The sequence below is a fragment of the Neltuma alba genome, unplaced genomic scaffold, assembly GCF_004799145.2.
Source record: "Neltuma alba isolate B1F8T4 unplaced genomic scaffold, ASM479914v2 tig00010374_pilon, whole genome shotgun sequence".
In the NCBI taxonomy this organism is placed as follows: domain Eukaryota; kingdom Viridiplantae; phylum Streptophyta; class Magnoliopsida; order Fabales; family Fabaceae; genus Neltuma; species Neltuma alba.
This window is the reverse complement of record NW_021635279.1, coordinates 1-61677: the sequence shown is the minus strand read 5'-3', so window position 1 is coordinate 61677 and position 61677 is coordinate 1. Positions and strand designations below refer to the sequence as shown.

The 61677-nt window shown below is 34.6% G+C and overlaps 5 protein-coding genes, 1 non-coding gene and 3 pseudogenes across 9 annotated transcripts; 5 read left to right on the top strand and 4 right to left on the bottom strand.

Annotated features, from left to right (window-relative positions):
* Nucleotides 1-2456: 2456 nt before the first annotated feature.
* On the top strand, nt 2457-6838 carry LOC114756146 (phospholipase D delta-like). The gene is made up of 6 exons (XM_028945064.1): nt 2457-3368; nt 3815-3931; nt 4064-4258; nt 5866-6138; nt 6227-6295; nt 6833-6838. Exons 1-6 carry the CDS (start codon nt 2457-2459, stop codon nt 6836-6838), a joined length of 1572 nt encoding a protein of 523 aa, XP_028800897.1.
* Nucleotides 6839-11348: 4510 nt separating this feature from the next.
* Nucleotides 11349-12588, bottom strand: LOC114756168 (uncharacterized). The gene is made up of 2 exons (XM_028945081.1): nt 11895-12588; nt 11349-11583 (listed from the first exon to the last, which is right to left on the bottom strand). Exons 1-2 carry the CDS (start codon nt 12304-12306, stop codon nt 11549-11551), a joined length of 447 nt encoding a protein of 148 aa, XP_028800914.1. The 5' UTR covers nt 12307-12588; the 3' UTR covers nt 11349-11548.
* A 3848-nt stretch (nt 12589-16436) lies between these two features.
* LOC114756145 (phospholipase D delta-like) lies at nt 16437-20078 on the top strand. The gene is made up of 6 exons (XM_028945063.1): nt 16437-16446; nt 17204-17352; nt 17765-17819; nt 18432-18556; nt 19286-19482; nt 19808-20078. Exons 1-6 carry the CDS (start codon nt 16437-16439, stop codon nt 20076-20078), a joined length of 807 nt encoding a protein of 268 aa, XP_028800896.1.
* A 4890-nt stretch (nt 20079-24968) lies between these two features.
* TRNAR-UCG (transfer RNA arginine (anticodon UCG)) lies at nt 24969-25042 on the top strand. The gene has a single exon. It is a non-coding gene; the product is annotated as a tRNA-Arg (tRNA).
* Nucleotides 25043-25700: 658 nt separating this feature from the next.
* On the top strand, nt 25701-28988 carry LOC114756144 (cleavage and polyadenylation specificity factor subunit 3-I-like). The gene is given in 4 exon segments (XM_028945062.1): nt 25701-25765; nt 26573-26756; nt 27188-28259; nt 28262-28988. Coding segments are annotated over 4 exon segments (1887 nt in total). The 3' UTR covers nt 28828-28988.
* Nucleotides 28989-30091: 1103 nt separating this feature from the next.
* On the bottom strand, nt 30092-32796 carry LOC114756158 (dnaJ homolog subfamily C member 2-like; annotated as a pseudogene).
* A 3720-nt stretch (nt 32797-36516) lies between these two features.
* Nucleotides 36517-46492, bottom strand: LOC114756184 (dihydroflavonol 4-reductase-like). Of its 4 annotated transcripts, XM_028945098.1 has the most exons (8): nt 46459-46472; nt 45463-45466; nt 38933-39081; nt 38658-38827; nt 37934-38128; nt 37702-37860; nt 37116-37309; nt 36517-36867 (listed from the first exon to the last, which is right to left on the bottom strand). In XM_028945098.1, exons 3-8 carry the CDS (start codon nt 39054-39056, stop codon nt 36714-36716), a joined length of 996 nt encoding a protein of 331 aa, XP_028800931.1. In that variant the 5' UTR covers nt 39057-39081; nt 45463-45466; nt 46459-46472; the 3' UTR covers nt 36517-36713. The 4 variants fall into 4 exon arrangements, with proteins under 4 accessions (XP_028800931.1, XP_028800930.1, XP_028800929.1 ...); XM_028945097.1 differs by lacking the exons at nt 37116-37309; nt 37702-37860; nt 37934-38128; ... (1 more) ...; nt 38933-39081; nt 45463-45466 and adding exons at nt 42863-43055; nt 43277-43436; nt 44594-44788; nt 44915-45084 and having other exon boundaries at nt 46229-46492; XM_028945096.1 differs by lacking the exons at nt 36517-36867; nt 37116-37309; nt 37702-37860; ... (2 more) ...; nt 38933-39081; nt 45463-45466 and adding exons at nt 42190-42432; nt 42863-43055; nt 43277-43436; nt 44594-44788; nt 44915-45084 and having other exon boundaries at nt 46229-46492.
* A 3233-nt stretch (nt 46493-49725) lies between these two features.
* LOC114756183 (magnesium transporter MRS2-4-like) lies at nt 49726-53770 on the top strand (annotated as a pseudogene).
* A 403-nt stretch (nt 53771-54173) lies between these two features.
* On the bottom strand, nt 54174-56813 carry LOC114756167 (UDP-glycosyltransferase 83A1-like; annotated as a pseudogene).
* Nucleotides 56814-61677: the final 4864 nt, after the last annotated feature.

The window sequence follows — 61677 nt, the reverse complement described above, 5'->3', positions numbered from 1 at the left end:
AAATACTAAAAAATCCTAATAACAATATAAGCAGCATGTAATGACAAGTTTCAGAGTAGAGAATGACAATCTCTAGAACTTATTTTGAAAATTTTTTTTCTTAAAACATTATTATAATTCTCCCTATAGTACTAGCATGTCTGAGATGTTTTGGAAGAGAATAGCATGCCTACAAAGTTTAGTATCATTTTTTTTCATTTTGTTCCAGTTAAAATTTGATACTTAATATTATCTCTGATTCTAATTATAGACCTCATTTGTAATCTATAATCAGGACCAAAAGTAACATAAAATTTAGTTGACTAATTTAAAAAGATTAGAAAAGTTTTTTTATAACATATGTTGCATAATTACTCTAAAATATTTATATGGATTGTTAGATTATATATCAATTTATAAGTAAGACAAATTAATTTGAAAAAAATAATAAATATAAATAATTTAAAATAATTTAGTAACTTTCTTAAATATTTTTTAAATATGTCAATCGAGTTTTCTATTAAGGGCAGAAAGTAGTATCATTTATTGGTTAATATCTCACCTCATTGACTACTGTATACTATGTCTATTTGGTCATTTGTTCTCTCACACATCCTTTTTGCATAAATAATGATGTTTTTGAAAATTTAGTTATTTTTTTTACATATTTATTATTTTTAATCAATTTTAATAAATGTTTAATATATATGATTTAATTATTTATATTTTATAAAAAGTATGGGAACATACATAATAATCCAAAAAAAGCAATTATAACATCACAATGATTTTACTTCATGTTAACTAGTGGAAAGTAGACTTGGAATTGCACGGCATTGAGGAGAAGAATGTCATCAACATTATGTTCAATGAAGTTTTATCATACAAAATTTGTTAATTACATTTTTCATTTCCTCTCATCTTATTTATATATCAGAAAAAATATTTATTTTTATACGTCACATTATTAAAATTATTTACATGTTTATAAAATTTTACTATTTATTTATTATTGTATATATGATTATTTTTAATATATATTAAATAAAATTAAAATTAAAAAATATTAAATTTTAAGATAAAACTAATGAGATCTAATGTTTTTTTATTCTAATAAAATATGCTACGCGTAACTTATAAATTAAATTAGTGAAATAATTTTTTTTTGAAAAAATGGTAAAAAATATCTTTTCAATTTTAAAATAGATTTTGGCATGTTAAAATTTTTATAAAATAATCAATAATCAATACTTTTATAAGAATAGTCAGTATCACCTATTTATCATTTTGAAATTCAATAATTATTTTTTTTGATACATTGAATATTTTATTTTTATTGGTGATGTTGATTTTCTTTATTATTTTTTTTAAATTTTTAAATATATCCATTTTCCCATTTAAACTCATACAAGAGCCTGAAACTATTCGTCTGAAGAGAGATGGCTTCCATATGTCCCCTGCCAGTTCCCGCCATTTTCGGCTCAGAAACTCTCTCCATCTCCCCCTTCTCCTTCTCATTGCGATGATGGTCCACAAGTTATCTCTCTTCCGATGAAACGTTTTCTGAATACAAACTTTGTCGTTCTTTTATTTGTTGATTTTCCTTCTTCTTGGATTTTCTGGCTCAACTTCCTCGTATGGTTTCCAGGTAGTCATTGTTTTCCCATCTTGTGAGCTCGTTTTCTGAGTTCCTCTGACTCCACATTTTTGTGCTAAGCTTTAACGAATTCCGAATGGGGTTCATGGTTGTATTCCAATCGTTTATAACATCTGATTTTGAGTCACTATGGATTAATAAGAAACAGATAAATTTTCTCGATCCCGCTATTCATGCCGTATCCTGTTTTACTTGTTACAATTAGACCTTTTCCTCCTCGGTTTTAATACAGGAAGAAGTGGTAATCACTATGACATTTTGTAGTTTCATTATGTTGTCTATCACTTTTGTATTTGGCTACCGTACATCTTTCCGCCGTCTTATTTTACTTTCCATTATAGACATGTTTACACTTGCATGAGTTCTGATCGGACAAAACGAATTATAACTTACATTTGGATTTTTCAATATATTGTTTATTAGTCAGTCTACTTTCCTGCAATCTAATATTGACTAGAAGGTTCATGACTGCGATGATAATATGGGCAGTTTGCTTTACAATACATCACAGAGATTTGCATTTTATTTCTCTAACTAAAGGTTTTCTCCATTTGAATTATGTTTAATTGTTCTGAAGCCCTCCTGAGTGTGTATGCATAAACGGTGCACAATTTGAATCTTTTCCCCTTCTCTTTTTATGGCCAGGTTTCTGCGGAGAATTCCATTTTGGATCAGTTTATGTATGGTAGGATTTAAAGAATAAAAGCAAGGTACTTATGGGGCTTCATGACTCTCTTTGACTGACACCTAGGGGATACATCCAGAATTTTGTCCTTGCTGCCTGAGAAGAAATTATGTTATGTAAGAAGTGTGAATCTTAATGAGTTCTCCAGGTGAAGTGGACAGCCAAGGTGACAAGCCCCAGAATGAGGGGCTTAAATGTGGCCTTAAAGAACCAACTTTCTTGTATGGTGACTTGGATCTGTATGTATTAGAAGCAAGAAATCTTCCAAATTTGGATATGTCGTCTGAAACAATGAGAAAATGTTTCACTATGGGTAATAATTGTACTCCTCCCTTCATGAGAGCACGCAGGATAAGCACTGGGAAATATCATGTAGATACAAGTGATCCCTATGTCTCTGTCGTTCTGGCAGGGGCTACTGTAGCTCAAACTCGAGTAGTTCGTAACAATGAGCATCCTTCGTGGGATGAGCATTTTATTGTTCCAGTGGCTCACCCTGCTGAGAAAGTGGAGTTTATTGTGAAAGATGATGATGCTCTTGGGGCTGAAGTCATCGGAGCCGTAGAGATACCTATTCAAAAGATTTTGTCTGGGAATACTGTTAATGATTGGTTTCCAATTAATGGTGGGTTCTCAATTTTCACAAAGGGTACTCCTGAGTTACATATCTCTATTCAGTATAAGCCATTTGGAGAAAACCCTTCAGACAAATGTGGCATTGGAGCTGGAGAAGATCATCCTGGTATTCCTAACACATATTTTCCTCTTCGAAAAGGAGGGAAGGTGACGCTTTATCAAGATGCACATGTACCAGATGGTAAACTACCTAACATTCCACTTGATAAGGGAAAAGTCTTTCAGCAGGGTAAATGTTGGGAGGATATTTGCCATGCAATTTTGGAAGCTCACGAGCTGATATACATTATAGGATGGTCTGTTTATCACCCTGTAAAGCTTGTCAGAGAACCAACAAGACCCTTACCTGCTGGAGGAGAGCTTTCACTTGGAGATTTGTTGAAGTATAAGTCACAAGAAGGTGTCCGCGTGGTTATGCTGATCTGGGATGACAAAACTTCGCATGACCATTTTTTTTTGAAAACAGTACTTCTGATTACCCTAATGATAAAATTAAACATGATTTCTCTTTTGGAGTTCATATTGACTCTTCGAATTCTGGGCAAGTTCTATTTTCTCCACGCCAGTGGTCTGCTTTTAAACCAAATCATAGAAGATAATATTACATTGAAATACTGAAAAAAGTATGAATTCAATTGAATTTCCTTCTGGATTTTTACTGTGACCCTCAACAATTTGATGCTAGTGTAATTCTCAATAACTTGGGGCTAGGTAGACTCGTGAACGTAATTTTTATGAGTTGTGTAACCTTTTTGATTGATTGTAGATAAGGAGAGCATAGCAATGTTTTACACCTGCATCACTGAGATTTACATTATAGTTCTTCAGAAAACAATAATTGATTTAATTGAATGCAGGATGGCATCATGCAGACCCATGATGAAGAAACTAAGAGATTTTTTAAAAACTCCACTGTTCATTGTGTGCTTGCTCCACGTTATGCAAGCAATAAGCTCAGTATTTTCAAGCAACAGGTATGAAATTCTCGTGCTTACATATACACATGTAGGATGAAAATATCGAGCTTTGCCGCATCATCTCAATCATTATCTTTTTACTGAGAATTCAATCAATAGTCATTTATAAAATTGAATATTTTGGTCCAGGTTGTTGGAACACTTTTTACGCATCATCAGAAGTGTGTGCTTCTTGACACTAATGCTTGTGAGAATAAACGGAAAATAACTGCTTTTATCGGTGGTCTAGATCTATGTGATGGCAGATATGATACTCCTGATCATCGGCTCTTTGTTGATTTAGACACTGTCTTTCAAAATGATATTCATAATCCGGTATTCCCTGTAAGTGGTTATTATGCAATTGCAAAATTACATGGTTACCTTTTGCATACATGGTGAGTCATTGTTTATTTGTTGTGGGCTGCAGCGGAAGCCACATTCAACTAGGAATTAGTTATTGCTATTGTTCATATGTTGTGGATGCTTTCCAAGTGCATGCCCTATTATTTCAATTATTCAACATTTTCTTATGCCGTACATATGTGTACGAGCACATAAGAGTTCATTCATTAGTGTATTCCTACATAGGTTTTTAAGTGATATGTCATCATTTGCATCGCGTTGAAACTATCTGCATCTTGCCAAGGATGCAAAGGAGGGTAATGATAGGTTGTCCGAGCTGCCGAGCTGGAGTACAGTGGTCTAAGTAAACTGAACTCTGTTAGGATAAGTATTAACCTTGAACTTCGCAGATATAAATGTACATTCCATTAAATGTGAGTTCAGTTTTTTTTCTTCATTCCTTGTGCCTTCATTGCAGTTCTTAAACATTCAAATCAAATTTTGACGGTATAGATTAATTTATATTTTTGTACACTGTCAAATACGAAACGTCAAAATCAATCTGACAGTCGACCACCGCAGTGAACCATCCAGTTAGTGGAGGGAAAGCCTTCCTTTCAAAATCCTTGACCCTTGGCCCAAAAAAATTGATGACCCCACTTTGTGAAGGATACAGCACTATCTACTTCTCAGCCCCACTGCGCTAAAGAAAAGGACACAAAAACTACATGTCAGCTAGCATGGCACAACAAATAACAAAACTAAGGATAAAGAAAAGCCTCTCCCTCTACATGAAGCATCCTGGTTGTTGGCATCTCTAATTCTTGAATATTCATCAATCTAAATGCACCGGCAATGCAATTGGGCTTTCTAAAAGGAATGCGTAGAAAGTGTTGTGGCTTACGTATACTTCCTCCTTCTTTTACTGGAACCTTCTCCTCAAGGTCTGAGTTCATGCATCTATCGCCCAATTCCTCAGCATTTTCCCAAGTTGAATCATCTAATGAGATGAACCCCCAGTTATAAAATGTATATTTTCTGTCATTATACCAGAGAATTTTTCTGAAGAGTGTCTTTATAAACATTGGATTTTTTTTTTGGTGGAAAAAGTGTGATTAATAAATAAAAAACTATGGAACAAGGTAACAGATTTTTGGGATTCCAATTTTCTGATATTTTTGTCATTTAAGATCATTTAAAATATCCAATTTGCGGTGTTTGTCTACATTTACTGATATTCTAGCTGTTGATGTTGCTCATGAAGAGCATCAGATTAGTTGATACCAAACCGTTGTAGTCTGCAAACAAATGCTTGCCTGACTTGTTAGCCTTGCATCTAGCAGATTTTCTTTTGCCCTCTGATCTTCATGTTGCAATTTGAGGTTGCTTTCTGTTTTTCTGTAAGTCAGTGATGACATCATGACAATGTTCGCTCTCCATATATTTAGTATTTGCTACAATGTATAATTATTTTCCACATGATTTTGTTGAAGATAGAAGGAAGGTAAAATGCACGACTTGGCACCTAAAAGGCTAGAAACTGAAAAAGAAAGGTACATGGAACTTTGCTGAAGTAGACTGTATAAATTGTGTTCTATGTGATACAGTCAAATACTGGAGTACCAAGGGAACCATGGCATGACCTGCATTGTAAAGTTGAGGGTCCAGCTGCATATGATATATTGACCAATTTTGAACAAAGATGGAGGAAAGCCAAAAAGTGGCGTGAATTCAAGTTAAAAAGGGTGACGAATTGGCATGATGATGCTTTGCTCAGGTTAGACCGTATTTCATGGATTCTAACGCCATCATCTGGTGCTGCTGGCGACCAAGTTGTTCAGGTAACTGATGAAGACGATCCAGAAAGCTGGAATGTGCAGGTATAAGGGAAGTATGTTGACATTCAGTGACGTGTATCATTCTTCTTTAAAATACCTTACTAATATTATGAACAACAATAAAATGCAGGTATTTCGGTCCATAGATTCAGGATCTGTCAAGGGTTTTCCAAAGGATATTGAACAAGCTAAGGCTCAGGTGAGAATAAAATTGTAAATGTGATGGAGACTAAGATAATATGAAATGACTCAGTTTCACATTGAATAGTGTGGGATGTTTAATGAGGTATTAAGTGGATTGATTCTCTCAACTTGATAGCTAGTTTTTGGGTGAAGGTTCCTTTTTCCACTTCAGTAGCCCTCAGAACCATGCCCACTTGGCTACTTTAAGATATATAGAATGGAAAGGAAATGAAGGAAGACTAGAAGAAAATAGTGATTTTAAGATTAAAAAACTCTCCTCTTACTTTCAAGCGGTAATACAGTAGATTTTTTAAGTAGTTATTATAAAAACATGATAACTATTCTGCAAATAGCATGGAAAGGATTTTATTTCCATCTTTGTTACCAAATGTGCCCTAAGACTTGTTATCTTTCTAAGGCTTAAAAATTGTCCATAGTGTACAAATAGCATGAAAAGGGGTTCTCTTTCCATCTTTGTCCGAATCTGATCATTAACTCGTCTTGGCAGAGTGCTTTTGCATGATATTGAAATAAACCTGTTTTGGTCTTCCAGTTCTAATCCTTCTTTTCCGCAGCATCTTCTCTGCGGAAAGAACTTAAAAGTAGACAAAAGTATCCATACCGCTTATGTAAAAGTAATAAGATCGGCCCAACGCTTCATATATATAGAGAATCAGTATTTTCTGGGATCCTCATATCATTGGCCTTCGTATCAACATGCAGGTAATTTGAGGAAAACTTTTAGTATCACAGTTTTTAAAAAACATTTGTTCAGACTTTGCATTATTATACTTGCTAAATGAAGTTGCATATTTGGTTTTGTGTGATTTGTGATTTTGTATTCCTGATTGCAGAAGTTTATATAGATTAGCCTCATTACTGTTATTTATAAGATATTCGTATATTATGAATGTAAAATGCATCAGATTTAGGTGATGCATCTGCGAGTCTATTAAAAAGCACGATGCAGGAATCAGGGCATTATGAAATTAGTAGCAGCTTGAGTCCGTAATTTTCTAATAGCATTTTGAATAAGAAGGCACCAGTTATTATATTTTTATTGTTAGCTGATAGGACCCTCTACTTAAAATCAAGAAATAGAGAACAAAAAATGGGATAAATGAGACTAATCACTATATTACTGCATAGTAAGTTAGATTACAAGGGGTAGGATGATCTAAGACACATACATCACACTCTCACGCTCAAATACGCAAACAACAATGAACTAACAGTTACAAGCCCAGAAGAAATATAACACCGACCACAACACAAGGACTCTACAATGACTCTACAAACTCACAAAAGAGAACAATGCTTGCCAATCTTTCGAGAGGTTGGCACTCTCCTCCCCTAAGGGCCAAATCACAATTCAAAGTCTCCACACTCCTACTGAACCCAGGAGGACGATTTATAGGCCCCAAGAAGTGACTGTCCCATTCTCCAAAACAACCCTCTCATAGCCTTTTATCATAGTCACCCTATAACAACCCTATCTTTCTACTTCTCTCTCTAGGAAGTCAAAGTTCTGATCCACAAAAACATCTTTTTCCTTTTCATGTATTATCTTAGTTCTCTAAAAGTAGTCCTAACATTAAAATTTAGTTGCCAAATATAATTTGATGTACAGTGGTGAAGAGAAGTGGGGAGAGAGGGGGGAATTCTGAATAATACTCTGGATAATTCTCAAAAACTATCTGATACAATTATATAATAGTTAACTTTCTACCCTCCCTCACTAACGGCTATTATTGTTTACTCCTTTAATTAACACTAACACTATTAACTAATATAACTACCAAATCGTATAATTTTTACAGCTTACACATCAGTAACACTAACCACCCCCCAGGGCACCCCAAAAGGGAAAAAGAACCCTTGACCTCAAGGGTTGAAATAATGAAAGAGGGATGCTGTTTCTGCTGCTTAAAGAGTGAAATTGACAGTGTTTGGCGCTGAATGCTTATTTTATTTCATGGAATCGATTGATACATATAGGGGAAGAAAGAGTTTGACCGAATCTGATCAAATCTAAACTAGGATAATGATAGGATAATAAATCAGATAAAATATCTAACAAATCCTAAAATTATGCAGAAATATAATTGCAGGCAGTTACTAAATAAGCTAGGGTTTGCTGTAATTGGGCCTTTATTGGGCCCACTACCAACACTCCCCCTCAAGCTGGCGAATAGATATTGATCATTCCCAGCTTGCTTGTGAGTTCATCAAACTTTGCTTGAACCAGTGGCTTTGTCATCACGTCAGCAGTTTGTCTTCCGGTAGGAATGTAGGCCAAATCAATCACCTTAGCCTCAATCTTTTCTTTGATAAAATGACGATCAATCTCGACATGTTTTGTCCTGTCATGCTGCACAGGATTACTGGCTATTTTCAATGCAGCCATGCTATCACACCACATTTTTATTGGTGTAGTTTCTAACCCAAGTTCCTGCAGTAGCCGTACAACCCACATTCCTTCACAGATTCCAAGAGCTAAAGCTCTATATTCTGCCTCTGCAGAGCTTCTAGATACAACAGGTTGTTTCTTACTCCTCCATGTTACTAGGTTGCCCCATACAAAAGTACAGTAGCCCGTAGTAGAGCGTCTATCATCGATTGCACCTGCCCAATCAGCATCAGTATATACTTCAATATCATTGTCTTCTTTTGTACCAGGGTTCACCCTTTTTCCATCTGTATATATTTCCACATGCTTTTTATTCCCCTTAGCAAAGAATAATCCTTTCCTAGGTGTATTTTTCAGGTACCTAAGGATTCGGTATATGGCTTCCATGTGCTCTTTTTGAGGTTTACTACTAAATTGACTCACAACCCCTACTGCATAAGAGATATCCGGTCTGGTATGGGATAGGTATATGAGTTTGCCCACCAATTTTTGGTAACGCTCCTTGTTGGTGGCCTTCCCATCTGGTGTGATCTCAAGTTTACAGTTTAGTTCCATAGGGGTCTCAGCTGGTCTAGCTCCTAACATCCCTGTCTCCTTTAAAAGATCCATAGTGTATTTCCTTTGTGACACACTAATACCTTTAGGTGATCTAGCAATCTCCAGTCCCAGAAAATATCTCAGATTCCCAAGATCTTTTATCTCAAATTCTGCTGCTAACCTCTGTTTCAGTTCTGCAATTTCTTCAACGTCATTCCCTGTTAATACTATGTCATCCACATAGACTATTGGCACAGTAATTTTATGATTAGAGTGCTTTATAAACAAGGTATGATCTGTTTGGCATTGTGTGTAACCGAATTTTTTAATGGCACATGTAAATTTTTCAAACCATGCTCTCGGGGATTGTTTAAGTCCATACAAGGATTTATAAAGCCTGCACACCTTATTCTGATTTTCAGAGTTCCGTAATCCTGGTGGTATTTCCATATACACTTCCTCATCTAGGTCCCCATTTAAGAAGGCATTTTTAACATCTAATTGATGTAATGGCCAATCTAGATTGGCAGCAAGAGATAATAGAACATTTATAGTATTGAACTTAGCAACAGGAGCAAAAGTTTCAAGATAGTCAATACCGTAAGTTTGTGTAAAACCTCTAGCTACCAGTCTTGCCTTATACTTATTAATGCTTCCATCTGGGTTGTACTTCTTGGTAAAGACCCATTTGCTACTAACAATAGGCTTTCCTCGGGGCAAATCCACTATTTTCCAGGTCTGATTCTTAGCTAGGGCATTCAGTTCATCCTCAATAGCTGACTTCCAATTCAGGTCACATATAGCTTCATCAAAACACCTCAGGATTTCTTCTTTGTCAATATTAGCAACAAATGCCTTAAAGGATGGGTTGAGCTTGTCATAGGAGACATACCTATTAATAGGATACCTGGTGCAACTTCTCTTTCCTTTTCTTAGTGCAATGGGCCACTGTAGATCTTTGGAAATAGACTCAGGTTGTGAGTTTCATGACTCGGCCTTGGTGGTGCAATGGACTCTTCTCTGTTATCTGTTGTCCCTTCTTCTATTTCGTGAGCTGGGGACTCAAGTCTAGGATCATAGGGAGGTCTGTTGTCAAGGTTTGAAGGTAGCTGTGCAGAATTAGTGATAGACTGTTCAGGTTCAACATTAGGCTGGTCAATGGTGGGGATAGACTGAACCGGCTCATCATAGGTGGAAAGTTGATTAGTGTCGACTGGGATAGTGGACAAAGGTGCTGTTTGGGGGCCATAGCTAGGTAATGATTGGTTTTCGCAATTGGTTTCACTGATATGACCCTCATCACTAACACAAATTAGCCATTCTCTATCACTCTCCCCCTGAATGGGTGATTTGGAGTAAAAAGGAAGAGATTCCACAAATTTGACATTAAGGGTGATATAAAAACGTTTGGAAGCAGGAGAATAACATTTATACCCCTTTTTAGTGGAGGAATAACCCAGAAAAACACATTTTTCAGATTTAGAGCCTTGTTTTCCGCCCTGATTATCAAAAACATAAACTGTGCATCCAAATACACGTTTGGGAAGAGAGTTGAGGAGATGAGAATGAGGATAATGCTCTAAGAATTTTTGAACAGGAGTCTGAAATTTTAGTACTTTGGAAGGCATTCTGTTAATTAAATATGCAGAAGTAAGAATGGCATCTCCCCAAAATTTGATAGGAACATTTTTATCAATCAAAAGAGCCCTTGCTACTTCTAAAAGATGTCTATTTTTCCGTTATGTTACACCATTTTGTTGTGGTGTATGCACACAAGAAGTTTGATGGTGAATTCCATTTTCAGCAAGAAATTTTTGAAAATCCACATTAATATATTCTCTGCCATTATCACTTCGAAGAATTTTTATTGAAGTTTGAAATTGATTTTGAATAAAAGCATGAAAGTTCTTGAAGATAGAGAAGACCTCTGATTTTTCCTTCATTAAAAATACCCATGTTAGGCGAGTATGATCATCAATGAATGTAATAAACCATTTTGTATTGGAGATATTTTCAGTCCTAGATGGACCCCAAACATCACTGTGAATCAGGGCAAAAGGATGTGCAGGTATGTACGGAGTTGGCAAATAAGATGAGCGAGTTTGCTTTGCTCGATGACAAGTATCACAATGAAACTGAAAATCTTTATTGATGGAGTTGGGAAACAGAATTTTCATGTAACTAAGATTTGGATGACCTAACCTAGAATGCCATAGCATTATGTCATCATGAGACATAGCAGAAAAAACTGAACTTGAAATAGAAGAATCAACCACAGAAGTCTTAGAGTCGCCTTCTAGATAGTAGAGTCCATGACACTCCTTAGCTTTGCCAATCACCCTCCCCAAGGCTAAGTCCTGAAAATCACAGTGAAATTTGTCAAATATTGCACGGCAATTTAATTGGCAGGTGACACTTTTAACAGACATTAAATTACACTTGATCTCAGGTACAAAAAGAACATTATATAATGTAATAGTGGCTGAGATAGTGATAGTGCCGGATCCCATGACCTTTGCATATGTATCATTGGCCACTTGAACTCGGGAGTATTCAGAATCGGGCTTAAAATCAGAGAATAATTCACAAAATCCGGTTATATGATCTGTGGCTCCAGAGTCAACTACCCAAGTGTTTTTTATTTTGTGAGTAGCCAAGAAAATCATACCTGCATGTGCTAGAGTAACTTGAGGGGTCGTTTTATCACTTGTTTTATCCTGAGTATATTTGTCTAGGATTTTCCGGAGAATAGAAACCTCTTCCTGGTTCAGAAACTCACCGTCCTGCATGTTGCTCACTGTCATACCTTTACTGTCCCCTTTTGTTCGGTGTCTGGAATGAGCTGGTTTTCCATGAATCTTCCAGCAGGTGTCTCGTGTATGACCATTTTTATTGCAATGATCACACCTTAGAAATTTCTTTCCTCTAGATTCATTCTCAAGATTGCCACGGATGACCATGGCTAAGGCATCAGCGGAAGGTAGAGCTCGAGGTGTTAATTGGAGTAATGCCTTACGACTCTCCTCGTTCTTGACCATATTAAAGGCCTCTTCAAGTGAAGGGAGAGGCTTTATCCCCATAATTCTGCCTCGTATGTCCTCACAGGTGTCGTTAAGTCCCAATAGAAAGTCATAACAGCGATCCCGATCAACCACTTGTTTGTAGTATGTTTCATCGGTGTGACAGGTCCATTGATGAACATCATACAGATCGATTTGCAACCAAAGTCACATGAGTGCACTGAAGTACTGGGTTACGGTTTGCTCCCCCTGAACCAGACTACGTAGGAGCCGTTTTACCTGAATTGTAGCGGCAGAATTTTCCTTAACTGAGTACGTTCTCCTGGCCGATTCCCAGATTTCACGAGCCGAACTAGCAAGCAGGTAATTTTCGCTGATTAAGTGGCAAAACCCAGGATTAAGTGGTGGCAGTTAAAAGGAGAGAAGCGGGAGTTATTCAAAAGGACTCTTTTGAAGGAAGGGAATTGGGAGTTGCAGGGAAATGCAAACATGATGTGGGAAGAGATAGCTACAAGGGTTCGTTTGGTAGCTAAAGCAATTTTGGGAGAATCCAAGGGTCCTGGTCAAAGAGATAAGGAGACTTGGTGGTGGAATAAGAGTGTGCAAGAGAAAGTCAAACAGAAAAAAGATTGTTTTAAGGCCATACACTTGTGCAATAGTGTAGAGAACCAGGAAAAGTATCAGTTGGCTAAAAAAGAGACAAAGAGAGCAGTGAGTGAAGCATGTACTAAAGCTTATGAAGGGTTTTATCAGGAGTTAGGAACAAAGACGGGAGAAAGAAATATTTACAAGATCGCGAAGCAAAGGGAGAGAAAAAAGAGAGATCTGGATCAAGTTAAGTGTATAAAGGATGAAGATGGTAAAGTGTTAGTTACTGATGGTGATATTAAGGACAGATGGGAGGTTTACTTTTACAAGTTGTTTAATGAGGGAAGCAATTATGCGACTCAGGACTTGCAGGACTTGCTAATTAACGAAGATGATCGGAATTTGGCTTTCTACCGCAGGATACGTATCGGAGAGGTTAAGGCGGCTCTCAAGAAAATGGACAATGGAAAAGCCGTTGGGCCTGATGGTATCCCTATTGAAGTTTGGAAATGTTTGGGCAATGAGGGGGAGGTATGGCTAACCAAGCTTTTTAATGAAATTCTACGCTCTAAAAATATGCCGGATGAGTGGAGGAAAAGCATTTTAGTTCCTATTTACAAGAATAAAGGAGACATTCAAAACTGTGCAAGCTACAGGGGGATAAAACTTATGAGTCATACAATGAAGTTGTGGGAAAAAGTGATGGAATATAGATTGAGGTTGGAGACTTCTATTTCGGAAAACCAATTTGGATTTATGCCAGGGAGATCCACATCGGAAGCAATCTATTTACTAAGGGGGTTAATGGAGAGATATAGAAGTAAAAGAAGAGATTTACATATGGTTTTTATTGACCTGGAAAAGGCTTATGGTCGTGTGCCAAGAGAAGTATTGTGGAAGGCTTTGGAAAAGAAAGGTGTACGGGTTGCGTATATCAAAGTCATACAAGATATGTATGAGGCGGTAACTACCAGTGTAAGGACGCCTGGGGGGGAGACAAAGGACTTTCCTATTAAGATTGGCCTACATCAGGGATCCTCTCTGAGTCCGTACTTGTTCAACATTGTTCTGGATGTTCTAACTAAACCTGTTCAAGAAAGAATCCCTAAGTCCATGCTCTTCGCGGATGATATAGTTCTTATGGCGGAATCAAAAGAAGAGATTAACATTAGTTTGGAGTTATGGAGAAGGACTTTGGAGTCGAAAGGTTTCCGTTTGAGCAGGAACAAAACAGAATATATGCATTGTGATTTTGGAGGGAGGCAAGGTAATAGGGATTTGGAGGTGAGGATGGGAGAGCAAATTATTCCTCAAGTATCAAAGTTTAAATACCTAGGATCCATTATACAGGAGGATGGGGAAATTGATGGAGACATTTCTCATAGAATACAAGCTGGCTGGTTAAAGTGGAGGAAAGCTACCAGAGTTATTTGCGATAAGAAGGTACCTGAGAAACTTAAAGAAAATTTTATCGGACTGCTATAAGACCAGCTATGATGTATGGTAGTGAATGTTGGGCAATAAAAGGAAAACAAGAGCACAAAGTCGGAGTAGCAGAAATGAGGATGTTGAGATGGATGTGTGGTCATACAAGAAAAGATAGGATTCAAAATGAAAAGATCAGGACAAGAGTCGGTGTGGCACCTATCAAAGAGAAAATGGTTGAAAATCGCTTAAGATGGTTTGGACATGTGCAGATAAGGCCTTTGGAGGCCCCGGTGAGGAGGGTGGATCAAACAAGATGGAGTCCCATAAAAAGAGGCAGGGGAAGACCGAGAAGAACGCTGAATGAGGTCATTGAACGAGACCTCCTAATCAACAACATATCTAAGGATTGGGTTGTTGACAAAGCACGATGGCGTCGTGTGATTCATGTAGCCGACCCCACCTAGTGGGATAAGGCTTGTTGTTGTTTTTTTTTTTTCCTGGAGTCATCGAGTGCACTAACCAGGTCATTACCAAATTATCTTTGGCCCGCCATGTATCGAATTGGGAATCCTCAGTTGATGGTGGTCTGGGATCCCACGTGAGGTATTTCTCCTTGTGTCGTCCTCGAACAAACATAAGCACGTTCCTGGACCATTGTAGGTAGTTGTTCCCGTTGAGTCTGTGGGAGATAGTGATCTGCGATAGTGAATCCGACGCTGAACTCAGAGATGAAGATTGGTTCGAGGGTCGATTCGCTGCAGCATTGGTCCCGCTGTTCGAGCCATTGCCAGTCGCGGCCGAGGATGAGTTTTCCGGACCGCTGGCGGTGAAGGCTCGTGGAGTACCCATCAGCGCCGCTTTGAAGGTCATGATCGCTCTGATACCATGACAATGTTTGGCGCTGAATGCTTATTTTATTTCATGGAATCGATTGATACATATAGGGGAAGAAAGAGTTTGACCGAATCTGATCAAATCTAAACTAGGATAATGATAGGATAATAAATCAGATAAAATATCTAACAAATCCTAAAATTATGCAGAAATATAATTGCAGGCAGTTACTAAATAAGCTAGGGTTTGCTGTAATTGGGCCTTTATTGGGCCCACTACCAACAGAAATCCTAGCTTGTCTCTTCATCCAGAGGACCCTTCCACTGCACTAACACCTCAGTTATGACCTTACCCTTTTCTTCCCATTCTCTTGTTCAGAATCTTTTCTAGAACCAAGTTAGGAGGCAGAATAGGTGGATGACGCTGTTTTACCTATGGATCAGGGCATAATTTCAATAGGGAGATATGAAAAGTAGGATGAATCCTCGATTCCGGAGGAGGTTCCAATTATAAGCCACTGGACCTATTCTTTGGATGATCTATAGGGCGCAAAATATCTTGGTGCCAATTTTTGAGAACTTCTAGAGGCTGCAAATATCTGCCAATGAGGTTGTAGCTTCAGAAAAACCCATTGGCCCACCGCAAACTCGTTATCTATTCTGAGCAGATCTGGTTTTTGTTTCATTCTTTTCACAGCCCTGCTTAAATGATGTTTGACGATTGATAGAGCCTCTTCCCTTGCTGAAAATGATCTATCAACAACTTCTAGAGATGCATCTCTAGTAAAATAGGGCATAAGCCTTGGTGTTTGCTGTCCATATAGCAATTCATAAGGTGTAGCCTTTGTCGAGGAGTGAAAAGTGGTATTATACCCCCATTTAGCCAAGGACAACCACTTCCTGATATGCAATGCAAGTAATTCTCTAGACATCAATTGAACTTCAGATTGCCCATCCGATTGAGGATGGTGGGAAGAAGTTAATTTTTGTTCTATTGACGGTAAATTGTTGGTGGCAATGGTTCTTTGAAGAGTAGAAGGAGAATAGGTGAAGAAAAAAGTAGTGCACAGTGTCTTAAAAATGTAGGCAACAGTTCTCTTTAGACCTAATTTGCCCCCACCAATTCCAATCTTAGGTTGAAAATTGGGTTGTCTAGCGAATTTTTTTCAGAATACAATAAAGACTCTTGAATATAGTTTGCGATACCAAAACTCAAGCCAAGACAACAATGATTTTTACAAAATAATAATTTGACTTTATCTCTGAATGCACTCAAAGACAAAGGCAATATGTTTGATATTGTGTTTGTCATGTGTAATGTGCAAATGGACTAAGGGAGTGATGGTGAGGGGTATACATAGACTTTGAAGTGACGCTTTGAAAGACACAACATATCTCTTCAGTTAAAAGTTATAATCATATGTCGGTTTATAAACCAATATATCTTTAATAACCAAATGTTATTTAAAATAACTTATCCATGAAGAGTCACTCCTTTTAATATGTAGGATTTTTTTTAATCAGCAAGTGGTGCTTACCACACCTTTAGTTATAACCTTTCACAGGTGCTTTTAGAAACCAAATAGGTATAACCTTTGTACTCTTAGTATTATAACTCCATACGCAACTCTTCACATAAATTCACTAATGTATGAGGAAAAAAGATAGGACATGACCTTTCAAAAGACGCGTCACTTCATTTTGAAGGTATTCCAACATAATTCTCTGTTTTTAAAAAAGAAAATTTCAAAGTTTTTGTCCTTTTATATCGTCATTATTATGGTTTCAATATGTAAATTTGCATTTGAAAAACACATAATTTTGTGGATTATTTTTAAAATTTTTTTAGGGGTTATACGATGAAAGTAATTTTGCGCAAAGAACATGAATTAGCATTGACGTTATTTTGGGTGTATATATGAGGGGCCTGATAATTGAGAGGAGTGATTTTCTTAGAGTTGGGTGGAGTAACTAATTACTGTTAGATCACCAATTAATGGTCTAAATTAGTGATTACTTTCAGTTTTAACTTCTCGCCTAAAGTTAATCCAATATTTACCAGAACATTTGTGTGATAGTGTCTTTCTGATAATTGTTTTCCTTAACAGGTGCTGATAACATGGTTCCAATGGAGTTAGCTCTGAAAATTGCAAACAAGATCAATGAAAATGAACGGTTTTCCGTCTATGTTGTCATACCAATGTTTCCGGAGGGGCCTCCAACTAGTAATGCTGTGCAGGAAATCTTATTCTGGCAGGTCAGGTCATTTTTAAGTCTCTTTTTCCATTCTCTGAACTTTGAAACTTGGCAATGTTTGTTGCTTTTAGTCGCTTAAGTCAGATAATCATCATAGGCTGACTATTTTTTCTTCTTGAACTTATTATTAACCGCTGATGATCATCCATTTTGGTGATGGGTGAGAATATGATCTCATCCTGTACCTGAAAGTGGATTTACAAGTTCCATTTTCTGTTAACATAGTCTGGAGTTAAATATTTATCAATTATCACTAAGATACTCGAAATACGAAATTGAGTAGAAATTATGCAAATTTTAGGTTTTCTTTTTAGGCTGATTAAAAAATTCCTCCCCGAGATGATCATGCACGTTCTCTTCTTTCCCTCTACAAGTGGTTGGGGAATAACGAGCTCACATTTGAATGGTTGCAGGGACAGACAATGTCTATGATGTACGGCATTGTTGCGGATGCCCTTAAAAGAAAAGGTCTATCTGATCAATATCACCCCTCGAGATTATCTCAACTTTTATTGCCTTGGAAAGCGTGAAGCTCAATCCACTGAAAGTTCGATATCTATGCAAACAGCTGACCGTGCTCTGTATTATGCCAAACTACACTTTATTAGCTAAATGTGTTGCATGCAGTTGTGAAAACCACAGCTTTCATGATAAAATAGGCACAAATAGCAAACAGTTATTCATTGCTGTGTTCTTTCCTTCAGAAAACTTGGTGGGTTTGTATATAGAAATTTATGTGAACTTTTCATTGGCTTGGAATTCGATCCTTTGAAAGAAGGCAGCTTGTGATGTCATTTCGTGCAGGCTTTGCTTTTGTTATTAAACACTGAGACATGGGGAAAAGGCATAAAAAACATTGCAAATTAAGGGAACATAGAAGACAGCATTTAACCCTGGTGTCAGAGTTATGCTATTTCTGGTTTGATTTTCATTTAGTTTTCAAATTTGCATTAGGAGTGTAATGTAGAAGGATGAAAAGGTTTGGAAATTATAGATATAAGGGACAACCTTCTAACTTATAATGTATAACTACAATGATGAAATATGTTTTTGTATGATAAGTTTAAGTGCTTTGGTCAGGATCTGAGATGTTCTTTGTTAGGTACTTGGATATTAGTTATTCTGTTGGATTGAGCATGGTGCTCAGCCATCAATATTTAGATGAATGCAGGGGCCTAAAGATCCAGGAACATAGAACTTGCAAAGTAATGTTGCAAATTAAAGTTCGTTTGAATTGTTTTGGTCAGGCCAGATAAGATCATATTAAATAGAATTTCCAAGTCAACTTAACCCAGAAATTGGTGGGTTAGTCAGGCCGAGTCTTCTGGATTGACTTGTCTTGATAGTTTTTATATATGTGTCTGTTTAAAAGTGATTGAAGAAAAGTATGTAAATAAAAGATGGAGGTAATCATGATTGCTAGCTCACAATTATCTAATTATGGATCTCTATTTTATGAATTTATTACTTGATTGAATTATTTAATCTCTAAATATTAGAGGGAAAATAGGTGGACGAAATAGGGTGTAATGTTATACTCCTCCGGTCCTAATTATAAGACCCAATTGACTTATTTGAGGAGATTAAGGAAGTAAGTTAAATTGGTTATTTATAATAAATAAGTGTTATCATTTCTAAAATATCCTTGCTAATTAAGTATATTGGCTAAAACTATCATTATTAGAAGGATTATGTTGGAAAAAAATGCATAAATATAAGAGAAAAAATGGATTGGGTCTTATAATTAGGACCAAATAAAAAGTTAAATTGGATCTTATAATAAGGACCGGAGGAGTACCTTTTATTGTCTTTCCTTCTGATTCTACCCTTTTCAGACCCTGACACCTACGTTATAGTGTCAATGTTTGTGTCAGATTGGCTACACCAAAATGGCTCATATTTGTGTGTTTTTTTTTCCCTGTTTCCTCATTCAGGCATCGGTTTACAAATATAGACGTTTTATGATTTATGTTCATGCCAAAGGAATGATAGTTGATGATCAATTTGTAATCCTGGATCTGCAAATATTAACCAAAGATCCTTGGACGGTTCAAGGGACACAGAAATTGCTATGGGTGCCTATCAGCCTCAATATACATGGGCAAGAAAAAATTCTCATCCACACGGTCAGGTTAGAAGTTCCATATTCACTTTTGTACGATACCCTCGTGTAGAAAACATTGCTAGAAGTCATAACCATATCTTTGAATTCTTTGGTAGAAGATATGTTCAGATTATACAATTTCATCTTTTTATTCCTAATGATTCAAATATTCATAATGTTAACGAAGTTTTTTATTTGTTCCCTCACGAAACACCACCTTTACAACAAATTTTGTGTATGTTAACACAGTAGATGAGTCAGCATGATTCATTTTTATCTTCTTTTTTTTTTCCCCCTTGTAGTTATTGAGAGATCAACAATGATTTTGGTTTGTGTAGGTGTATGGTTACAGAATGTCACTCTGGGCTGAGCACCTTGGTGGTCTTGAGGATACTTTCAAGGAACCAGACAGCCTCGAATGTGTTCGACGTGTGAATGAAATTGCCCAGAGCAACTGGAACACATATGTATCTGAGAAAGAGAAGCAGATGAGGGGACACCTAATGCTGTATCCAGTTCAGGTTGGCAATGATGGAAGAGTCAGTGCCTTGAAAGATTGGGAAAACTTCCCTGATGTTGGTGGTAAATTCTTGGATCACACAACTCTCTTCCTGATACGCTAACCACATAATTCAGCTGTCACACTTCGACTGGAAAGAAAATTGCCAGGTGAGAGACAAATAAAAATAATATTTTGAGGAACAAATTCCTTTACCATTTGGTTGGTGTTAGTGGATGGAATTCTCATTCCTTCTCCTTTTTGTTAACATCTGTTTATATTTTTTTGTAATTATTGCCTAAAAAATTCTAGTTGTTTTTACTACTATTTTTTTTTAAAGTAGGGATACAATGCATATATCATTGTCAAGACTCAAATTACCTTTTTAAATTCTATTTCATTCTGTCTATCAAACTAGGGAGTTCTAGTCATACGGATCTCATTTTCTCGGAAGATCAGGCATGATAGTACTAAGTTGTTTTGCAGCTCCAAAAAAGGGTAATAATGGTGAACACATTTGTTTCTGTTCACATTCCTTTTTTTTTTTTTTGGGAAGGATGAAATTAAAGTTAAAATAATTAGGAATTTTAAAGAATGATTTTTTTCTCATAAATATCCCTGTCCCAAAAAAAAAATTTTGTGTTGAATATTGTGGAAGGTTTATTTGTAAATTTGTAAAAGATAATTGTGAATTTATAAATTTCTTGGTGTGAAATGATTCCATTCAAATCACAAAATGCAGGTTGTTTCGTGCAAGTTTATACAATAAATGTTAGATTTGTTAAAGGATGTAAAAGACATTTTTTTGTGCTCTTTGTAGAATGACTTTTCTTCTTCTTCTTTTTTTTCTTCCCATGTAAGTGCTGTTATATTTATAATTTAATATTTGATGGGTTCCTATTGTAAATGAATTTTTTTGGGGGCAAACTTTCTAATTGACTTTTGAGTGATTGATACTATATGGTCCGTTTGGTATGAGAAAATGAAAGGAAAGGGAAGGGAAGAAAAGTTTTAATGAGCTTGATTTTAAAAAAATTAGAAAGTGGGGGGTTTTAAAATTTTAATAAAAAGATGTAAGATAAACAATAATAAAAATTACTTGAGAGCTTTTAACATCACTTTTTAATTTTTTTAAGATTAAACTTATTAAAAAATTTTCCTCTCTCTGATCAATTTTTTTCGTACCAAATGGATCTAGGTGTAATTTTTTTTTCACATACTGACCCTATACATCTTATTGTTTTCAGTAATTACCATATGTGAAACAAATCATGTTAGCCATTACATTTATGTATTTTCCAAATAGTTATTAATTCAATCAATATCAATAATTGAATGGTTTAAAACAACTAAATTTTCAATTGGTTCAACTTTTTTTCAAGTGAATTTTAAGATGTTTCCAGTCTGTGTTTTTAGTACTCATCATTTTAATTTATAAAAATATTGTGTCCTAGTCTAAAAAAATAATTTTTAAGTGGATTATATGATATTTTCCATTAAATCCAATAGATTTCCAGTCTAAGGTTTGCTTTTAGTAGCCATTTATTAAAAAAAAATTGTCCAACTCTAAACCCGCTTGTTTTCTAAGAGAATTATTTGGTCTTTCCCACTGAATATCAGTGAATACACACACACACACTTTTTGTAACAGACTTTATTTATTCTGTAACAACATTTTTTTTCCTAATCAAAAAAAAAAACAGAGAAAATCGACGCAACTAGTGTAAATTTTTCTTTCAATTTATCATTATTTTTTTAAAATTAATATTTTTAATCACCTGCAAATAGAAATATGACACTTGTAATTAGACACAGAAATTATTAGTAGACAACCTGAAAAGCAACCTAAAAGCACACTTGAATACTTATCCGATTCTAAATATAAAACCTAATTAATTAATTTGACTAGATTAAAGATATTAGTTAAATTAGTTAATATGATTGTTCTTTTTAAACACCCCAATCATTTTTTTAATTTCCTTCCTCCTTCTTCTACAATTCATTATTATTAAGAGAATATCAATAGAATTAATTTAAAAAATTGATAAACATATAAATAAGTCCTTTATATAGGACCAACTTTACTTTTAAATTAAGTCCTACATTAAGTAAGGGAAGAGTAATTTCAAACAACCATTTGGAATGGAAATAGATTTCATGTGGCTTACTATGACCTTTTTTCTTTTCTTTTTTTTTTTGTATGCAAGCTGAAAATTATTTCAACTGGCTTGCTCTTCTTAGAATTATTCTATACTATAGAAAACACAATTTAATTAAAAAAATTATTATTGGACTTGAAAATTATTGGAAGCCTAGTTGAAAAAAATATTTTTAACAAGTTATTGTTATTAAGAGTTGGGTTAGACACTGAGCAATGGGCGGGGTGGGCTAACCCGAAGGTTAGCCCATAGCCCGTCCATTTATTCATAAATAGGCATGAGTTAACCCGTAACCCGGTAGTAGCCCATTTAACCCGTATTAAATGGGTTACGGGGCAGCCCGTTTGGGCTAACCGGGTTACGGGGTAACCCATTTATTTTTTCAAATTTTTTTTCAGTATAGTTATTTTTTATATATAACCTTATGAAGCTGTCAATAAATTTTGCATGCCAAATAGCAAATCAAATATGAAATAACATCAATCATATTCAATCACATAACCTCACTTAGATTTGCAAACATCAAAGTCTGATAAAATCATAAAAGTAGTCACCAATCATAATTTCATAAACTTTAAAAGTTCCAACTTTCACCTAAAGGATAAATAAAAGCTTAGACAAGCATGAAAGTTTGATAAAAGATGAATGAGACAATAATCATCAATTAAATGAAGAATAAAAATATTTTAAAAAAAATTAAAACTTAAACGGCGGGTATGGGCAGCCCAATACCTTGCCCATAGCCCAACCCGTTTAATGGCTACCCGCCCATTTAAGCCCGCCCGTTTATAATCTCTTATTTGGGCTAATTGGGTGGGCGGGTTTAATGGGCAAAAATTTCATGGGTTATGGGCGGGGCTAGCGGGTAATGGGTTTGTTGCTCACCCCTAGGGTTTAGTGATATTTATCATGAAATTTATACTTGTATATTGGTTAAAAATATCAAAAAGGTCAGTTAAAAAATATTTTTTAACCCAAAACAAGTTAAAAAGTTTGTTATATCATAAAATCTTTTATTGTATTAGTGAAACTACTAAGCATTCAAAACCTTTCAAAAAATTGTTTCTATGAGCTGACACATTGGGAACAAATATAAACTAAGTTTTTAAAACTATATACATAGTATATTTGTTTTTAGGTTGCAATCTTCCTATTGTCTCTTTCCATAGATATTTTGAAATGAAAATGACGCTAAAGTTATAAGACTATCATTTAATTTCAATAAAGTCTCCTGAGATTCTAAAATTTTGAACAAGTCCGAAGGCTTTTTAAGCAATCTTACACCCTATTGAAAAGGGCCCAAATGAGGATATTAAAATTTTACCTTAGAGAAGTCCAAAAGTCTTTTGAACAAACACTTGCAATTGCAGCAATAACATCCGGAAAGACTTATTTTATAATATAATAATTACATTATAAAATGAGTTTTATTTTAGAATCGAAAGAGTAACTAAGAGATTTCTAGTAGAGGAATGCATAATCAAGGCATAATGATACATGTATATTTTTTTGCTGCACAACTTGCGAGTCCTTGACTTCATTTCAACTTATTGAACTAAATAAATTACAAAACGAACTACCAATAATAATATACTCCTCCGATCCTTATATAAGATCTAATTTTTGAATTGATTTTGATTCTAAATATGAGACCAATTTCTCATATTTATCAGTTTTCTCTAATTATATCCCAATGGATACTCTCTCAACCATAATTATGTAGAAGAGGGAGATAGTAGTATTAAGAAGATGATTATGGTGTTTTAGAAAAATATGTCACTTTTCTTATAATTAACTAACTTATCTAACTTTTTTAATATAATCAAATTAGTTAAATGAGTTTTATATTAAGGACCAGAAGAGTAATAGATATTGATGTTTCTAGGCAATCTTGCAAGCCCACTCTTGCCAGTCTTTGTCTTCTTGAAATTTGAATATCGATTTAGTACTTTTTGGTGCAACTTTAAGATTACCAATATAATTTGTGATTTATGATAGAACAAGGATTACCATTTTGGACGATACATTACATTAATGGCTAAACATATAATTTGTTGCTGCATAGCAATTGTGGATGGAACGAATGTTGGCTTGGTAATATGTGATTTGAACATTTTAGTTTCACTTCCAAACCAATATTACAGCAATTACAGACCAAGAACTTTGCATGTTATGTTATTCTGATTTTTATTTTCATTTTTTTTGCTTTTCATTCTCCATATTTGCCTTTGGATTCCGCCAACATGAATTGATTTGGTCTATCTATTTGGCTCTGGACCAAATGCGGCTTGAAAAACATTGTGAAAAATTTCAGTTGTGAATCTTCTTGATGTTCAATAAACTTTAGACCCTACATAATGTTCTGCTTTTCCAACAACTCTTGGATTGGCTAGTCTGGTTATAAGTATAGTTCGCCACTATTACTCTACAATTTGCAGTTCTATTATTTAATTTGCAACCATTGTTCCTCCTTTTCGCCCCAATTTGTGCTTTGCTACCTAATTATAGGCTTCCTATTTTGCTGGTCTCATTACGAGAGATATGCATAATATTTTGTCTTTTGTTTTTTGTTTTGGTTTTGTATGTTAATTAGGGAATTGCGACATTCCAAATTTTTCTATACTTTTTTTTATGTAAAGACATCTGTAGTGTGCATTTATATTTATGTTCCAAAATAAAATTAAAGATCACTTAAGGCCAACGCAAGTGGTAAGAGGAAGTGAGAATAGAGATCAAGAGGGAAAAAATTTTAATGAGAGAAGACGTATGCTAATTTTAGTTCTAAATACCATTTAATGAAAAAGAGGATGATGTAGAATAGTATAGTAATAATTTATTTGCGTCACTTGACATCCGACCGCATAGCGCAGTGGATTAGCGCGTCTGACTTCGGATCAGAAGGTCGTGGGTTCGACTCCCACTGTGGTCGAACGTGATCTTATTTTTTACTTTTTTCCCAATCTTCTTTCGCTCCATCTTTTGCTTCAAAACTAGGGTTTTAGCTCCAGTTCGACCTCCTCACTCTCCGGAAACCCTCTCAAAGTTCAACCGGCAAAAATTTTTCGAACCCGAAGGTTTTCTCCTCACTTGAGTTTCTCAATCATTCAATTGAGGTGTTTTACAGAGGTAATAAAAGGAACAACATAGTTTTTTTTTAACTGTAAGTTGGATAACTAGGGGATGCCCGAGTTAGTTCCTACCTGTCGTTGTGCATTTAACATATATTTGTACATTATTCAGATCAATAAACCAATAAATTACTCGCTCATCTTCTCTAATTTTCTTTTGTTCACTTTGATTTCAGTGTGGGAATGGGTTCAACAGGCCAACCACCCTCCCTCAAGAGACGCGACTCATCTGTGAACAATAGAGAGGAGGATCGTCTAATTGTGACCCCCCTTGGAGCTGGAAATGAAGTGGGGTCGTTCTTGTGTCTTCATGTCCTATAAAGGCAAAAATACATACTGGTATTAACTTTATAGCTTGTTACACAGTCGCTGTTCGTATTCTTTTCCAAGTTCACGCATGTTCACTTTTTCGCTGTCTCATTTCAGTTCGATTGTGGAATACACCCTGGTTATTCAGGTATGGCTGCTTTGCCATACTTCGATGAGATTGACCCTTCCACGGTGGATGTACTTCTCATTACTCAGTATGTTTCTTCTTTTATACTATGGCTTAGTCTGACTCGTTCCCTTATTAAGTTTCAAATTGTGAATTCAATTTTCGGTTCATTGCGGTAACACATACAAATTTGTGTCGGTTATTGGTAATTCGATTCAATGGCTGCACGGTCAAGTGCAATTTTTTTAAAATTTCAATTTGGTGATAACATTCTAGTATAAAACCTTTCCATTTTTCTTCTAAGTTACTTTTCATTTGTTTATTGATTTCTGGGAGGGGAGCTGAAGATATTTTGCTAAAGCATGAATTTTCAGCTTAACGGACTTCATCAACTCTTTCTATTATGTTTTGATCCTTAGGACCTTAACATGACTAAACATGCAGAGTCCTGGTATTTCTTTCTATCACTATAGAATATCTATGATCTGTGTGCTTCTTTCTTGCTCTATTTCTTCTACAAGTGGGTTCTCATTTCTTTATTATCAGGTTTCATGAAGGCAATTGGTCTCTATTTTGTGTGCATTTTTCTCAGTCATAATATTGCATTCCACATTGGCAGACTTACATGATTACAACGATGCTTGTTTTCTTGGCAATTTTTTTATCTTTTTGGTATTGAAGAAAGGAAAGAGATATGTTTTATGGTTTCTTTTGAAACGGTACATGTCCCTTGTTTATATTTATTTTGGTGTTATTTGATGCATGTTGCAATTTGATGTTTTTTTTTCTGCAGCTTTCACTTGGACCATGCTGCATCCTCCCTTACTCTTACTTCTTACAAAGGTATGATGCTCTTTTCAATCAACTATAATAAGTTATTTTTTTAACAATTTAGTGGTGGAAGTACATCTGAAAGAGAATATCCCCAGACGACATTCAGAGGTCGGGTATTCATGACCTATGCAACAAAGGCTATCTACAAGCTGTTGCTATCAGATTACGTAAAAGTGAGCAAGGTTTCTGTTGAAGATATGTTATTTGATGAACAGGACATCAACCGATCCATGGATAAATTTGAGGTTTGTTTCCTTGTTTTTGGGCATTTAGGTTTCATCATACCCTAGGCTTGTAAAATCTGAAACTTGCATTGGTTATTTTCAGAAAATTTTATATTATATGCACAACTTCTAGATTGCCGAAGTGTTAAGAAAGTGTTCTCTCTGGCTTATATGTAAATTAATAACTCTTGGTCATCGGTAATGTTATGTGGATGATATCCTCAACTTGAGATTAAGTTTGTCAAATCAGTTACATAAATCACACAGAAATATATCAGTAGAAGTATTTATCCACTGTATGAATAAGATGCACTGTATGATTCAAATATTAGTAGTCTTCCAAATCCAGGTTGATCTTCTCTCTTTATTTGGGATCTCTGATGAGGCTGAAATACCCGTGCTGCAATAGATGGACCTTCTAAATCTCTATATCTACTAACAGCACTTACTAACTTCAGGTTATTGATTTCCATCAAACAGTAGAAGTCAATGGCATTCGGTTCTGGTGTTACACTGCAGGCCATGTCCTTGGTGCTGCTATGTTCATGGTTGACATTGCTGGTGTTCGAGTGCTCTACACTGGGGATTATTCCCGTGAGGAAGACCGGCATCTTCGTGCTGCTGAGACCCCCCAGTTCTCACCTGATGTATGCATCATTGAATCCACCTATGGTGTGCAGCACCATCAACCTCGACACACAAGAGAAAAACGCTTTACTGATATCATCCACTCAACAGTTTCTCAAGGGGGTCGTGTCCTGATTCCTGTATTTGCCCTTGGTCGTGCTCAGGAGCTTCTCCTGATTCTTGATGAATATTGGGCCAACCATCCTGAACTCCAGAATATACCCATCTATTATGCTTCTCCCCTTGCGAAAAAGTGTTTGACTGTTTATGAGACATACACCCTTTCCATGAATGATAGGATCAAGAATGCAAAGTCAAACCCCTTCTCTTTCAAGCACATATCAGCATTAAGTAGCATAGATGTTTTCAAAGATGTTGGACCATCAGTAGTGATGGCAAGTCCTGGTGGGCTTCAGAGTGGGTTATCACGACAATTATTTGACAAGTGGTGCTCTGATAAGAAAAATTCATGCATTTTACCTGGTTATGTGGTTGAAGGTACTCTTGCAAAAACCATCATTAGTGAACCAAAAGAGGTTACTCTCATGAATGGGCTTGCTGCACCCCTCAACATGCAGGTGCACTACATATCCTTTTCTGCTCACGCTGACTCTGCTCAAACGAGTGCATTCTTGGAAGAGCTCAACCCTCCCAACATAATTCTTGTTCATGGAGAGGCTAACGAGATGGGAAGGCTCAGACAGAAGCTCCTCACTCAATTTGCTGATAGAAACACCAAAGTCCTTACTCCAAAGAATTGTCAATCTGTTGAAATGCATTTCAATTCGCAGAAAATGGCAAAAGCCATTGGAAAACTGGCTGAAAAAACCCCGGAAGCTGGTGAAACCGTCAGTGGTTTGCTTGTAAAGAAAGGCTTTACATATCAGATAATGGCACCGATGACCTCCATGTCTTCTCGCAGCTATCAACAGCAAACATCATGCAGAGAATAACCATCCCCTATTCTAGTGCCTTTAATGTCATAAAGCATCGGCTCAAACAGATATATGAGAGCGTAGAGTCTTCAGTAGACGAAGAATCAGGAGTACCAACGTTGCAAGTCCATGGTCGGGTGACAGTGAAGCATGAGTCTGAGAAGCACATCTCCTTGCATTGGACATCAGATCCCATTAGTGACTTGGTATCAGACTCAATTGTGGCTCTGGTTTTAAACATCAACCGTGAGGTGCCAAAAATAATGGATGAATCAGAGGCTTCTCAGATCGAGGAAGAGAATGAAAAGAAGGCAGAGAAGGTCATGCATGCACTCCTTGTTTCACTCTTCGGAGATGTTAAGGTTGGAGAGGATGGGAAGGTAGTAATTAACGTTGATGGTAATGTTGCCAAGCTTGATAAATTAAGCGGGGAAATTGAAAGTGAAAATGAAGGCCTCAAGGAAAGAGTAAGAACAGCATTCGAGCGGATAAAAAGTTCTGTCAAGCAAATTCCTCTTTCTGTGCCATAGTTTTTTGGCCCCTCGATTTCCTTCTTTTCTCGCAAATGTTACTCGGATCCTTTATGTTTTAAACTCTTCATTTGATGTCAATTTTAGAGATATAGATACAATGCGAGGTTCATCACTCAATTGAGTTCCATGGGTTTAAATGATTTCGCTTAGCTCTATAATTGAGTCTCTTTTTTGATTTCTTAACAAATGTTAGGAAGAAATGAAAGGAATCCAAAAACCTGATTAACTGTTGAAACTTCTGCATGTCTTGGCCTCTTAAATAAACGTAGCCTAATTTCTTATCACCTCTTATTCCTTCATTAGTTGGGACGTATCGAAATGTTTTATTAACTGAAGTCATCCAGGTGAATGAAATAAAACTCGGAAGGATTTAAACCTTCTCATATAACAAAATGGCGGTGCATAATTAATTTATTAAATCATAATTTTCATATATAAAATTTAGTTTTAAGTCGAATTACAATATAATTTGCATGACTTGTATATACAATGAGAAGAAATTCTTGTACATTTAGAATGTCATATCATTACTACCCTATACCCAACCACAAAACAGATTAAAAAATTTAAGGTATGTTAGTTCACATAATCCGTTATTTCATTAAAATATAAGACATACCTCTCATTTACTAAATCTTATTTTCTACATCTGATTCTTTTGATGTGCTCTAATTTATTAATTTACATTAATTAAAAAATTAACACAATCTCAAAATTACCCTCAATAAAAGTCATTAGTTAGAAAATTTTGACTAATCGTTTAAAAATTTTAAAGTTAGTCAGGAATATTTTGTGAAAAAAATTAAAACTTCAAATAAAATGCTGTTATAAAACATGCAAGGGTAAGGACAGGTAGTGTGTTACTATTCATGACTAGAAAATTTTATTTTATTTTTCAACTGTATATGACTCTTATTTTAATTTCTTACAGTCGTCATCAACTACCAGAACTTCCACTAGCAGCTGGAATTTAACCCAGCTGTGACACTGAACACAAGTAGCAACTTCATCCGCTAGACAAGTTGACAGCAATAACGAGTCATAAATTAAAACTTTGCGCAAATATAAGTTTTCCCGCATATTTACACAAAATCTGACATAACTCAGTATTCATCAACTTCTCAGGCAAAATAATATAGATTCAACTCAATGGTGAAAGAGATGAGGAATCAGGATGTCCTTAGCTTCAATCGCTTTCAAACCAGAAAAAAGGAATCTGCTGTCTGATATTAATTGCAGACAGTGCAAAATACATCAAAACTCATCTAATAAAATCGATCTATAAAAGATGTGTCAACTCCGTCTACAGAAGATATGGCTGGTTGGCTGGCAAATGCTGTCTGATCTTATAATCGGATGTTCACTCTCTTAAGAATCAAATACAAAATGTATTCCACCCATGGTGTAAAGACAGTATCCAATAAGACCGTAGAACATTACCTACCCCTCAAATTGAAGCATAATTAAGGATACTGAATAAGAATTTGAAACTAACCTATATTGTTTTTTTTTTTGGGGGGGGGGGGGTTCTCTTTCTCTTCAAAATATTAGCTTTGGGATCTAAACTGCGGCATGGCAAAATCCCCCAAATGAGAGCCAAAAAATGGCACTTAATCCGTAGGAACTTTGAATCAGTTTACCATCTCTATCTCATCAAGCTGCACTTTTCTTGTTTCTGAAGTTTCCTTCATCATTGCAAATTTTTTCTTGCACTGATTCATGGTCTTTCCAGGGACAGCTGTTGCAACCCTTTCCCATCTCTGGGGAGTTTCCTTTGGGAAGGCTTTCAAAGCCTGGACCAATGCTCTCTCCTGTACGGCTGACCAGACATCTTGGTCTGAACTAGAGGATACTCCATTTGCAGTGGCAGAACCAGGAGAGACTTGGTTGTCGGCAATTTGCTGCTGGAGTCTTCAGAGTTATTTGTTGTCGAGGAAGAATTACTTTGGGAGATTGCTGGAGTTGATTCCCCTTCCAATTCTGCTCTAGTGGTCAGTGGAGATGCAATTGATTGTGCAGGTTTCCTTTTCTCGAGAAATGCATCAAAGGATTTGGAAGAATCAGGCTTCTGGAGGAGAACTGTTTTTTGTTGCCTTCATAATTTCTTCCACGGACCGTCCAGTACCAAGGTACTCTGAAATAACCTCCCACCTTCGTGAAGTTCCTTTGGGATATTTTACCATTGCCTTTCTTAACAGATCAATCTCTTCTTTACTCCAGGGTTTTTCCTTCTTCTCCAAGTTTCCTGGTGAGGCATTACCATTAGCCTTAACAGAACCATTCTGTCGATCACTTGATTCTTCTTTTTTCTTATTTTCTCCATCTTTTTGGCAATCTCGTGCATCTATGAGAACTTTTGCTTGTTCTAACATCTGTAGGCCACCCATTTTCTCACACAAACACCTCAGCTGCTCAGTATCAAGTGACATACAAAGACTTTCTACATCATCCTCAGATATACCAAGTACATTTTGTGACACAATAGGTCCTGAAAGTGTTCGAAGACGAGCACGCTCTTTCCGCAAGAGCTTTTTCTCTTTCTCCTTCAACTTCTTCTGTTGTGAAGCAGCTTCTGCAGCTCGTTTCTCTTCCTCCTCCTTTTGTCTCTTCTCCTCTTCTGCAATTCTGGCAGCTTCTTCTTCCTGCAACCTCTTTGCAAGTAACTTAGCCTCCTTTTTTCTTTGCTTCTCAGCTTTTCCTCTTCCTTCCTCTTCAGTATTCTAGGGTCCCTCTTATGAGCATTATCAACTAGAGCACGAATCCTTGCAGATTCTTCCTTTCTCGCTTTTTCTGACAATTTTGCATTCTGCCTTTCCATCCACCTCCTGTGGTCTCGAGATTCAGCTTGCTCAAGATCAAATTCATCAGCATGAGGAAACTCTCTCCAGCTTTTAAAGGTGTACCAGAAATTATAGAAGTTATCGACATCTTTTAATGGAGTGTTGTTATCACCTAAAGATGGAACAGGCTGATTAACTGACCACCTTCCATTCCTCATAAATGCAGGACCGAACACTTTGAAGAAGTCTTGTGGGGCACAGTCAGTAGGAATCTCATCATCAAATTCATCTGTTGAATCATAGATTCTTCTCTTCACAGGATCAATCAAAACTTCATATGCTTCCTGGATTGCCTTAAAATGACTTTCTATCTCATCCTTCTTCGCCAACTTTGCAGCTTCAGTCTCCTCAGCAAGAAGCAGAGCTGCCTGTTTGTCAGGATGATACCTCAAAGCAGTTTCACGATAGCTTTTGCGTATTTGATCCTCTGTAGCAAGGTATCTCAGATGAGTCAAACCCAACAACGCATAGTGATCTTGTTGCTTGTCTCCAGAACCAGATTTCTTTTTACTCTTGCTGCTGTAAGAATCTGATGATGGAAAATAATTCTGTTCATTATCATCAACCACTTTTTTATCATCAGCATCTGAATTTTCTTCCTCAACACCAAGTAGTTTGAGCGCAGCAGAATGGAAGGCATGACCCGCAGGTTCAAATCTCCAAGCCTTGACAGGAGTACAATTCGAGGAAACAAAAATTGGCTGCCCATCTACAATATCTTGTGAATAACCAATAAGCCTGAGCTTTGAGTGTACAGCCATAATGATGGCCCAAAGAACCAGGAAATATGAACTAGATTACTGTTCAGTATGAAGAAACAGGTCCACTTCGATTCAATATCTCACTTTAAAGATTTACTCCAACAACTGGAACCTGCACTTTAGTGAAATTTTATTTAGAGCATTTAATACCACCCTGAAATTATTAGATCATACAAATGAACAAAAATCATCACATAATAGGAATAGATAATGGATCTACCAGTCAAGCATAAACACATACAAAAGACACTGAACTGAAGCAACAGAGCAGGACAGTTCAACTGGATACTAGAAATGCGAAACTTCCAAGGGATTTTATTATATCTACCAGCATTCAAGCCCAAGAGCTAATTACACTAGAGCTCCACATGGTTTGGACAATCATAGCTCAATCTTTGTAGCATACAAGAAACTCTCGTTTTCTACTTTTCTGGGCAAAAGAACTGAGCCACTGCTTTAAAATATCACATAAAACGCATGGCATGATGGCATTTGGGCATTGCATCTCTTTTGCCAGGAAAAAAGTTCATGCACACAGCGACACATCACAAAAATAAAATACACCAACGCATGCAAACAGAGTGACAAAAGTACTTCTTTACTTCATCGAACAGCAGTTAAAATGAAGCTGTCAATTCACATAAAATCCATGCAGGAGATGTGCATTACACTTGAAGTACCTAGATTCTTTAAAGTCAGTTTCTTGGACATAAGGACCAGTTATGACCAAAATTTGAATAGTGTCAGGACCTTCTCAACAGAGATAATAAATTGACCAACTCATTGAGACAATCGCAAGTCATATGGGCAAAACCCCAAGCATTCATTCCTAACTTTCTTTTCTGTACCAACCTGTAATCAAATCAAGTATACACTCATAACAGATAAAAATTTCAACCTCGGGTATTTGCAGCTCATCCCCAAAACAACATGCCATAACCTAGGAAGCTAGACTCCACTATCGCAAACTAATAATGTTCTTCGAGCGCAATACACAGTGAAAAAGTATAGTAACACCTGGCCCGTGAACCATAAAATCAGAAACAAAAAGGGGAGATAAATCCCACACAGACCATGAGAAAATAAAGGCAGGTCATGAATGAGACGAAAATCAAATCGAACCCATGATCGGATACGATGAAGAAAACAACTACAAAGAAAACTTACAGAAAAAAAATCGAGGAGGCGCAAAGAGAAAAAGAACGAACGAAGCAAGTGACCATGCCAGCAAAGAAGCGAACTTTGAAGGGTCTGTATGGTTACGTTGCGTTCCACAATTTGTGAGAGCAGCCGTAGGTTTTTGGGTTTCGGCTTTCATACATAGGAAGCACAGTGAACTGCCCTATTATATGCCGCCCATCTCAAAGGGTGATTTCTTGGCTGCTCCCTACATTTTTTATTTTCCTTTGTTACCAGGCAACTATAAAAGAAAATATTACAAATATATATTTACTCTTTTAATTTTATATAAAATTTTAATTTAGTTCTTTAATTGTGAAAAATGGAGTATATTTTTAGTTCATTAAATCTAAAATTGTTAGCTCTAAATAGTTTTTTAATAATAATCATGACTATTTTGAAAATTAAATTTAATATGCCCTCCAATTCAAAATATAAGTTAAACTTTACCTATTTATGTTTATCAAGAAATTAGTTAAAATCAGTTTAAAACAATAAATATGCAAGGCATGTACTTTTTTTTTTTTCAAATATGCCCTTATTAATAAAAAAATAAAATATGCAATAAATGAATCAAAAAGGAAAAATAATATATTCGGGATAAAATTGAAAAAAAAAAAAACTTGTTAAATGCTTAGATAAGAGTGAATGTTATCCTATAAAAAAACCAAATCCCTCCAACAAAGTTTAGCTTATATTTTGAGCCGGAAGGAGTATGTTAGTATTTAATATTATTTTATCAAAATTTTATATATTAATATCATCATTTTTTGTTAAATATTTTTAAAGTTAAAAAACTAAAAATATAATTTTTAAATTAAAAAACTAAATTGAAACATTATATAAAATTAAAAGACTAATAATGATGTAAAAGAAAGGAAAGACCTAGAAAATTAATAACTACGCGATTGTTTCAATAAATAATCAATAATCAATACCCTGGCTAAAAAAACTCAATAATCAATACAATTATAAGAGAGTATTTTTCCCACTTATTATTTCCACATTATTTCTAACATTTGATAACATTCAATAGTTGGATTCAGTATTTCAAAAATACTATTATAATATTAAATTATAGAAATATCTAAAAATAAATTTAAATATTTAAAATTTGATATGAACTATTCAAATTCATAGTGAACAAAAAGTTAAAAAAAATACAAAAAAAAATTGTAAACTATTTAGATGAATTTTAATATTTTAAATTTATTCATTTATTTATTGCAATTCTAAACTATTAAGGTTAAGTTTTTAAATGTTTGAATTTATTTATACATACTTTTTATTTAATATCATAATAAATTTTTTTTTGAGTAGAGCTCCTCCGGTATCCTAGGCCAATACCATCTTTTAGGCTTTTCAATAGGTCCAGACTAATACAGAGCGGCACCTGTGAAGGATCCCCTAACGAATGGCTTGCCTACCACTCCACACTGTTGCATTCCTAAGCGGATCGAACCTGCTGATCTTGGTTAAGCTAGAATGACCCCATAACTAGTTGATCTAAGTGTTCGGTGATATTATCATAATAAAATTTTAATAGAATTATGACCATTTAATATTAATCTAATGGCAGAAGTAATAAGTGGAGAGAGTGGATAGTGGAGACAGCTGAGAATTTAATTTAATTAATTTAAGGTTATTATAATTTTCTTGTTTCTAATTTTGATTATTTTTAAAATATTAACTAAAATATGCTTATTGAATATTATGTTCTAAAATAAAGATATATGCGTATAAACAATTTATGTCAAATCTAAATCTAAATATTTAAAAATTAATGTCTTAGAACATCATAAAAATTTACAAGAGAACCAAATCAGGTTTAGGTTGGTGTGGTGGAGCCATATGGATCTATAGATTTTGAGGTTCTAGATGTTGAATTTCAGGGTTCTCTCTAATCTCCGCGGACTTTGTCATTTTCATTTTGGTTCTTTGAAGTTCGAAATTTTAAGTTTTGATTAATGTGATTAAATGTTACAGTATATTTAAAAAAAAATGCTCTTCATTAAATAAAGTTTGAAAGAAAAATCTAATTAAAGGAAAATATAGGAAAAATTTATGTCATGCTACAAATGTAGTTAGCTTAACTATAATTTTTTTAATTCGTGTGACATAGATATTAATTCCTTATGTTTGAAACCGAAAGTCTGATATTCACTGTTAGATTCTCTGCTATGTGCTATTGATTTTCACCGTGATGACAAAAACTTCTTGATTTCCCGTGGCACGTGATCTTACATTTTTTTTCTTTATATATTTGTAAGTATCATACTAATTTTCCAATAATTAATATACACACTCACTCTAATTAGTACCACATCTAATTAGTAATCTGCTTTGATTTTGTAGTTTTTATACTTTTCTTTTTCAACCTTTTTTCTAGGTATAATCTTCCTCCTATTGAAGGTAATCTTGTTTAAAACATTCCTGGATAATAAATAAATCACTTTTTTTAACTTTAAAAATGGGGAGGGAAAAAAAAGAATAGTGGGGAAGGGGATCATTTTTAGAATAAATATATTCCTGTATTAAAAAGTTTTTATACTGATCATGTATAAGTTTTTTTTTAATTTTAAATATTTATTTCAATAGATTATAATGTGAGGTGATATTCAAAAGTCATTGAATAGAAAATTATGTGTAAGGTTGAATGCATGTAAATATTAACGAGCATGAGGAATAAAGAAAACCTGCTTAAAATAAGATTGAGTAGGAGAATTGATAAGGTCCCTTAAACATCTGGCCAGGAATTTGATCTTTGACAGCACATATGGAGAGGGTTTTGCTGTCAACACAAAAGTTCTTTTAGAATTAGTCACTGCTATTAGTTGTGGATACCCTAAGTTCAACAATAGAAAAAATTGAGGAAGAAAAACACTAAATTGTAATCGTAGAGAGGCTGGAACATCATGCTTACTGTTATTATAATTTCATTTATCCTCATGAAGTTTAAGTATCCAACTCGCCTAAATTTTCATTTCATATGTTAGAAAGCACACAAAAAGAAAGAAAAGAACTAAATAGAAGAGCCAAGGCTCTCACAAACACAAAGTACATATCATGTTCAGTTTTAATCAGTTGTGCCATAAGCGAGAGCTTACGCACGGTTGTGGAGAAGTCCTTTTTCTCTACAAGTATCAATGGCTGCGGTGAACATATCCTCTAAACTATATTTAAACTGAAACCCTAAATCTTTTATCTTCTTGGTAGAAAAGTGCTCAATCTCCAAGTCCTCCGGAATATTCCCAAACCTATATAAACAAAAACCATGATCCATGTTTACAATAATTAGTTCAACATAGAATCACTCATGTAAATGAATTACTCTTCTTTTTTTTTTTGGCAAAAGGATAAAATGATATTCTTTCAGTCCTAAATGTAAGATTCATCTGGTAGTATAAATTACACTATAAAATGAGTTTTACATTTAGAAGAAGAGAGAGTATTGAAATTTAAAGAGTTACTCTTAATTGTGAAGTAAAGGAAAAGTGAGTTATACTTGGTGGGGACATTGTACTCTGGGTATTTTTGACTAAGCAACTTGGCAATTCCATGTATTGTGGCCTTATGGGAAGAGCATACGTATCTTCCTTCTGCCTGAGGATGCTCAAATAAGAATATGTGACACATACAGAGATCATCTAAATGAACATAGTGCCCTTTCTTTAGCACTGAATAATGGCCTTCATTTCCTACAAATAGAGTCCAGTAAATTTAAGTTAAAGCACATAAAATATCTCTCCTTTCAATTTTTTTTCCCGTAAGACCCTATTAACTTTGGTTTTCTAGAGCAAAAAAGTTAGTTGAAGTTACGTAAAAATTTTGTTTTCCAAATTTCCAAAACTACCCTTTAATGGATATAGTATTTTATTAGGGAGAAATAAATGATGGATTAGTCATTAGTTAAGCTAAAAGTGACAAGGTCATAAGTGAAATTGAGTCATATAAATATGTTCCATTAAATCTTGCGAAGGTCTTATATAAAGGACTAATGAATAGGATCTTATAAATAAGACAAAAGGGGATATTATAATTTAAGTACCAATAAGGTTGAAATTAGAAGGAATTAATAAAAACGCACCAGTAGTGATGAGAGAAAGAGAGATCATAAAACTGGGAGGCATTGAATTCATGAGAAAAGGGCCAACCACATGAGGAGGAATTACACTGATGAAATCCATGTTATGCTCTTTGGCAAATTTCCATCCCTCTTGCTCTGCCAATGTCTTTGAAACAAAATACCCCTGCAAAATACCCAGCTTGTTATGATCTTTAAGATGATGCATATATGCATATTAAAGGGGAGGAAGCACTAACCCAACCAGCGATCTTTGCTGTGCGACAGAACTCAACGTCAGTCCAGCAAGTCTCATCAATCATAGGTTTGTGGTGCTCTGTGCCAGTGAGAGTTGCAGCAGAAGATGTGAATATCAATCTCCTCACTGTTCTGGCCTTCAGGCATGCTTTCATAATGTTCAATAAACCATTGATTGTTGGCTTTATCATTTCATTCTGCAAATGTCCCCAATCAAATTCATATTGCTCAAGCATGTGACATATACACACACTTACATATAGTATAGAGTTAGTAATGCTGGCTAGCTCGTCACAGGTTGTAACCTATGTGGGTTGGGCTGAAAAGACCCACCTCCTGATGAGCTGCAATTCAGCCAACCCAACTTGTCACAGTTGGATTCACAAGATTATTGAGATGGAACTGGGATGGGATCATCCCATGAATACACCCCTAATATTTAGAAATAGAATGAGAATGGAAATAAGAATGAGAACGAGACTTTAAACCTTTGTTTGGTATGAAGTAATATTTAAAATATTACAAAGACAACTTAGTCCGAAAATCTCGAATCTCAACATTGATTTTCAAATACCAAGAAATGGTAGAATTATGTAATCCCTAGTAGAATGGGATCAATAATGAAAAACTAATAGTATCCAATCTCAATCTTAACCCCTCAGTCTAGGGTATTCATGCATGGGACCCATTTGTTAGAGATAAAGTGAGAGAAGTAAAGAACTAAACCTCAGGGTCCTTGGAGTTTAAATCCAAAGGGGTAGCCACATGGAAAACTCCAATGCAGCCACTGATGGCATCATCGAAGCTTCCCTCATGGGTAAGGTCTGCCTTCCACAGACTCAAGCGTGTGTCGGCATTAGGCAACTCTAGCAAATGCTTCACCTTCCTCATGTTACCTGCGAATTGAACATGAAAATCAAATAATTGAATGAACTAACAAATTAAATGAAAAGAGAAAAAAAACATGCATGAATATTAATTCCTTCATGTAAAATAAGAACCAGGGTCGCGCACGGTGGCTCGAACAGTATAGCCACGTTGGAGGAGTCTCATGACAAGCCAGGAACCGATGAAGCCGGCAGCTCCGGTGACACAAACGGTCTTTGACACTAAATAAGAATCCATAATGTCCAGTTCTTCTAGCTGATCACTGGGATGAAAAATCAAAAGGCTGTCGGTGACAGTGTTATAAGAAGAAGAAGAAAAAGAAGAAGAAAAGATATTAGTTACAGAGGATAATTTATATATAAAAGTAATGTTAGTAATGATTTGGGTTTGAATTTATTGTTAATCATGTGATCAACCCAGCGGTGGTAGTAGGTGGTTTATGACTTTTGAGTGGCAACTCTCTCATGACTTTGTCTTGTTTAGCTGCCTTGCTTGACTCCAGTTTCAGCTTTGTCCCTGAATATAATAGGGTTGAGGTCTAATTTAGTCTCAAAAGTTTTCACGCACGAACTGTGGGGATCCGAAAATTTTTGTTAAATCAATATTGTCTCCAAAAGTATTAAAAAATGAGCAATGTCCCTTCTAGTTGTTAAAAGTTTAATGCTCAATATTAGTTCTTTAATAGGCAATGTTAGTTAATAAACACTTTGGATGATTTTGTCTATTGACACTTTAAGAGCGATATTGATCCAATAAAAAATTTTGAGTACTCACAACTACTCTTCTGTGTAAATTTTCGGAACAAAATTGGATCTTAACCCAAAATAACAAGCATCTCCTCCCATCGACATTTTAAGTAATCTCTAACTACCTCACCAGAACCAAGTAAAGATGATTGACTCATTAGCTTTGTTTAAAAATAAAACTTTTTCCAACTTTGCTTATATCTAAGAGCATAGAAAAACGTTGCATTAGACTTCAAGTCTCATTCTAATAAATTGTAAGAAAAGATAATATTTGGAAGAAAAGTTTATTAATGACCCACCAAAAGACTCATATTATATACCAAAAATTTATTCTAGAAACACTTTAATTTATATTTGAGATTGAGAGATCGTAGTTCAAAAAATTATTAATAATAAATGTAATTACTTCTTCTTAATATAAGATCTAGTTTAATTTGTAATAGGTAGTAATCATAAATTTTTTTTAATTGTTGAAAGAAATTTTTTAAAATCAAATTGTTTGAATACTATTTGAAATCAACTATAATGAAAATAAATTGAATGTATCAGCCTTCTTATTTTTTGAAAATAAAATGCAAGAATTAATTAATCGTATGATTTTGATCACGGGCCGGTCAAGAGTAAGATCCAAGTTGATAAGTTATGCTAGTTCCGGTACTTAATATAGAGCTAAATAATTAATTTAGAAATATTAAAAAAATTAGTTATGTTAATTATTTGTAACAAATGAATATTGTTTTTCCTAAAATAACCTTATTACTCATATCTATTAGAATAGAAATCTGTAACATGTCATCATGGGGGCTACTTTAGGGGGAAAAAAGAATAAATATAGTAGACAAAGTGAATTGAAATCTTATATTTAGAATCAAATTAAATCTCTAATTTTTTTTTATATTTAGGACTTGAGATAGTATTACAATAAGCATTTTTGGCTAAAAAAAAAAAATCACACTGAGCCTTGGATTGATCAGTGTCCCTAGAACTTCTTAGACATAACCACACAGATATGATTCTGATGAATTATTACCGGTTAAGAGACAAAGCTAGTTCATACTCGTTCTGTCTTTAATATAAGATCTAATTAACTAATTTGAATAGATTAAGAATGTTAGGTAAATTAGTTAATATGATATTTTTTTTTCTAAAACATCCTAAATATCTTTCTTGATTCTTTTCCTTCCTTTTTCTTACTGGATTATTGTTGGAAAGATACCAATAAGGTTAATTTGGGAAAAATTGATAAACAAATGAAATAGATCTTATATATAAGATTAACATCAACTCTCTAATTAGATCTTATATTAAGAACCGGAAGAATAATTCATTAGAAGTTGGTTACTAAACTAAAAGGCACAGTGAAGAAGAAAAGGGACTCCCAAAACATGGGCTTTTAAAAATGGTCCAGCGAAATTGTTTAACTTTAATGTTGATTTTAGGGGCTACTCCGGAATCTGGACTGAGTTTTCCTTAAAATGACCTAATTGTTCTTTCATAAAACCAAAAACATCCCTCCGTGGCAAGTCACCAGAGTCCAGACAACTAGAGAATTTTTAGGCAAGAGTTTATCAAAATTGGATTTGATCCACCACTTTTTGGTTCCCAAAATGTTATATGACCATTGGGCATCAATATATCTTAGTGCTTGGTACAAAATATTGTATAAGATAACTATCAAATTAAACTTCAACATAATACTACCTGTGTTTTTTAACATAAGAGCTAGTTGACCAATTGAAGCAGATTACAAAAATTAGTTAAATTAGCTATTTGTAATAAATATATGTTGTCTTTTCTAAAATATTCTTACTAATCAATTGTATTGGTTAGAACTATCATTATTATAAGGACTACTTTGAAAAAAATGAATAAATATAAAAGATAAAGTGAATTAGGGTTTTATATTTAGAATCAAAATAAAAATCAAATGAACTCTTATATTAAGGACCGGAGGTAGTATGAAATAACTTGGTTGACTTTAAGGACTAATAAATTTAGTTATGTGAAATAACAACAAAAACAATGACAATTACTCTCTTGAAATTCAGCTTCTAGGTTCTTAAGTATTGGTGAATCAATAATTACTTTAATAAATAACATGTTTAATTATATAAAACGTTTCCAAGGAAAATCCAAAACTTAAACAACATATCCAGCTAAAACATTACAAATAAGAATTCATTATACATGAATATCCATTAGGTTTTTATCCATGTCAAGCAGTTTTTTCTTAAAAAGAAGGCCACATCACGACATTTTGTCTTGTTTTAACTATTTCATGTTATGTGTACTTAATCCAACTAAAATGAATGTGTTTCCTTCAATCAAACATGACGCTTCGGTGATTTTCAACAGGTAACCCAACACACTTTCAGTATATTAAAATAAAACAGTCCCAAAATGGGGAAAAATAATCATAAAACGAACCAAACACTTAAAACACATGAAACCTCATAGACACGCTTCATCTCCTAGGCCATAATTTTAGAATATAATATTGAAACCTGCAAACATACATTAGTCTAGCTAGTTGATAAAGATACAATCCATATCGTCAAAAAGAGGTAGATTCAAATCTTATTGTTGACATGATAATCTCACTAAATGCCTTGATGAATATTCTCAAAACCTTGAAGCTTGCCTTGATATTAGTGAGTTTTCAAAAACCAACTCACATGAACTTTCATGTACTAATTGTGCCGTAAGCGAGGGTTTTTGCAGACTTGGGAAGAAGCCCTTTTTCTCTGCAAGTATCAAGAGCTGCCGTGAACATGTCCTCTAAGCTATACTTGAACTGAAATCCTAGATCTTTTATCTTCTTAGTAGAAAAGTGCGATATCTCTGAGTCCTCCGGAATATTCCTAAACCTTTAGACCAAAAAAAAGGAAAAAAAAAAGATCATTCATGCGTATAATAATAATAATGAGTTCAACATGGATTCATTCGCTCATGTAAATGAATTATTGATAACTATGAAGTGTCAACAGAAAGTTGTTCCAATGACAGCGTGCTACTCATTATACTTAGATTGTGTCCAAAAGTTGAATTCGGCATTAGCATGTTTGTGTGTGTGAGTATTTAAATTAATTATATTGGAAAAATAAAGGAAAAGTCTCCAAAAAATAACTGTTCAATTTCAAAATTCTAAATCAACAGTTACTATAAAAATATATTGTTATTTGTTTTTTAAATATAGTTTTTTTTTATGAATGTAGTAACTAAGACTGATTTGAAATTTTAAAATTTAACAGTTTTTTTTTTGGATTTTCTCAAAAATAAAGAGAAAGTGAGCTGTACTTGGTGGGGACACTGTACTCTGGGTATTTTTGACTGAGCAACTTGGCAATTTCATGAATTGTGGCCTCATGGGAGGAGCATATGTATCTTCCTTCTGCTTGAGGATGCTCAAACAAGAATATGTGACACATACAAAGATCATCTAAATGAACAAAGTGGCCTTTCTTTAGGATTGAATAACGGTCTTCATCCCCTACAATAACCAGAGTCCATTAAATTAAAGTAAATAAAAATATTCTACCCAGTCTTTTTTGTAAGGCCGTATCAACTGCGTTTCTTAAATTAAAAAAATTTGTTAAATTACAAAAGTGTCAATTTTTTTTTCCAAATTTTCAAAGCTAATAGGTCAAGAAATTAAGAATATAATTTAAGCATTAACAAGGTTGAAATTAAAAGAAATTAATAATAACTCACCTGTGATGAGGGAAAGAGAGGTGAAAAAACTGGGAGGCATTGAATTCATGAGAAAAGGGCCAAGCGCGTGAGGAGGAATTACACTGATGAAATCCATGTTATGCTCTTTGGCAAATTTCCATGCCTCTTGCTCTGCCAATGTCTTTGAAACAAAATATACCTGCAGATTATATATACTCCTCCGGTCCTAATTATAAGACCCAATTGACTTATTTGAGGAGATTAAGGAAGTAAGTTAAGTTGGTTGTTTATAATAAATAAGTGTTGTCATTCCTAAAATATCCTTGCTAATTAAGTATATTGGCTAAAACTATCATTATTAGAAGGATTATCTTGGAAAAAAATACATAAATATAAGAGACAAAATGGATTGGGTCTTATAATTAGGACCAAATAAAAAGTCAAATTGGGTCTTATAATAAGGACCGGAGGAATAGTTTGTTTTTCTAATATCTCTCATGTGTCCAATAAATAATTTGAACGTAAAATAGTAAAATACTCCATCTGCCTGTTATTATAATTCTCTAACCACTTCATCAAAATTAAGGAGTGGTTGAGTCATTAATTCTATCTGGAAATGAATTATTTTTCTAACTAACTTTACTACTTTTGAAAGCATACGAAAATACTATCAAAACTCGTAATGTGAGCCAACCTATAGGCACGGGTTAAGTCGGGCAAAGTGGGTTGGTGAGTGGGCTTGCTAACCCCAATTTTTTTTTCTTTTTTAAATGTTTCTCAATTGTTTTGAAATCTTCAAATTAAATTACAAAATTGTGGACTAAATTCAAATATTTCTACATTTTTATAAAATATATAATTAAATTAACGCAAAACCTATAAATATAAACATATAATTTTTACATAATGATTCTATCATAAACATATAATTTTTACATAATGATTCTATCAATATAAAAATGATAAATTATTAAAGAAAATGAAAAATCAAGTATGAAACCAAATTCCTAACATAAAACAATATTGAGTTTAAATTAAATGCAAAATAATAACATTATTATTAAAATAAATGTGAAAATTTTTAAAGGTGAGCCAACCCATGAGGTAGTAATTGGCTTATAAGTTGAAAAGAGCTCGCTCCAAAACATCTTGCCAATCCAACAAGCTTAACCCATATTATTATCATCTCTAAACTTATATTTTAAGTTTTCTCCTAATAAATTGTAGTATGAGTAATGTGTGTAAAAAAAAGGTTAATAACTCACAAAATAACTTACAAATTACAATTCAATTCAAGAAATAAGAGATCAATACAAATGATGCGTAGAGAAAGAGGAGGAAGCACTAAGTACTAACCCAGCCAGTCATCTTTGCTTTAAGACAGAACTCAACGTCACTCCAGCAAGTCTCATCAATCACAGGTTTCAGGTGCTCCGTGGCACTAAGAGTTCCAGCAGAAGATGTGTACACCAATCTTCTCACTGTTCTGGCCTTCACGCATGCTTTCATAATGTCCAATAAACCATTGATTGTTGGTTTTATCATTTCATTCTGCAAAAAAAATGCCCCAATCAAATTCATAATTGTTATGCTTTTATTTATTACAGTTAACATAATTTTAAAAAGTAATAGTTTAAGAAGAATAATTTAATAAATAAGAGGAGGAAATTAAATTACCTCAGGGTCCTTGGTTTCAAGATTGAAAGGTGTAGCCACATGGAAAACTCCAATGCAGCCATTGATGGCATTGTCGAAGCTTCCCTCCTGGGTAAGGTCTGCCTTCCACAGAGTCAAGTGTGTGTCGGCGTTAGGCAAATCTAGCAAATGCTCTACTTTCTTCATGTTATCTATAAAACAACACAAATTTATATTTAATAATCAAAATATTTTTTTTAATAATGAAAAAGCAAGCAAAGGCTTGATAAAAAGAAGTAACACGACTCCCAGGGGAGTCTCAAAATCAGACAAAAGTTTTGTCTTTCAAAAACATCTCCCTGCACCCATTTGGTACCTCCCATACTTCAAAATAAATTTTCTAGCTTTTTAATATAATCCCTTTGATTTTAAACATAGAAGCTAGTTGATGGAATTATTTTGATTCTAAATGTAAGGTCAATTTACATTACCTTTTAAATTTATATTTTTTTTTTAAGCCACCCTTATTATTATGGAGGTTTCCTACGCATGAGGTGATTTCTTTAATGCAATTGCAAGGTTCTAAAAACCAAACTGATCAATAAATTGGTTAAAACAGTAATACAAAAGTTAATACTACCTCCGGTCCTTAATATAAGACATCGATTGACTTTTATTTTGATCTTAAATATAAGACCTCAATCCACTTTGTTTCTAATATTTATGCATTTTTTTAAGGTAATCATTCTAATAATAGTAGTTCTATCTAATATATTTAATTAGTAAGAATATTTTAGAAAAGGCAACACTTATTTATTACAAATAACTAATTTAACTCATTTCTTTAATCACCTTAAATTAGTCAATTAGCTTTTATAATTAGGACTGGAGGTAGTAGTTTAAATTGGGACCAATCTGAGATGAAGCCAATTATAACTAAAATAATATTTAAATAAAAAGCATTATTCCACAAGTCACACATAATCCAATAAAAAAAATTATTAAAGTACTATAAATTTGATGGACTGTTTTTTTTTTTTTTTTAAACTCAACAACATCATTTCAATTTCGATAAGAAAAGAAATAAATACGTAAAATCCAACTCAATCAATCAGATCAAACTCTTGCCCAGACTGGCCAAGAGACTTTCACTAGTTTGTCTAATTAGCTGACCTGAGTCGGGCTCTAATACCATGTACAAATGATTAAGTGAGTATCAGACTCTTGTGTGTGTCTGTGTGTGTGTGTGTGTTTAGGATGGAAGGAAGTAACACAATATGTTCAAGAAAATATGTAAATAGAAATCTGCTAATGAAATCCTTCATAGAAGTGAAAGTTGTGGGGATACAACAGAACCAGGGTCACGCACGGCGGCTCGAACAGTATAGCCACGTTGGAGTAGTCTCATGACAAGCCAGGAACCGATGAAGCCAGCAGCCCCAGTGACACAAACGGTCTTTGGGACTACTGAATCAGAATCCATAACAATGTGTTGTTCTTCTGCGTGATCACAAAACGAAGAGTTGCAAAAAGAGAGGATGAACAACACGAAGGGCTGCCAATCAGCTACAGTGGTGTTATTATACGAAGAAGTAAAGAGATTTTAGGTAGGTGAAGACGAGAGAACTCGTGTAGGTGTAGGCTAAGAGTAACATTAATAATAATGATGATTTGGGTTTGGATTTAGTGTTAATCATCATGTGATCAACCTAACAGTTTGTAAATTTGTTAGGTGGGTTCTGACTAGCAGCTCTCTATCTCGTTAATTTCTTGTTTAGTCGCCACACTTTTTAATTAATTGCTGACTGCATTTTCATCTCTATCCCCTAGCTATGATAAATACTCCTTTAATATAACAACCACTTAATTAGTTCGGGTGACTGAAGAAATTCAAATAAATTATTTAGTTTTAACAAATGTGATAGTTAGAACTAATTAAAATCAACCCTCTAACTAGTTTCCCAACCATGACAGGAGAAATGCATGTATATCTATAAGTGTATGCATGCGCACTTCATTCAGTCTTAAATATGAAAGCTAATAGAAGAATCAGTTTTAATCCCAAATATAAAACTCTAAGGGCTTTTTGGTATCAAGGAAATGGAGAGGAGGAAAAAATTTAATGAGCTCGATTAAAAAAAAATTTTAAAAAGTAGGGTTTTAAAATTTTATAAAGAAAAGATGTAATATAAAAGAGTAAGAATTAATTAAAAGCTTTTAACCTCACTTTTTCGATTTTTTAAATCAAGCTCATTAAAATTTTCTCTCTCCTCCCCTCCCTTTCATTTTCCTCGTATCAAACAAACCCTAATTTGTTTTGTCTCCTAAGGTTACAATTGTTTCCTAAACTATCTTTTAATACATATAAGTATGCGTCTATCAAGGGTTAGTTTTCAATGCAAATCACTAAAATAAGAATTTAAAAAAAATCAACACATATATTATATTAACAAATAACTAGTTTTCTGAATTTATATAAATTAGCTATTCAACTCATATATTTAGGATTGGAAATATATATATATATATTAACAATTATATTTTGTGGAGCGATTTCTTGGCTCCAAACTCACAGGAGCCTGCCTATATGTTGCGGTTTTATAAGGCCACAAAAGCAGGACCAGATCAAGACTCTTTAAAGAGACAAGTTCACCCTAAGCGGGACAGTTAAAAATCCTAATGTTAAGATTGTTAGTTACTTGCTTGGTGCGCTAGCCAATCAGCAACATTGTGTTGCTTTTCATGATCAATGGTGACTTACTATATCCAATAATTGTGTACATAATAAGTTCCCTAATCTTGATGTGATGGAGGAGATAATGGTCCTAAGCATGTTCATTCTAAATAAGAGTGATGGATTTCATGAAGTTGTCGTAGACATTGACTTTGTAAACTTTTCCTGCCGGAAAAGTGGAATACCTTCTTCATGTACAGTCAAAATTTCAGCTTCAATGCAAGAGTGAAATACTAGGGGTATTTCAGCTTTAAATTTTCCATGTTCACAGTACGCTGCTCCATTTTGAAATGATAATATCACGGGTTGTGGGTCTGAAGATGCGAGCTAAAAAGACCTGCCACCAAAGAGTTAGCTTTTAGCTAGCCCGAACTCGTCGGTTTTTGTGGGTTGGGTTCATTGTGTTATAAGTTATATTTCTACTACTAACTACTTCATCAATATTTAAATGGACCAATCACTACCAAATGATATCCATTCAAAATTATTATCTCTCTCCATTCTTATTCCCCAGTGTCAATGCCGATCATGACTTCCAGCTTCATGTCATTAACTATACTTTGACCTATGATGAAAGAAATGTCATCTTCAAGAGTGACTGCGTCTAAGTAGAGCTTTTTATTTGCATTTGGCTTTCTACATGTTCCAACAAGTGTGAGTAAAAAGCTTATGGCAAGATATTTTCCTAGCATTTGAACTTGCCGCTTAATTTTTTGCATTTCAAATAATAATCCAATCCCACAGCAGAGAAAAGAGAAGAAAATGGTAGTAATTTGTGGGCGATTGATCAATCCGAGCCAAATTTCTCTGGCTTTAGGACAAATCTTTAAGCATATATGAAGGACAGAGTCTGGTGAATTGCAACCAGAAGTCCAGAATCTTTGGCATGTGCCGCTCCCTTAATGTTGGAGAATGTGAAACTACGTTTGATTTCTTTTTTTTTTTTTTGTGCAATAAATGGGCAATTTCCAGACCAGATTGCAGTTTCACCAAGCTGCTTTTCAAAAGAAACGAAATCTACCGTACTTAATGCTCTTCTTATCCTTAATATAAGACCTATTTAACTAATTTGATTAGATTACGGAAGTTAGGTAATTAATTCATTACAAAAATATGACATATTTTTTCTAAAACACCGTAATCATCTTTCTTAATATCCTTCCTCCCTCACTTGCTTGATTATGATTAAGGGGTATCCATAGGGTAATTTAGAAAAAATTGATAAATATGACAAATAAGTATCATATTTAGTACTAAAATTAACTTAACAATTAGATTTATATTAAGGACTAGAAGACTATAATACTAATTGACTAATTTATGAATATTAAAAAATTCTTAAATTATTTTAAAATATTTATTTTATTATTTGTTTTCAAACTAGTTTACCTTACTTATATATTAATATAATGATATAAAATAACAAAATCATATAACATATATTATAAATAAGTAATTTAATCTTTTTAAATTAGTCAATTAACTCTTATATTTATGACCACAAGTACTATATGATTTTTTACTGGTTTGATGAGCTGATCGGGTTCACTTTTTGACCAATTTCATAAAATTCTAAATCAATTCCCGTAAGCTTGTAATGTTGAAAATAAGCTTAGAATATAAAAAATTATAAAAAGTTTATTCAAATTATTATAAAATTGACCTATACTTTACATACGCCAAAATGAAGATCTTTCAATTACTCACTTCCTTTTTTATTTATAAGTCATTTTAAACTAATTTATATTAATTAAGTTGGTTAAAATCAATCAGTGTATTGTTTGTTCTTTATAATCATTTAAAAATATCCACATGACACCAAGAATATTATTAAGAAATTAATTATATCATACATTTTGTAAAATAATTTATAAATAAAATATTATTTTTTAAAATATAACTTATGAAAAAATGAAGAGGGTATTCTTTAATAAAATTAATAAACATATTAAACATTTTTTTCCTCCAAAATTCATGTTAAAAAAAAAAAAAAAAAAAATCATGGAGGCCGTATTGAGATCGGAAGTCAGAACTCAGGAGAAAGTAACCTTCGCTGATCGTATCCGTTATACGGTATAAAATATAAACAACCCCAAACTAACACTAAGCTTCTAACCAAAAGCCTTGTATGGAAGATCAGAGTGGTGAAGGAGGACCCGGAGAAGAAGACGACGAAGTTGAGAATCCCGAAGGGGATTGACAGTTGTTGTTCCTACCACTTAAAGGAATTTGTGTGATATAGGGAAGAATATGGGTAAAAATAAGGGTAAGGGTCTTCTCTCCTTTCGATCCTCAAGCTTACGCCGTCGCCCAAAGAAGGCGGCTGATCATCGGCCACCACCATCGCCGCCGCAGCAGCAGACAATCGGGACTTTGGGCTCACCTGGTGGGGGTGGTGGTGGGGCGTTGGTAAAGACCAAGAAGAAGGCCGGCGTCGCGAGGTGTGGATGAGGTTTGATCGGTCGGGTCAATCGGAGCTCGTTGAGTTGGATAAGAACGCAATTATCAGAGTCGCGGCGATTCCGGCCAGGGATTTGAGAATTTTGGGCCCTCTCTTCTCTCACTCCTCCAATATTCTTGGTAATGAATTTGGATCGTATTGTGTTTTTCCTTCTTACCTATCAACTGTTTTGTGTATGGCTTTCTGAGTGTCACTGCTTTCCAGAAAATTTTGTTTATTTTTTGCGATTGTTTATAAAAGGTTTGTGCGGTATCTCAAGCTGAATTTCTTGAGCACTTGGTGAAAAGACGAGATTGCAGTTTGAACGTGGCGGGGAAATAATGCATAATTTGTATGCGAGTTTGTTTTGATCTTAAAGTTTGGGCTGAGGTCCACTTTCTGGACACTCTAGCACCGTAATAACCTATATCAGTACAGTTGATACTATTCAGTACTCACTATCTTTGTTTCAGCTCTTAAGCAGAATATGGTTATAACCAGGTCTTTATATTACTAATCTATTCTATTTATAACTTATAAGTCACTTTCAAGGTGTTTCACTAGAAACAAGGAAAACCTTAAACTTATTGACTCTGTCTAAAAATTTAATAAGTTTCTAACTTTGTCCCTATGAAGTCATACATGCTTTGAGAATAAAATAACACGCACCAGCATTTAGTGAGGGGTAATAGGGGAAAGTGGTGATAAAAAATTAATGGCATGCCTTGTTATTATTTTCTTCTATCTTTGCCTTATAAGTGGGGCCGGATTGATATTCCTCTATTTTCATGTTGCAATATATGCTTCTCACAGCCAGGGAGAAAGCAATGGTAGTCAATTTGGAGTTTATAAAGGCTATAGTCACGGCCGAAGAAGTCCTTGTTCTTGATCCTCTTTCCCATGAGGTTCTTCCATTTGTTGAACAACTAAGGCAACAACTTCCGTATAAAACCCAGCCAAAACTTCATGGCCATGCAGAAGAACAAGAAAATGAACTGCTTGTTTCAACTGGCAGACAATGGTTACCTGTGCCAGAGCCCGCAGATGGTTTGCAAGCTGAGCTTCCGTTTGAGTTTCAAGTTTTAGAGATTGCTTTAGAAGTTGTCTGTACATATCTGGACTCAAATGTGGCAGACCTTGAGAAAGGTGCATACCCTGTATTGGATGAATTGGCTAGAAATGTTAGCACCAAGAATCTTGAACATGTGCGAAGTTTGAAAAGCAACCTTACACGTTTGCTGGCACGTGTGCAAAAGGTACGCTGCTGCATTAAGCATTATGTAATATATTCATTTTCTGGGTGGTTATTGTCCCTCTGGTAAGGACTACTTTCTCCGTGGGGGCTGCAGTAAGTGACCAAGGATAGCTTTGGGGAAAAAAGTATTTTAAAATATGTAAGTGGGATTAAAATTCTTACAAGTCTGATCCTTTTTTTGGGGGGGGTTTTGTTTCTTGAATTGGAATGGGCATTAACGATGGCCTCTACTTGCTTCTTTTATGGAAGGTTGATATCAGATCAACCTTCTGAATGCTGTATTGGTTGAAAATTTCAAGAATGGAGTTTAATCCTCAATCTTACTGATGATTATATGCATTCAACAATGTGGTCCTAAAACAAAGAAAAGAACAATATATCCTTCCCCTCTAATTTATTGATTTCTGTTTATGAGCTGTTCAGAAGTCATTGCTTTCTTAAACACAAATTCTTGCAGCTAATTAATAATATGTATCATTTGATGATGCATGCAATCATATTGGAGTTAACATCATATTTAGCAATTGTATGATCATCATTTTTCTTCAGGTGCGGGATGAAATTGAACATCTTCTAGATGACAACCACGATATGGCACAGTTGTATTTGACTAGGAAGTGGTTGCAGAATCAGCAATCTGAGGTTCTCTTGGGAGCCACTGCCTCAAATGCCTTTGCTACTGCAGCTCTTGTTCCTCACCATGGCTCTAATAGAAGTGGAAGTCTTATCACTAGCAACGTGGTGGATGATTCTGATGTTGAGGATCTGGAGATGTTGCTTGAGGCATATTTTTATGCAGTTGGATGGAACACGGAAAGATATTATCAGTAAGTTTTTTTATGACGATCATTGTGGTTATTGCCCCCTTTATTTGCCAGGTTGGCTGCTATTACAAGTTGTTGTGTCTGCACTCAATGTGGACCGATGATTTCGGCTGTGGGATCCACTGAATTGTGTGCTTGTTTTCTATATAATAATAGATAGATAAGAGTTATTGAAGGGGTTAACAGGTAGTTAGGATGGTTGATTACTGTCTATAAAAAGGAATAAAGAGTCATTGTAATCACTGCGTTTGGTCTAATGGAATAGTAGGGTTTCTTTTCTTTCTTTTCCCCTCCTCTCTCTGTATCTCTCCTCTTGCTCTCTCTCTCTATAAGCCCGGGGGTGTTCCATGGAGCCTGGCTTTGGATACTACTGCTATGGTATTTAGCTGGGAAAGAGAGGGAAGAGAGAGAGACAGAGGCAGGGAGGAGGAGAGGAAATGAGAGAAAAGAAACTCAATTCTATTCCATTAGTCCAAATGCACTGATTATGATGACCCTATATTCTCTTTTATATATAGACAATAATCAACTATCCATCAGGACTACCTGTTAACCCCTCTAGCTAACTTTATTTATCTGTTACATAAAATGTTTAGATTATGCTGATCTTTTTCTGGCCCAAGGGAGGAAGTAGGCAAGAAGTAGTCTATGTGTCATTGAACCAAATGATGAGTTAGGTGATGGATACTGAATTGTCACAAGTGCTGCCTAATTTGAATTTAAGTAGTCATCACTCATAGGAAGCGTTTCTGTAAGGACTAAGGAAAACTTCATTTTTTCCCCCTTTCCTTTTAGCTTCCTTAGTAAAAGCACAACATGTATGAAAAATTATTTGAAAGAGTTGATGATGTGTTAAGATGTAAAAAATGTTAAACTGGTTTATTTTGTTTTTATCAGTAAAGTTGTGGTAAGTATTTAAAAAGTTGTTACTAGATTTTGCCTTTACTTGTATTAGTTAATTGTGATGGAATTGACTCTCATTCTTTTTTGAATAAAGGAATTTGACCCTCATTTTATTCTTACTCCATGGCTATGGGTTTGCAGGTGAGGGAGTATATTGACGACACAGAGGACTATGTTAACATCCAACTTGACAGCCATCGAAATGAACTTATTCAGCTTCAGCTGACACTGACCATTGCATCATTTGCCATTGCTTTTGAGACTTTGATTGCTGGCATGTTTGGTATGAACATCCCTTGTACATTATACCAGACTCACGGAGTTTTCTGGCCATTTGTTGGGGGCATTACTGCAGCTAGCATATTGCTTTTTTTCATTGTTTATGGATATGCAAGATGGAAAAGTTGCTTGGTTCTTAAGTTTGTTACCAGGTATAAATATCTTGGTAAAACTTGGGTTATTACAGGTTCACTTCCAATGATGCTCGTTCTTGTCCAAGAAGGATCGTTCCCCTGCTTAGATGAATAAAATAATTAGCAAGCTTTGGAAAACCTACAAAGAAAGAAGATTGATCCAGTGCTGGCTATTCTTAATGAAATTTATTCTAATGTTTGGATACGGGATTAATTGCATCAATTGTGCATGATGGAGTTTAGGCTAGGATGACTTTGTTTTACGTTCAGAATGCAGCTTCTGGAGTGAATTGAGAATGAACATTATTGGCAGATTATTTCACTTAAGAGCTCAAGGAAGCAAAAATTATTACTTGCTTATGTGCAAATCTTTCAAGTAGAAGTTGCATAATCACCATGATTATTTATCGAAGTTGCCTCTTTGAAACATTGTGCTTCTGAGCTAGTTTGTTCTATTTTGAACTTAACATGCACGGCACATTGGCAGTGGCACATTATGGAAGCCATCCATTCCAAAGTTATTTTCCTTAAGCATACGTTGTCTGGTATCAACGTGTAATATGTATGCTGGTTGTTTATGCAAATAATATACTATGTAGCATTCAATAAGCTATTGATGCGTACTCTCATCTGAAAGAGGTGCAAATGATAGCACCATAGCATTGTGGGCGTGATGTTCTTGATAAAATAGTAACAAAGACAATATATGCTTTTGCTTTCATATTTGTTGTTTCAGTTTGCTGTAAGAGAGTGACCAGTCTCATGTTAGCTGGAACTGTGAATATCTATGATGCATTATCTTCATACTCATTGAAGCATAAAGTGGAGCTATTATTGAGTACTGTAGATTGCCAGGACTAATTAATTTGGAAATATGAACTTTATGATTTTGGGTTGCAGACTTTCTACTTGAGGCAGAAAGACTGAAGCAAATTGAATTGAACCGCTGGCATCAGTGGCCTGAATTTCAACATCGTCTCTTAGCTTTTGTTGTTAGGCTTGTTGACTTTTTTTTCTTTCTTTTTTTTTTTTTTGGGGGGGGGGGTGTTCAGAGAGACAGTCCTTTGAAACAGCTGAAAGTCCATAAAAACAAAACAAACCAGTGAAAGAGAATGCATCAACTTGGAAGATCTTTTTCAGTTCCTGAACAAGTCCGTCAAAGTTCCCTCTTGCAGAGAGGTTGTTTTTGTTCTTGCCCTGTTAGACTTTAATTACGGACATGAAATTATTTGTTTATGCTTTTATCCAATCAACAAGGTTCTTCAGATTCTTGTTTGAGCTGCCACCATCTTTGACATTGTCAATGACTTTTTCCTTAGTTCTGAAGCCCTTGCTCTTAAACCCTCATCATTGAGCAGTTGCTTTATCTTAAATGTTATTTCTTCTTGACTGATAATCCCATTGTCTCGGTTAAGCCTTAACCCAACCTTCCAGATATCACAAATGTAGGTTTCGTTCAGAAATTGGTCAGCGAAGTAAGGCCAAGACAAGAAAGGCACTCCATTGATGACACCTTCAATGGTAGAATTCCAACCACAGTGGCTCAAGAAACAAGCATTGAAGGATGCGTTAGAACTTTTTGCTGAGGAGCCCAACCAACTACCTTCCCATGAGAACATAATCTATCCTCAAATTCTTTTAGGAAGGCATTGACTGCCCCATTGTTGATATCAGATCTTACGACCCATAGAAATGGCTTGTTTGAGAGTTCAAGTCCTAGTGCTAGTTCCTGCAATTGGAGGAGATCAAAGATGGTGAAACTTCCAAATGCAACATAAATGACCGACTTATCTGGTTGTTGATCAAGCCAGTTTAAACAAGTTGAGTCTTCTCGCCAAAATGATCCTGCCAAATGATCAACATGGTTGCTCTTGCTTGCTTGGAGTGGACCTATAGGAAGAATATTTGGAGCATAAGCAAATGCTGAAGGCTCAAGTTCATGAGCTGAGTTGCAGATCGCCCACTCTGCAATTTCTGCAGCGTTGTTTCTCATCATACAGTTGAACACAAGTTTTTGTGCATTCAAGCCAGCACCCATTTGTGCCCAAGGAAAATGTTTTGTTCTCATAGCAGGCATATTTGGCGCCAAATGAATAATTTGATCTTTTGTTGGTGTTCCTGCAATAGAGATTAGATTACTTGTCATGATTATATATACACAATATATGCAAATATACTAGAAAGTTGAAGCTATTAAGTATTGATCCTATACTTGTGTATAGGTTAATTGTGATCAAACTCGATTCTTTGTATAGTTCAGTTGTAATACGTGCGACATACTTTATTCAAATTCTTATGAACAATTTCTATTCAAATTCTAGCTTATTTGGAGTAGCTTTTGTAAAAGTGACTTTTATAGTTACTGATTTTTGTAAATTAAAGTTGTCTTCTGTCTTGTCTCCAAAAAAAAAAAAAAAGATGGTCAGTTATCTTCTCTTTCTTCTTTCTCACATTGTCTTCTTTAAATTGTCTCTCTCTATGTTGTCCATTGACATCATGTAAGGACAAATAAGACAAGTACAGAGGGGAAGCAACGTGACACGCACTGGAAACAACAAAATTACCTTCCCCATAAACATGGCTTCTGCTAGTAACTGATTTTTCTGCATTTTCTTTCACAAATGGAAATGATGATTAAAAACATGATGAGTATTTAGTCTTACATACATCAGAAATGATCAAACTACTTAAAGTTCAACAACTTTACTCCAACCATGCACTTAAAATAGTTTTAAGAGAAGAACTATAAGTAGTTTGATCATTTCTGATGTATGTAAGACTAAATACTCATCATGTTTTTAATCATCATTTCCATTTGTGAAAGAAAATGCAGAAAAAAGGGGAGAAAAACGAAGTTAAGCACAAAGGTCTCACCATCATCATCAATAATTCCATCATCAAGCAGTTTTGGAATGCTGAAACACAAGGCCAAGACCGCAGCTGATGTAGACAAGAACGTAGCACGATGGATTCCCATCTTCTCTGCAACTTCAAGTGCCCATCCCATGGCAGCATCTGCAACTACGCAACTAATCTTTTCATTCTCTGATTTTTCACTTTTCTCTTGGATCAGCTGTTCAAGCTTCATTGGCATAACTTGCCAGATTGACTCTATTAATATCTCCCAACGATTCCTGTCCTCCTCTTGTTCTATCCCATCTGGGATTGAGACCATTTGAATCTGATCACTTCCCACTTGTTCTTTATCTTCATTCTTGTTGCCTCAGCTTCCATGATTTGCTTGTTGATGAAATCTGTGTTCACAAATGTGATTTTGATGTCATGTTTGGCCAGTTCATGTGAAAGATCCATAAGAGGATTCACATGGCCTTGTGCTGGAAAAGGCAAAACCAAAACATGTGCTCTACTCATCGTTTGATTATCCTGGATTCTGAAATTTCATGGGAAAAATTTCCAGGGATTATGAGAGGTAAATACTTCCCAGTGTTATCAAAACTTGATATTTTCTTTTATTAAAAATGGAATCATATTATTTTGGGATGTGATGTGGATGTTTAATGATGAATACCAGTAATTACAGTTTCCTCACAGATGCTCCAATTCCGTAAAACGTGATTGGAAACATTTGGATGTGGAATTAGCTCCAATTATATAAAACCTTATTGGAAACATTTAGACGTGGAATTAGATTTCTTATGTGAAAATCCTTCAATATAATCTATTTTATGTACGATGAATCGTGATCATAAGTAGATCCATTTTAGTTTCTCAAGGATATTTTGTAATAAATAGAAAAATTCATTTTAATAAAAATATAGATATATATTACTCCCTCCTATATCCTTGTTATAAAAGTTAAATAACTAATTTGGAAATCTTAACAAAATTAATTAAGTTAGAAGTTAGTTGTTTGTAACAAATGTATACTATGTTGATTTTCCTAAATACCCTTTCTTTTTTTTTTTTTTTTGATTGAAGCGGGCATCTATTACAAACTAAGCAACTGAACTGTCAAGAGTAGACATTTTCCTATCCAACTGTAAGAAGCCTTTAGCCGTTTCCGGGGGCGTGTTCAGCACAAGGAAGTCGACCAACATTCCCCTAGCCTCCGTAGCCATGCTATCTGCCACAGTGTTTGCTTCACGGTCACAATAGGATATGTCAACCACCCACCTAAATACCCTTTCTAATAATATATTATAATTACCTTTTGATAAAAGTCTTCTTACTATATGCATTTAATAGGGATACTTCAGGCGAAAATTATAAATTTTGTTGGCGGGAATGGTTTTATGAAGAGTACAAGAAGGGATGAAGAACAAAGTGGTGCACGATATCTTCAAGGTGTGAACAACACTTTCTTTTAGGCTTAATTCGCCCCCATCTATTCCTGTCTTATAGATTGCAAGTTGGAATGGCTGGCGAATTTCCTTTAAAATACAATGAAGACCCTTGAATATGGATTATACTTCCAAGACTCAAGCGAAGACAACAATGATTTTTAGAAAGTGATAATTTGACTCTATCTCTGCATGTACTTAAAGACAAAGGCAATGGTTTGATCTTTGTGCTTGTGTTGTCTTTGTCTAAATAAAGTGATGGTAAAAGGTTTATATAGATCATGAAATAATGCTTTGAAGAGATACTTTTTGAAATAATACCTTATTAATGAAAAGTCACAATTATATGTTGGTTCATAAGCCAACATAATTTAAATGAATAAAATGCATTTAATATGTAGAGTCTTTTAGTATTGTAAACTTCCTACATGACCCTTCATATAAATATATTAATTTATATGAAGACACATCCCCTCATATAAATACATTAATTTATATGAGAACAAAACCCTTCAAATGAATTTTTATTAATTTATATAAGACGTAACCCCTCATATAACTTTATTAATTTATTAAATTTACATAAGAACATGACTTTTGAAAAACACATCTCTTCATTTTAAAAAATATTCCAACAAATTTAGGATACAAAATGGATTGAAGTTTTATATTTAATACCAAAATAAATTATCTATCTTCTATATGTAAGATTGGAGGTAGCATTTCAATATGTTTTTGTCATAAGATTTGAAACTTTTTATTAATAAATATTTTAAGTGATTTCTGTAGCAGGGATATTATAGCCATTCCATCGAACCAAACACAAATAAAATAACCAATGCTCATACTTTTCCCGATGCATCAAATAAAATTATTTCTATAAAAATATTTGGGAAACCAGAGGCGGCCTAGAGTGACTAAGACCAAAAATATTGCCGAAATGTTTCACTTCAGAACTAGGAAGCATAAAAACAGCTGCTAATGTGAAAATCTTTCATGTAGGAGTTGAATAATCTATTGTAGTGCATCAAATTTCACTCTCTGAAACACTGTGACTCTAATCTATTTAGTTCTGTCATGAACTTACATGTATCTAAGAACTGGAATTCATAGCCTTAGGTTAATTCGATAAAAGCACCTCAAAACAACCACAAAGAATGAAAAGAAAACTAGGATATTGTTGAAGAAAATCCATTAACTTAAAAGAAATTTTGACACCCGCAACAAGTTCATTAGAGCCCCTTCTTGTAATGATATACCAGTACAAGTATTTTAGATGCTAACAAGTACATTGTTTTGTATCTATTATGTACCAAAAGTTAGGAAGAATTTAATTTCTATACCTTTACTTAATAAGTTTGGGTGCAAGTCTATACTTTTACTTAATTTTGCAAAGACATACAGATGCCAGTTGGATAAGTTACTCATAGGATCATGCTTCTACAAGTAGATGGGTCTTTATTTTAGGTGGAGGTGCTATTTCTTGGGGATCTAAGAAACAAATTTGTATTGCAGACTCTACTTGTTACTTGGAATTCCTATATGACCTAAGCTAATAGCACTAATATCTATCCATTGTAATAGTCAGTCTACTCTTTCAAGGGCTTATAGCCAAGTTTATAATGGGAAATCACGACATATTGGATTGAGACATATTTCTGTGAAGAATCTGATTATGAATGGAGTAATTTTCATAAGTTATATAAAATCTTAATTGAATATTGTAGATCCTTCGACGAAAGGTTTAGCAAGAGAAATGATGTTGAAAATATCAAAGGGGATAGGATTGAAGCTTTATAAATCTTGATCATTGATAGTGGAAACCTAACTCACACTTGACCATCATATCAATTCTTGGGTTCAATGATGAAAGTACACTATTAGAGTGATTGCAAGTACTTGATATGTTTATACATCCCAAGGTTGAAAAGTACTTGGCAACCATGAGGTTTAAAAAGGAAAGGTTGACCTTTAATTTGGCATAGATTTATAAGCATATATTTGCTGGAGCATTAATCATGGTGGTGCTCTTGATAGAGTTTACCTATATGAGAGTGAAGTGAGGCCGCTTCTAGTAGTCTAAGAACTTGACTCTGAAAACTCTTCATGAAAAGGGTACGGACACAAGGCCATAAACATGTCATTTTAAGTGACATACAGTGATTTAAGATCCCATACATGAGTCATGCACACCTATTCAAGTAGGATAATTGGTTCAAAGCTTAGTCTACCATATTATTTCGGATGGCTGAAACCATGTCTTAGGTAAAGATTCAAATCCTTAAGATACCTTTACTGAAAACATGAGATTTTTGAAGTGACAAGAGTTAGGGTTCATTTTAAAAATAGTGGGGGATTGTTGGAATATTTTTAAAATGAAGAGATGTATTTTTAAAAAATCATATTCTTATATAAATTTATTAAATTAACAAATTTATATGAGGGGTTATATCTTCATATAAATTAATAAATTTATTTGAAGGGTTATGTTCTCATATAAATTAATATATTTATATGAGGGGTTGTGTCTTCATATAAATTAATATATTTATATGAAGGGTTACGTAGGAAGTTAAAACACCAAAAAACCCTATATATCAAATACATTGTATCTATTTAAATTATGTTAGTTCATGAACCAACATATGGTTGTAACTTTTTAACTAATAAGGTATTATTCCAAAAGGTATCTTTTCAAGGCATCATTTCATGATCTATATAAATCCCTAACCATCACTTTTTCTGAAACAATATACACAAAACAAAAAATCAAACTCATTGCCTCTGTCTTTGAGTGCACGCAAAGATAGAATCAAATTATTACCTTGTAAAAACTATTGTTGTCTTTGCTTAAATTTTAGAAGTACAATCCATATTCAAAGGGTCTTCATTGTATTCTGAAGAAAATTTGTCGAGCATTCCAACTTGCACCCTATAAAATAGGAATAGGTGGGGGCGAATTAAACCTAAAGAGAGTGTTGTCCACGCCTTGAAGACATCATGCACCGCTTTTTTCTATATCTCTTCTTATACTTTTCAGTGAACCATTCCCCTGCCAACACCTTCAGCTATAAAGCCCTTACTCTGAATCCCTCATCATTGCTTAATCTTAGATGCTATCTCTTCTTGGTTAATTATCACATTGCTGCGGTCAAGCCTTAACCCGACCTTCCAAATTCACAAATGTAGGTCTCATCAATAAACTGGCCAGTGAAAAAAGGCCAACACATAAAGGCACTCCATTGATGACATCTTCTATGGTAGAGTTCCAACCACAATGGCTTAAGAAGCAGCAACTGAAGGATGACGTAGAACCTTTTGCTGAGGAGCCCAACCCACTACCTTCCCATGAGAACACAATCTGTCTTCAAATTCTTTTAGAAACCCGTAGTTTGCCCCTTTATTGATATCTGATCTTACAACCCAAAGAAATGGCTTGTTTGAAAGTTCAAGTCCCAATGTTAGCTCTTGCAACTGGGTTCTGGGTAAAATCAAGTTTAGCTAGACTTCCAAAAGCAACATAAATAACTGATTTGTCTGGCCGTACATCTAGCCAATTCAAGCAAGTTGAGTTCTCTGGCCAAAAGGATCCTGTTAAATGATCAAAGTGGTTGTTCTTTCTTGCTTGAAGCGGACCTATAGAAGAATCCGCGGAGCAAAAGAAAATGTTGGAGCCTCAAGTTCATGTGTTGAGTTGCAGATCACCCAGTCTGTTCTTTCCACAATTTGTTGCTCCTCACTACATAGTTGAACATAGTTTATTGCGCATTCAAGTTGTCACAACTTGGGTCCACATTAAATGTGTTGTCCTCATAGCAGCATCAGGAGCCAAATGGATAATCTACTCTTTTGTCAGTGTTCCTAGAATAATACAGATTACAAATCACTTTTGAGAAGTTCTAACTACTTGGATGCACACATTTAAGCTATTACTT

Coding starts and splice junctions, on each gene's coding strand:
- LOC114756146 (XM_028945064.1), top strand. CDS start 2,457: ATGAGTTCTCCAGGTGAAGTGGACAGCCAAGGTGACAAGCCCCAGAAT. Junction 3,369..3,814: donor CACAAGAAGGTGTCCGCGTG/GTTATGCTGATC, acceptor AATTGAATGCAG/GATGGCATCATGCAGACCCA. Junction 6,139..6,226: donor CAGAAAGCTGGAATGTGCAG/GTATAAGGGAAG, acceptor AATAAAATGCAG/GTATTTCGGTCCATAGATTC.
- LOC114756168 (XM_028945081.1), bottom strand. CDS start 12,306: ATGGGGATAAAGCCTCTCCCTTCACTTGAAGAGGCCTTTAATATGGTC. Junction 11,584..11,894: donor AGTTACTCTAGCACATGCAG/GTATGATTTTCT, acceptor TGTGATTTTCAG/GACTTAGCCTTGGGGAGGGT.
- LOC114756145 (XM_028945063.1), top strand. Junction 17,820..18,431: donor GGATGCCCTTAAAAGAAAAG/GTCTATCTGATC, acceptor TGCTTTGGTCAG/GATCTGAGATGTTCTTTGTT. Junction 19,483..19,807: donor ATTCTCATCCACACGGTCAG/GTTAGAAGTTCC, acceptor GTATGGTTACAG/AATGTCACTCTGGGCTGAGC.
- LOC114756184 (XM_028945096.1), bottom strand. CDS start 46,355: ATGGATTCTGATTCAGTAGTCCCAAAGACCGTTTGTGTCACTGGGGCT. Junction 43,437..44,593: donor AAGCAAAGATGACTGGCTGG/GTTAGTACTTAG, acceptor TATAATCTGCAG/GTATATTTTGTTTCAAAGAC. Junction 43,056..43,276: donor CTCTCTTTCCCTCATCACAG/GTGAGTTATTAT, acceptor TGGTTATTGTAG/GGGATGAAGACCGTTATTCA.